This window comes from Populus nigra, chromosome 18, assembly GCF_951802175.1.
Source record: "Populus nigra chromosome 18, ddPopNigr1.1, whole genome shotgun sequence".
In the NCBI taxonomy this organism is placed as follows: domain Eukaryota; kingdom Viridiplantae; phylum Streptophyta; class Magnoliopsida; order Malpighiales; family Salicaceae; genus Populus; species Populus nigra.
The window spans coordinates 2846246-2903506 of record NC_084869.1 but is presented as its reverse complement, the minus strand read 5'-3'; the positions used below and the strand labels follow the sequence as shown (position 1 = coordinate 2903506).

Below are 57261 nucleotides of genomic sequence, written 5' to 3'. Positions count from 1 at the left end.
TTAAAAATAATCTTATAGAATAGAATCTTACTATTCGCTTTGCATGCGAAACAAATAAAATGGATCTATCGGTGTGTATGGTGATGTAATCATGAATCTTTTTAGTCCGGTTCTTTACACCAGACTCAATTGCTGTATAAAATACTTAGACATCACGTGTTGGATATAAGTATCTCATATAGCCTCAGAGAGTTACAGAGATCTTAAATAACTCATTATTTATTTCATTATAAAACACCTAAGCTACGAAATTAAACTCGATTTCATCAAATGACAAACAAATAGAATTTTTTAAAATCTCAAGCAAACCCTAACATATACAAATCATACAACAAATTTTTAAAGGAAAAAGCTATAAAAGAAGTAAACTCACAAACAAACTACATAAAAATGCCAAAGAATTAAATAAAAAAATTACAACAAAAAAATGGATAGGTTTACTTACTTGATGGGACAAATCTTTTAAAAAAATTGAACATAACAGGGATACTAACAGACTAAGTATTGGAGTGACTAGATTTTTGATGGTAGGAGCTCGATTTGTGACAAAATGAGGCGAGAAGGGTGTTGTTTTCTGCAAAAAAAAGGAAGAAGATATTGGTAGGGGGAGGGGATCATGCCAATTATAACTTAAATATTATTGACAGATTCATCGATAGATATTAGTGACAATTATATTTCATCGGTAATTTTATCTGTAATATTGAGATGTCATATTTCTTTATGGAAATAAAAAGGAAATATCTGCCCAATTATTTTTTTTATTAATTGATTTCCACCTATAATTCCCTTGGTATTCACCGACAAAAACAATGACGTTATGTTTCGTTGGTAAATGTTACCATAGTTTACCGATGACATTTTTTCAATTGGTATTTCCATTTGTATTTGATAGTTTTCTAATAATTTTATTTTAAATATTTTTTAAGAAAAATTAAAACTTAAGTTGGGTTAATCTGATCGTGAACTTGGTAACATCCGCGAATTGGATCTTATAACTTTATTGGTTTTGAAAACTTTTCATCATTTAAATTGCCTTTTTGTTAGATCTTCCAATAACAATAACTCTGATTATGGATCGGAAGCAGCTTTGTTAAAAACTTGTTTCGAGGATGATAAGTCTCCCTCTTGGGTATGTTAGTCAAATAGAAACTTAAATTATTAAGTATGATGGTTATCTTCAACCAATTAGGAATATTAGTCTATTGTCTAAGCATAAATAATACCATATAGTATTAGTTGTTTTAGTATAAGTATATGGATTCTATACTAATCCATAAATATAGATAAAAGTTATTAACGCAACTGAAAATAGATCGAACATATCACTTAAGTTGTAAGAAAGAAAGTCTCGTTGAGCTAAATGATCAAAATTATTTTCTTAAAGTTTCATAATTTATCATTTATTGAATAATAATGATGGATTGATATATCTAGATAAATACAATAATGTCAAATTTAATTCGATGCTTTTTTGCATGATATTTTATGGTTTATGGATGTGTAATATTCATTGGGTTAATGGAGCTTTTGCATTTAATAGTTTGTCTCGTAATTGTTTTCTTTGGGCAAGATTTTTTTTCGATGAGAGAAAATATAATTTTAATAAGATAATTTGATATTTAGTTATAAAAAAAATAATAAGAATGTTTATCGATGGATAAATGAAGTAACTAATGGAAGTAGAGACTTAATTCATCATTTATTTGTAGAAAGTATAATCAGATTTGATATATATAGCTTATCTACAGGTATGCATTACGCTACGGGTCAGACGTAATTTTTTTTTAATGTAACAAAAAATATTCAGGTCGTAGAAATCTATTTAACATTGTTATTAAACTCATTCTAATAAGTCAACCTTGAACTCTCTCAATCTGACCCCTTGACTAGCTCAAGTTTAAAATTAAACTGCGTGGGGAGTTTGTCCATCGTGACCAAGTCAACTTGGCCAGTCCAAAAGCAACTCGATTAACTAGTAAAAACATTCAAGGATAAAATTGAGAAAGAATAATAAAACTGGCAAAAAATACCTCATAACACAACTTATTGCTTAGCTTAAGCTTAAAATCAAAACATGTGAAAGTTCTCTCAACAATACTAGTTGACTTGGTTAGTCCAAAAATAAACCGACCAACCAATAAAAAAAATTTAGGGATAAAATTAAAAGAAGAAGAAGAAAAAATTGATAGAAAAAATAAACTCTACACCAGATCTCTTGCTTAACTTGGATTTCAAATTAAACTGTATAAGAGTTATCATGATGTGATTCAGTCTACTTGGTAAATCTAAAAACAATTTGAGTGACTGTTAAAAGATATATGAGAATGAAATTAAAAAAAAAACTTTATTGTTTATATATGAATAATGAAGCTCCACAATCTATTACCAAAAAAACTAAAACTTCTTTTGGTTTTACTATTCACCTAAATATAGATCACTGTGGGATGGAGCAGTGTAATGATGGGGTTGTTCTTGCCAAATAAACTTGCTAGGCATGCAGTTGAGGGTGAGGTTGTGTTTTTCATGAGATACATTTGACATTGAAAGAATGGTTGAGGACAGAATGATCTGTTCGGGTTTTTTAGGTTTGATGCTGGAGAATGGCATGGCTACTAGACACCTAGCACTAGGGTCAGACATGACTATCAGACCCTAGGCACTCGGGCCAGACTTGCGCGCTTGAGCCTAGCATCACACATGGTTGTCAAACCCAAGCAAACATATCTTTATTATTATAAATAAATCATCACAAAAATCTAATTAAACGTTTGATAACTAAATATTCAAATCATATATTCCCATTAAAATTGTTAATGTTTTATGTTTATAAATTTATTATTTCTTCAATAAAGATTCTATCTTCTATTATTAGTATGATTGTTGTTGTTGTTGTTGTTATAATTATTCAACTAAGCTTGGGTCAAACATGTTTGTCAAACCCAAGTAACGTGAGTCAAAAATAATTTATAAACGAAGTATAAGTAATTTATAAATAACAAACCATCACAAAAATTTAATTTAACATTTTATATCTAACAATTTAAATCATATCTTCCCATTAAAATAGTTCATTTTTTATGTTTAAGAATTTGTTATTTTTTAATAAAAATTCTATTTTATAGTTGTTACCGATATACTTTTGTTCAAAAGTATTTTTTTTAAAATAATATTAAAATAATATTTTTTATTTTTTAAATTTATTTTTAATATTAATACATTAAAATAATTTGAAAATATATAAAAAAACAAATTTAAAGTAAAGAAAAAAATAAAAATATTTTCAAAAATATTTTTGAAATGCAATAACAATCATGTTTTTTTCTTATAAATCTATAATTAATAAAAATATTTTATAAACTATCATAATTAAATTAATTAATAAAAATATTTTTGAAATGCAATAGCAAGTCTCTTGAGTCCGACATGGCTGCTAGACTCAAGTATAAAATATATTTTTATATATTTTTTTTAAAAATTATTATTGATCCATTGTAAAATGAAAATTAATACACTAGTAGTTTACTAAAAAGCTTAAGGTGACCAAGAATACAAACAAATATAAAGGAAATTCTTTTTGTTTGTTTTAGGTCGATGAAAGACATGCTAGTTAATTTAAAAACTATATATATATATATATATATATATATATATATATATATATATATATATATATATATATATATATAGATGTAATTTGAGTTGATTTAGGTTTTTTTTAATCTAATATTTTTTTTTCATATTTAATTAGCTGAAATTAAACACTATTGTTTTTCTGCTCTTGAAAAAAGATTTTTTCCCCAGGTTATTATTGTCGGTTTTTTTTATTTGTCTATTAATTATTGTTGCTGATTTTTTTTTATTATCTAAATTAAAATAAAACCAGATTATTTGACAGGCAGCGACATATCTTGAGTTGTAGAGTTTTAGAAAAAACACGTTGGCAATAAATTAAATATTATTAAAAAATATAGATCCGCTGCTAAACTCGTGACACGTTTTGTACATACTATTCAAATGTTAACTGTAACCTTTTGCAATTCAAAATACAGACGGCATGGAGGGGGTGCATAACATCATTGCATGACACTATACACAATAATATACCAAGTCAGTGGGGCCCCCGATCGTGGCCTTTTCTAGTCCCAATCTTGGACCATTTGTCATGATCGATCTCCAGCGTTTTGCCATAAGATCAAGCCACCTTGATCTTGGCGATCAGAGGCACAAACCACTGCTATTGCAAGCTAGAAAATCCGAGGACCTTAAATTGGACGGTGGAGATCATGCTGTGGAAGGTGACATGACGCATGGAATCATTTCTCAGATGGCAAAAGAATCTAAGGAAAGGGCAAAGTCCGACACCAGAAATGTGGCCTCCTGTTTGGTGGCTGCCGGGGGAAAGACCGGGACCCACCTCAACGCCCTACCATAATTTCACCACCTCACCACACACACACACACTAACACACACACGCACGCACGCACCAACTTTTTATCTATATATAGGATGCAGTTCACATAAAAAAAATCACCAATCCGTGAATATATTCGAGAGATCTTCCTCGATGGGTTAGTGCACGTAGGTTGATTAATTATGCTTAAGAAAGAAGAGAAGTAGGGCTATAAAACAAAACAAAAAAGTACATTAGTTTAGTTATTTGCCTTAAACTAAGAGTTCGTTTGTTTTTATATTTTAAAAATATTTATAAAAAAAATTATTAGTTTTTATTTTTTAGTGTTTAGTCATTATTGTTTCAATTAAAAATAATTTTTAAAAAATAAAAAAAAATTATTTTTATATATTTTTAAATAAAAAATACTTTAAAAAATAATCGCTATAATATTTTTAAATACCTGAAATACATGATTAATTAATAGATTCGGTCGAAGAACACAACTGGGGAAGATGATTGCAAAGGACATTCACTTGTGACGCTGCATGTGTTTGAGAATCCACTCCCATTATCTCCCCATTCCTTCCATCACCATAAACTATATATTATATATTATATATTATTTTACTATAAGTTAAGCAGCTTTGCTTTTCTCACTCTCTATTGCGTGGTGAACAAAGCAGCCGCAGACAATTTCTGTCCCTTTACTGGGTTGACATGGGGCCCTAGCTAGTCGAGTATTAAACCTTATTTGTTGGGCCGGCCCGACCCTTAGAAATATCTATTAATTAATTAAGTTCGAAAAAAATTTAAATAAGTCTAATAAAGAATATAAAGATGATGGTAAGTTGGTAACTTCCGGTCCAGACCCAAAAAGGCTACTAGAGGGGAAAAAATGTCTTCTTTCTCTCGTGCAATGAAAATCAAGCCATGTTGACAATTTCTTTTATATATTAAAATAATTTTGAGAGATTAGCTTAATTGGTTAAATTTTATATTTGTTCCCTATAAACTTACATAGTCAGCAGTTCAAGTCTCATAAACCTCTCAAGACCACTAAAAATTTACATGATTGTTAACTTCAAGACCCGTAAAATTAGTCGAGGTGTGTGTAAGCTGACCTAGACATTTACATTAATTAAAAAAATTAAAGGTGAATTGAAAATCAATACACATGGAATCTATTTGGATTTTGGTGCTTGGGATATGTTCTTTTTCTAATTTTTAATTATTTTTTTTTAAAAGTATTTTTTGTTTGGAAAAATATATTAAAATAATATTTTTTAAAATTTATTTTTAACATCTACAAATCAAAAAAATCTAAAAATACCAAATTAAAAAATTAATTTCAAGAAAAAAATTTAAAATTTTTATAAAAATGATTTTTCACCGCAAAACAAATATGTTATAAATCTCAAATTTAAGGGAGCATTAGAAAAAACATATTAGTCTATTAGAGTATATTAATTTGAAGGATTTTGTTCTCAAAGTACTACATTTTGATATATTTTAATTAGAAAATTTGTAATCTTGAGGTAAGAACTTGTGATGTTGGGTTAAGGAAGCTTCGGAAGCAAGGCATTTTTCAATTTAATGCATCTTAATAAACAGATGCACGAACCCTAAATCTTGCTCGAGTAGTAGCTTTTTATCACGTGCCTTCGCATGTGATCCTTAATGATACTAGTTTTTATGCCTTTTAACATGTCAATATTACATAAACAAAATTCTCAGAATAATTTTTATTATTATTAAAATACGCCCATGCATGTTGTTATTTTTTTTATCTTCATACTTTGATTAATAAAAAAATAAATATAATTTTTTATTAAGCCATAAACATTAAATGTATTGGCTTTTGATTATAACAAATTGGGCATTGTTTATTGTTTTTTTTTTTTTTTGCAAAATTTCCATTGCCAAATAATGAAAATCTATTAATTTGAGAAATAAGTAGATATTGCGAATTAGAAAACTTTACAACATTTAATGAGCTTGTCAAATCTATATACAACCAGACATTCCTATCATCTCTGTAAATGTTTTCATTATTATATATCACTCAATGGCATTATGTGCTCTAGCTGGCAATCGAAAAGGCCAAAAAGCCATGAATGTTAACAATAAATAAATATTTATTTTTCTTTATATTTATATTTATATTTCTTTGTTTTTTAAAAAAATTAATATGGGTATCCGGGCTAACTTGCTCGTACCTTGACTAATCTAATCAGCCCTGAATTTAATGACCATATAAATTTCCAGTGATCCTGATATTTATGAGATTTAAATTGCTGACCTTTAAAAAATAAACTTTAATTTTGACCAATTAAATTATATATTTTTTTATTGTTATATTTTTTTATTATCGCATGCATTGCCTGCATACTCCAAACAAATAAATCAGATATACGGAGATGGAGAGGGTATGAATGTTGGATGCATAATGGCTTCACTGTCACCTAATAATTTCATTATGGGTAGGCAGAGGTTATGGGTCCTCCCATCACACTTCTCTTTGTTTATTTCATCTTTGTTCGTATTTAAAGGGCTCGACCAAGTACATTCACAGATAAAGCCCATGAGTTTTTCTTTCTGGTTTTATGTATATTTGTGAGACCCGATTAGAGCTTGACTCGATTTAAAACTCGAGTGCAAAAAAAGTAAATTGACTCAAATTAATTTAAGTTTTTATAAAAAAACGCTTTGAAACTACAATGAAACGACATTATTTAAAAAAAATCTGATTTTTTTTATTATGTTGAACTAGGTTCTGAGTTGATAGATCATTAGATTAACTTGTAAACGCTTAACTAGTACTTATATATAATTGTGATTTTGTGTGTTATATTTACAACAAAAGCTAATTAATATATAATCTTTCATGGGGTTTAGCTCTATAGTTTATTAGTTTTATAGATAATTTTATTTTTTGTGCTTTTTTTTAAAGGAGAAAGAAACAACTACCCTTATTTATAAAAAAACACATGCACAAATTCAAAAAATATGTGTCTAATGGTGTTTATTGAGGATGTAACAAAAGAGCTAACAAGTTATAAGAATTGAACCAATGCATTATCTTGAGCTACGCTGTGAGTTCGGTTAAATTTAATTTTAACAAAAAACTCATAATTATTGTTAATTAACATATTCAATAGCAGCAATAAAAAAAATTTTATTGTGAGTTTAAAATTTTATGTGTTCATTTAATAAAATAGATGGGAGATTAAAGGCTAAGTCGAGAAGAAAAAATATTTTTGACTAAAAATGAATTTTCAAAAACTAAAATGATTGAAAATGTATCCACGGGAAAGATGAAGAATCAATGTTGACTTTTCACACTAATTTAGAAATTGCTACCTAATTTACCTATGTATTTCATTTTGGTTTTTTTTGTTTAAAAATCTTATCATTCCTTAATGAATGAAAACCAATTGGCAATCAATTCAACCTTAAAAGGATAAAATTATAGAGAAAAAAAAAGTTTAAACACCGAAAAAAAAGATATTGTTTCAATTCACACTAAGTAATGAGAATGTTCACAATAAAAAATGCTTTAGTATTTTCCATTCATCTTTTAGTCTCCACATAAATGATTGTTCTTGAATCTTTTGAAAAATAAAATGTCATATTTCTATTTTTTTATTAATTGATTTCCAACTGTAATTCTCCCGGTACTCACTGATAAAATTTTGTTGGTGAATAGCAACATCATGATCCGTTGATAAATATCATTGTAATTTAGTTTTGAGTGGAAAACACTTTCTGAAAGTTGTGAAAAAATTAAAAATATCATATTATTTGTTGATTATATCAAATTTGATTTTCAAACTTTTAATTGCTATATATAAATTTTGTTTTGAATATTTTTTTTAATTTTATCCCTTAAAATTTGATTTTTATATTAACTTTGATCCTCATTTTTATAATTATTATTTGTTTTTCCCTTATCATTTTTTAATTGAAATTTTTTATCTATCAAATTTGATCCTCATTCTTTTAATTGTTACTTATTTTATTTGAAATAATTTATGAAATGGTTATTATTATTATTTTAATTTCTTCATCTTTTAATTTTTTTATTTGTTAGATTTGATCTTTATTATTTTGATTATTATTTATTTTATTTGAGATAATTTATGAAATTATATATTTTTTTCAATTTCTTCTCATTCAACTTTTTAATTTGTAAGATTTGTTCCTCATTATTTTAATAAACTTGAAAAAAATAAAACATTAATAAGTTATTTTCCAGTTTATTTTTCATGAGATAACCAAACACTGGAAAGTGTTTTCCAACTTATTTTCCATTACACTACCAAACATCGGAAAATAATTCACTTTCCCAAATTCACTTTTCCGAAATTACTTTCTAAAAGAAAACTACTTTTCAACAAACAAACAGGCCTAACAACATTATTGTTTCCATCAGTATTTCTATTTGTATTTGACATTTTTATGGTAATGATTTTTAAAAATCTTAAAAGTTCATCAAAAAATCAAAGTCATTAAACCTAACCTAAGCTAGATTTAATAATACCATTAAAATACCTACAAATAAAATATTATTCTTCTTTACTTCAAATAGTCAAATTACTAGCAAGCTTATTGCACAAAGTTATATTACCCGATCCAGGGTTGGATCACGGGTCAGAAGAGTTAATCTTATTTAAACCTTTTGTATAAATAGTAAAGCATCTTAATATATTTTATTTATCAAATCTGTAGTTGAGTTGGTTCACGTGAGTGGTCTAACAGGGTCAAGAGTTCAAGCTTGATGGCTGTATATATTTTTTGAATTATAAAAGATGAGATGTCAACCATCTAGGTGATGACCCAGTGGTAAGAACTTAGGACTAAGAGTTTTGCTCCCTCTGTGATCTCAGGTTCGAGCCCTGTGCTTGCTCATATGATGGCCACTGGAGGCTTACATGGTCGTTAACTTCAGGGCCCGTGGGATTAGTCAAGGTGCGCGCAAACTAGCCCGGACACTCATGTTAAACTAAAAAAAAAAGATGATATGTCTTGTGTCACTTTTTTTTTCCCAAGCCCTCCCCTTTATTGATAAAACTTACATAGAGCAGGCTTATAATAAAAATTAAATAAAACATAGCTAGGTGATAGGTGTGCCCTTCCCTAGTAAAACAAATGTTACGCCTGACTCTTTTTTTTATTATTATTATTTTTTGCTCTTTGAAAAACATTTACTAGATACATCAGAATGGGCTTGAAAATGAAAATTGGAATATAAGTTGACTATTGATTTATAGGATCAAGAGGGAAAACATAGAAAATATTAGGTTACTTCCCACACCACGTTGCACGTCAAACCAAAAATTTATGAATGTAAAAAAAATATATTCTAATTGTTGGAAACTCTTTGAAATTGTCATGAAACTTAATTCATCATATTAAATTTGAAATTTTTAATCCGACTTGTTATTTAGCTCAGGTTTTAAATTAAATATTATGAGAGTTATTTTAACATGATTTAGTTGACTTAACAAGTCCGAAAACAGTCAAAGGATAAAAAAAATTAAATGATAAAAAAAATGGTTTGGCTTTTAAAAAAAAACAATGTGAGATTTATTTAAAACATCGAGGTAACGACATATTAAATCGATCCGGATACCCCTTAGTTAACCCGCTAAACCAATCACCCAGATCATAAACTTCATTTGGTTTAACAATATTTTTGTTATTTAATTATATCGCACGTATGTAGTATCATGACGACCATTCTCTCAAGTCAGGATCTCTCTAGTGATGGGGGAAAGAATAAGAAATTGCCCTTGAGCTATAAAACTTTTCAACTAGGCTTTGGTGCAGGATTATCTTTTTATCATGACACAATTGTTCTTTTCAAATTATATGGTTTAAATTAGTCATTTTATTTTTATTGCATTGTAAAATTACTATTTTAACCCTAGAATAAAAAAACAAATTATTTTTCACTCAAGGGCATTTTAATCTTTTTAATTTTTCCAAAATAACGCAAATACTTTATTGCTTTTAAAGAAAAAATCAAATACACTCTCTTGCGGTGAATTTTTGGTCTTTTTACCATAGATTTTTTTTTTTATAATATCAAGTTAGTTCATAGGCATTATTGTAATTTAGTAAAGATTAAATTTTAAAAAAAATCTTGTTGAAGCAGGTGTGAAGGGCTGTCTGACCACCAAAAGTCATTGTCACTAGCAGCGTTGGAATCCTCACGGCCCCCCCTCCATGATGGGGAAACATGTGTTCCAAAATTATAGTTGGTTTGGAATCGACGACCATTTCTCCCCCCTATTCTCTCTCCTCTCCCTAGGTTTTTGCGTCAACCCCTTAAGAATTCCAAAACAACTCTTTAATTTGTTAATTCTTTATATTTAGTCCATGTTATTTTTATTGTAATACTTTTAATCTTGAATAATATATAAAATTATAATGTCTTTTCAATTTCATCCCCTTTTAATTTTTTAAATTTGATCTTCATTCTTTTAATTACTATTTGTTTTGTTTGAGATTATTTTTTAAATTGATTTTTTTTTACAATTTCACTCTCCTTTATTTTTTTTCTCATAAAATCTAATCCTTATTTTTTTATTACTTTTTTTTCTTTGACAAGTTTTTAAATTGATTAGTAATAATGCTTATTGATTCAATCTAGAATCAAGGTTTCATGGGATGTGAGTTTTAAAGATTTGACTAGGTTTAGGAGCTTTGTAAATCACAAGCCATCCAATTATCTAGTTTCCAATGGTAATCCGCACGAACCACCTATGATAAATCTCTTAAATCCCTATTTAGGATAGAGTGATTGCTATGTCTAGAGTGCTTGCTCTAATTTTATGTTTTTTTATGTTTTTTTTGTCTAACAAACAACTCCCAAAATAAGAGGCATAGGTTACTACTTTTAAAGAAATATAAAAAATCTTAAAAATTAATAAAATATCAATTTGTCTCCTGAATAATATTCATATATTAATTCAGAATAATTTTAAAAATTAACTCAATCAAGTCCTTACTTGATTTTTCTAAATCTAGAAATATAATTCTTGTATTAATTATATTATAGTCCTTAATTTCTAAAATATATTTTAATCAAGGCATACTTAATGAAATCATCTCAATTTAATTTCTAACTAATGATTCTTAATGTGTATGACCCAGTAGGTTCTTAATATGTTGGCTCAAATATAAATTATAGTTCTAATTAAAAAGAATTAAATAAATTAAAAAATTTAATTTATTTTCAATTAAAAAATTAATTAATTTATTTTTGAAGGTCAGGTGCATCATCTAGTTTAAGATGATTCTTTGATATAATATTAGTCTTAATGATCAAACAGTCAGAGATTTGAATCTCATCATCTATATTATCTTTAATTAAATCAATAAAAATAAGCATAAGTTATTAGTTGCTCTTTGCAAATTTTATACTTGATATGCTTTCACTTGAATAATGAAATAAGTGTATTAAAAATAATATAGAATTATTAATTGAGCTCAAGTTTAAACTTAAATTTGGATTGAGATCGATGGGGTTTATCGATAGTTATTGCACGACAAGTTATAACTTGGTGAGTGAAGTAGTTATTAATTCTATGAAAAGAATGCACGTTGGTGGAATTATGAAATATGAAGGATAAACTATCAACTAATCAATTGAAAATATAAAAATCACTAATATATATTTTTAATTTTCTTTTCTAAAATAGAAGTTGAATTGTCAAAAAGTCCTTTAGACAGTGGCTGATTAACACCTCCACTTGCACATGTAAGCGAATCTATAAGAATTGGATTCAAATCCCTATGAATAATTCTAGGCTTATCGAATTTTCAAAATTTTATTGCTCACCACTGTTGGCTACCACTTAGAAGAAATAAAATAAAATAAAATAAAATAAATTGTAGTACTCTTTGGTGATGCTTGAAGAATTAAAGCATGCACCTTTTTGTTTTTTAAATAGGAAATTGATCGTAGCACTTAATTGTGACGTAAGTTCTTGGATTATTATTATTATTATTATTATTATTATTATTATTATTATTATTGTAATTAATTGGAAAACGAGGTAAGCCATACCTACCTTATTAATTGAACCATTGATTTTGATTTATATGCGCAAATAATTAATAACACAAAGGATAATCAATCTTATACATATAAATGCTTGGTTTTGAGACCTTGAAAATTATACTCCATATATATATATATATATATATATATATATATATATGAGTTAATATTTCTAAATGCAATCTTGATCCTTATGTGCATTTTAAACCCTTGTTTATTTTTGTGTTTTAAAAATATTTTAAAAAAAATTAAATTTTTTTATTTGTTTTCTTTATTTTAAATTAGTATTTTTTATTTTCAGATTATTTTGATGTACTAATATCAAAAATAATTAAAAAATCATATTTTAATATATTTTTAGATAAAAATATTTTAAAAAATAACCGCTATTATATTCATAAACATTTTTAATGTCAAAGATAGAATTCAATTGATTATTGAATAACTAGTGCCTGGAAAAACATTTGGGTAATGGAAGCATGACATTAAGCCAAACTGTGTTAGGTTCTCAGGAGCTGCAATCCTCTAAGACCAAAAGACCATGATCGCCTAGGGTCGTCCCTTTTCACAAACATAAAGACAAAACCACATGGCGCATTACATGTAAGAGCCATCAAAAACCTAGCACTATGATATTGGGTGGGACCATTTGTGAATTTGATTTCCAGATGTCAGCATCTTGATGGAAGAAACATTTGAAGTTAGGGTTTAGCAAATACAAGGGCCTGCGTGGATCCCCACCAAATTCTCTAACACGAAACCTTACTTCCTTGACGTTTCTTAAGTTTTCAGAAGTTTCCCTTGTCATTTTCGTGCCTCAAAAACAAATTATGGGATTACACAAGATTACCAAATGCTAAAATAAGAGAAAGAGCTACATCCTCTTGTTTTTTTCCCCATCTTTAGTTCAATATTAATTAGTTGTAAAATAAAGATAAAATGAATTACTTTCTAGTTGTCTTAATCAAATTACCTGAAATGTCAATTAGTTTTTGGCAAATTCTTCTCTCAATATGTATAGTAGAGATTCCAAGTTCTAATCCCAAATCTCTAATTATGCATGACAAGAGCAATGGACGGCTTCATAAATTCTTTTGGAAATCTACTTTGAGAAATCTGTATTAGTATTGAAGGAGAGTGCTAAAGATTAGAAAAATTAGACTTTTTTAAGGTTTATATTTTAAGATGAAGTACAATCAATATGTTTTTGATCACTTTCATCTTCGTAATTTCGAGTGTAAGAAATACATGAATCATTATCTCTGATTGATTACTCTTTTTTTCCCTTGCGGATTAATAAAAGGACAAAGAACATATTTACCACCCAATTTCCAATTAAGTCTCTGATTAAAACCAATATTTTCAATTAGAACCTGCATCTACTACATCTTACCTATTTTATATAACCCTCTTTTTAAAATATTTACTTTTAGAATTGAAATATATGATAACCCTTTCTATCTTAAAATGATGCTATTTTTTCATAAATTATCATGATGGGGCTAATTGAGTATGTTTTATAATTAGGGGATGGATACCAAAAAAATAAAAAAGATTTTGGGCTCCTAACTAAGCTACTATGTGTAGCTTGGTTGGGTTTGACCTGACCGAAGCTCAGTAGGGATGAATCTCTCAACCCGATTGAGTTACCTTGGACTAATTCTTAGAGTTTCACCTCATTTTCTTTCTCCTCCCTTTCTCTCTCTTCTTTTTCTCTGTTTTTTTTTAATTATTGTCTATGTAGATTCTCTTATTTTTTTTGGGCTACCACCACGTCGAGCTATACACGCCACGATTTAGCTAAAGTTACCACATTAAAAAATATCACATTTCATGGTGAGATACTCCAAATATATTTCATATATTTTTCATTGTAGGCTATATATTCTCATGTTTAGAGAGAGAGACAAGATTATTCATCTCAACAACACTAAAAAATAAGACATTACACTTAGGGACACCTCTTAACTAGAGAATAAATAGATCTCTTCACACACAAATCTCTTCTCTGAAAAAAAAAAACTACTTTTATCCTCTCAACTTCTTGTATACTTTGTTTGTCACTTGAGTAACAAAACTCAAAAACTAGTCGAAGTTTTTCTTGTTCAACAAAAGACTTGTTTTGTAGGTACAAGTTAGGCCGGAACTCGTCTAGAGAAAATTCATTTCTATATGAAGCTTTTCTACTGCTTCACCAAGAAAAAATAAATCTTTTGCCCATAATAAGAATGAGATAATTAAGTGCTATGTATCATAAAAGGTCGGTAGTCAATATATTCTGCATTTTATTATAATAAAGGATTTTACCAAGAAAAGAATTAGTAATATATTACAAAATGGCTCATAAAAGCATTGCCTTAAGGTAAGGGGCACAAACATATGAGAAAAATTTGAAAAGGTAATAGTAGATTAAATAAATATTTCTTTTACCTGGTAACTAGGTAGAGTCAATTAAAAAAAAGATGAGGCAGAACATTCATTATCTTACCAAATTGTTTGAAAGATAAAAACGAAAAAAAAGTGGTTGTCTATTGTAGTAGTAGGCACTCCAAACCTAATATTTACTGATCATGGGATGTGGTTATTAAGGTCATGGCTAATGTTAAGAAAACATAAACTAATATGACAATGTGTTATTATAGAACTATAATCACTGAATAAATTAAAGATTTTGTTTCTTTATATACAATAGAAGATATAGTCATCCAAATAGTGTTGTCAATTAGTGTAATAATCTTATTAATGGATCAATAAATTTTTTATATGTTTACTTAAAAGCTTATGATTAAAAGGTCAAAAAGCAAGGTAATAATCTAATGTTCTGCCAAGCCAATATGACATGGATCTGGTTTACTTTTAAACCTAACTTCTTTGGTTAACAGCTACATACCAAACCCAAGTACATATAGATCTAGTAAGATGTTAAACCCAACCACCTTAGATTTAACTACACACTGAGTCCAAGTGTATATGAGTATGACAAGGTGCCAGATTCATCACCTTTAAGTTTAGAATCTCCAAATACATATAGAGTTTATAATAATTTTTGACCTCATATTTGGTTATGAGAATATATTTGTTTATTTTTATGACTTTTAATATAAAATGTTAAAAGTGATTATCTCCATATATCCCTAGGTGCATAAAAATCTTTTAAAGATCTACCATATTTTCATCGATATTGATAATAAGAGATATTTATCTCTCATTAATCATGTTAGGAGGAGATAACATTTCAACTCTTTCATTCAAGCAACATGACAAAGTTAAAAGGTTATATATACTCTCCAAACCATACAGGTAAAGGGTTCACACTTTTCTTCTATTAAAAGTCAGTGACTTTACCATCAAATGGTCCCTAAATCCCATAAAAAGATTATTTTGCAGGTGTTGGGTCTTCTATTACTAATTATCAACTTCTTGAACTCTGGAAAAGAAAACATTAACGTGAACGTATGATCACTCTCTACCCAATTATTAAAAAAAAAAACATCATTCCTAAGCATATTGTAATTTGGAACATCATCACTTCTCTTGCTCAAATTAATTAGTTTTCTTCCTTTGTTTTGTTTATTCGTGTGGTCGAATGGTGAAAGATATTGCCAAACAATGAGTGGAAAATAGATAAGGTCGAATGGTGAAAGATATATATTGCCAAACAATGAGTGGAAAATAGATAAGGGAATGTGAAAAGGGAAGGAATTGGGTTCGGGGATATAGAATTTTGTTAGAAGTGAGATTTTTCAAAACATAATATTATTAGATTGTCTTGTCTCAAAAGGGCCCTCAAAGCTTTCATTATTAATTCCTTCTCTGTGTATGATATCGTTTTTTGGCCCTTGGAAGTTTGTGCTGATTGAAGCCAAATGTCTCTCAAATTGTTATCATGTTGACAGCAGTTTTTCCTGTCTATTCGTTTCCCATCTTTTGTTCTCATCTTAGTTGCGTTAATAGATGGACAAACATAAGAGATATCTCTAATCCAGCCAAAAATCATTTAGACCTCGTCAATATCTTTAACAGGAGAAATTAAGACATATTGTTCACCATTGTTATCAAGCTCCTCTTGACAAAGGTGAAGAAGGGAAGTGTGGGATGTTGGGTATGGCCTTCCACGTTTGCAACCACAACATCCTGCTTTATTCTTAACTTGACAGATTCCTAGGGTTAAAAAATCACAAAGCTGCTCAAGGAAGTTGCAAATGTCATCCTCCATATATTCAAATACAATAAAGAACAGCGAATTTTACCCCAACTTTGATGTGATTATGGGGATGAGGTAGTGTGACATTCAAGTAATTATCATGGCACGATTATTCTAATACAAGAACAAATCACCACTATATCTATGCGTATTCAGAAAATAAATTTCATGCAAGGCAAAAAAACATATTGGCCACCATGGAGTACTTCAGTTCCCAGCATCACCTTATCAGAAGCAAAATTAGGCAACCTAAAAAAATAAATTTCAAGCCAATTTTTTTTTTTTTATCTAACGTCAAGCTCATTATAGTGTGGATATATATTATCTCACCATGAAGGGAAAGGTACAGGCTAGCTTAGTTGAACTCTCAGCATCACGAACATCAATGGATTCATGAATATTGTGGAAGAATTATCTTAAATGTGCCCACATAAATAGCAGGAGGGGTAGCTTTGAAACACCATGACGTGGGGTTTTGGCCTCCACACAGGAAAGTGATATTCCCATTGATATTATGTAGAATGGAGCACACGACTTTATATGCCCAATTACTTCATTACAACCAGATCAGTTCAGGCGTGTTACTAGCTAGATAATTTGTTAATTTCGTCTATCAGGATGAATTCTATGTTTTGGCAAAATCACCATTGTTTTTTTTTCTTAATTTTCCCTTGATGATATAATTATTAATTTATTTATTTACTTATCGGAGGGTCACTGGAATTCATATTAGTCAACAATGCTATATAATCATGGTAGCATAATATGGCTAGTGGTGTTCACTATTTTAGAACTGCTCAAGAATTAATTAATTGAGACTCGTGTTTCGCTGTAATAAGTCAGTTATTTTTATTTTTTATAAAAAATTATATATGCAGGTCTTTTAATGTATTTCTATAATTTTAAAAATTTAAATTTAAATCAAAATTTTTATACATATATGGAATTAAATAAATTAAAAACTATATATAATAATAAATAAATAAAAATTCATTAATACAATATTTACAATGCCCTGTTTGTGTCCCTTGTATTATTTTGTTTACGGGATTAGGCTTAGTATTCTACCGAGAGGAAGGAAATAAAATATTACATTTTTTTTTTCCTTTTACAGAAGAGAAATTTTAACTCCAAATCTTTTACAAAAGAATAAAACAATAGTGTCATTTAAGCTATAAACTTGCTGCTTTTTAGATAATATTACAAATGTTTGTAATTAATTACTTATTCTTTTGTCCTTTAAAAGGCTAACTTCTTGAGTTTATGAACTACCCAGAAGAAAAAAAGCCCTCTCTCAAATCCTATACCTCGTCTCACAAATTTTAAACACTAATTCCTATTAGAAATTCTAATTTAATTTAACATGAGGGACGGTACCTAGATATCATAAAAAACAAAGATTCTGCAATAATCTTCTTTAAACTGAGTAGATCCAATGGAATGTCATTAAACAAGAAATTTCTACGCAGTTTCATCAATCTATCTTTCAATAGAAGAAAGGGAAGGAGAATGGAGGGATAGTGACATGATTTTCATGCACGCACACTCACGTGGATCGAAGCATACAAACACCAACGATGAACAAAACGAAACAAAGAGAGTGAAAGGTAAGTTATTTGAATAGTTACAAGCTTAAGAAAGATGAAATAATCCAAAAAGAAGGAAAAAGACAGATACAATTAAGTGAATTCTTTAGAAATGTTTGTCACTTCTTAGAAAAAGTTGGATTGGTTCTGTTTGTGTTTGTTCTTGAAATTATTTTTTTATGAAAGACCTTACAAATTCCTCTATCCCTATCCAGTCACTGCTTTAGTCTTCTCTTAATAGGATAAAAAAATAAAAACAAATAGGGTTACACTGCAATTATCTACTGAGACATGGAGCGTGGGTTGTTCTTCTTTTCTTTTATTTATTTCCCCTCTCCCTTCTTTTCATCCCTTTTCTCTTTATCTTTCTTGGTTGTAATGTATCCCTTTTCAGGGAAGATGACCTTTTTAGTCTCCATGTGCCCCCATCACCTTCAACCAAGGTAGTGGATCATCTCACATGAAAGACAAACACCTTAAGGGGATGATGATCTGCTGACCTAGGAGTGCACGAGTTCTTTCAAAAAACAAGGTGAGAAATGAGGGAGGAGCACGACAAAGCTTGCAGCTTTCTTGCATGTGTCGCTATCTTGCAGCAAGAACATGGAACTTCAGTGTTATCTTCTGTTGTGAAGCACTACGGGAAAGTAAAACGAACAAAAAGTGACCAAAAAGAAGTTATAAGTGGTAACATGTCACCCTAGAAAGAATAAAGATAACGAAGGTGCGATTTACAACTAAAAAAAGGCTTCTTTAAATTGACATATGCTTTTGCAAGGAAGGATCTAAGAGCTTTTCCTTTCTTTCTTTTTTCTTTTCATCTTTTTGAACACTAAGGATCTAAAGAGCTGGGATTTGCTTTCTTATTGTTTAGTTCTTGTACTCGTAAAACATATAATTAATGAGAAAAAGTTATCACAACAAACCCTAATCATCAATGGAGATGTTGGGGAGCCCATAATCTAGGCATCTTTCCATCCACAACCCTCAGAAATTTCTCCCAAAGTTGAATGGTGATAGCTCAAGCAACAAACCATGTGAGTGGGGAGACTTATCTTTAAATCCAAAAAGAGAAGTTTTTGCCTGTGAAATTCCAAAAGTCAAAGCATCAAATCCAAGAGATTAAAAGCCCCTTCCTTTATAAAAGAACCAATGTCCAACAGTATATTTTGTAGCCTTCATTTCACGTAAATCAGATGAAACTAATTAGCATGGACCCATCTTTCACAATAAATAATTTATGGTCTGCCATTATTTTTTTATGCTCTTGCAAGAGAAGATATTTTTTCCCCGGGATAACGTATTATAACTTATGATCATAACATGAACATACATATTTTGGTGTTTTTCATGTATCAATTAATTACAGGATCATTTTCTTCTTGTTTATATTCTCATCCCCCCCATCGATTCGACCAAATCAACATCTGTTTTGCTCTTGCCTTTCTTATCCACTAGAATCATGTCTCAAACTCTACCTACCCCATGACTTCGTGGTTTTTTTCAGTGTTATCAACAAATAAGAGGAGAAGAATTAATCCCTTAATAATTTTTTTAAAAAAAATTGGGGGGGGGGGGGTGGTGGGGGATTAAGAAGCCCAGATGATAGGATGATTGAGCTGGTGATGGGCTTCAAATAAATAGGTAACCACTAAATTTGTTTTTCAATGTGCTCTGCAATGTTTTTTAACACTATCTCAGCTCATCTGATTTTTCTTCTTTCATATTAAATGTGAAGTTGAACAAATTTTTAATGAAGGAATGAAATATATAAAATAAGATAATTAGTTTTTTTAATAAGAAACATGCTCCTTGGACCAACTACGTTAAGAAAGAAAGATTTCATTTGTGGTACAGAAGGAGCAAGAGATATTATAGTGTCTCTTTGTAAGTTTGGAGGACAAATCAGAGAAAGCAAGAGTGCAATATTGATTTATAAGGTAAAATCTCTTTGCGATTTGACTGATAAATCTGACATAAATATGTAAAATTCACTTCTGAATTGGCATACACATTTGTTATCATGTTCTTGCATCTAATCTCTCTTCCATTTTAAACGTTGTACTTGTCCTCCATACTGGTCCTAGTGTCTCTCCAAACTGGTAATCGAGAGGAATATGAGAAATCATCAGGGGTCAACGAAATTGTGATCTATAACCTATAGGAAATGAGCCTATTGCCTCTAGATAGAAGCCGGCCTGTTGGCTACTAATCCAGCCCTGGTTTAGCCTCAGTCTGCTGGTTCATAAAAACTTCCAAAGAGCTGCTCTAGTTGGGCACCCAGATTTCTGGGCTATATATACTTGCTTTCCTATTCCGAGGAACAATATGGGCCTAAGAGATCCAATAGCATAGTTCCTGGATCTAAAATTTGCAGAATGCTCTTGCTTCTCTTCTCTGTTCTTAGGGTGCCATTTTCATGAAATCGTTACCTTACTTGGGGCTATTTCATGTACCTCTCCCATCATTATGTGAACCGGTGAAGATGATGCAGAACTCAGACTTTCAACAGCCGAGCAAGGAGGCATAGTTTAGCATAATTCTCATCACATCTTTTGATGAAAATTTTAAAATTATAAAACCATAAATCTAATAGTTCATTAATTATATTACATAATCTACTATCTCTTACTAAATATGTTTATGAGATGGAGATATATTTCTTTAGTCTACAAACATAAACTTCATAGTATTGTGCCAAATATGTTGTATACATTCGGAACATTCATGGCATCATGCGTTCAATGAAGACCCATAAATATTGAAAATTAACTATGGAAACTTTAATTTATATATATATATATATATATATATATATATATATATATATATATATATATATGAAAATTGCTAAATACAAGTAAATAAATAAATAAACAATGTCTCTTATTATTTTCAAGCCCTTAACTATGTCCAGAGACAAGTACAATTAATTGATTGAAAAAAAAAAATGAACACCAGCAATACATTTGATGACGTTCCACATATTATTTAGAACATAAAAATACAATTAAATGGAATTGCCTTAGAGATGCCATCCACATAAACATACGTAGTTAAGTATTTTAACCGAAGAAACCTTTAGTAGCAGTCTTGCTCCGGTTGACAGATGAAAGCACTGAAACTAAAGCCATGCAAACAAATCCAAAGGCAAGAGCACTGGTAGCTATAATCCCCTTGTTTAGGAACTTATCATAGAGAGCCTTGCTGTCTTCTGTATCTTGAAAACCAGCAATTGCAAAAGCATCAAACAAGTCATTCAAAAGGGATTTGATCTCAACACTAACTGCGAAACCAGCACCAACACCCGAGGCAAGAAGGAATGCGATGATCTGCGAGGATAATATTCACTATTTTAGCTTCTTGTGGGCAAAACATTTCTTGCTAATTAAAATAGTTATCTACAAAAGATTCGACAAGGTCCACAAGAGTAGAACGGTTGGATCAACCAAAGACAATTATGTGCTCATAATATATGGAAAAATTCATATAAGAATTCAATACAGACTTGTATATATTAATTGAAACAAAATGGCAATAGCTATATAATCAAGAATGAAGCTTGGTCGCTAGTGTAATCACCTAAGGAGAAAATTAGGTGTTTGTATGTTTAATTTAGATGTAATTTTGATTCAGCTTTGTTTAAGAGATGTAAAAGCATTTGTTGGTGATCCTTGGTTTTGTGTATAGAATCTGACCTTGTCACCATATAAGTCAAGCTCCCGCAAGATATCGACCTTTATCAACCTCTTCTCTGTCAAAGCATAGTACAATGCAAAGGGTAATTGCAAGAGTGTATAGGTTGCCCCAATTACCGCCGTCGAGAGTACAAACCTGAAAGTTTTTCACTACATCAAATTACAACAAGAAAATGCGTAAAGAAGACATGTAACAATTACATAACAAAATAGTAAGAATAAAAATTTGTAAGAACGATGTTTGATTATGAAATATTGTGTACCTGTATGTGGTGAGATCCTTGAAAGTGACCTTCGAGCCATCATCAAACACTGCATCACGAAAAGTATTGGTAATAAAAAGCACCACACAAGCAACTAAAGCTAGGAGAGTGAAGATCCTCAGCACAAGGGTTGAGATTGCTATAGCTCTAGACCCCATATCACTGGATGTTGTATCCTTGTAGTTTGTTTGGGTTGTGTTATTGACGACTCTTTTTTATTTCTGCCTTTTGTAGATATCAATTGAGACGATAGACACGAAAGAAGCTGTCAATTTCTCGGTTATGTCGAGTAAGTTTGGCTGACTTTCTGTGTTTTCTAGGCTTCGGTCAACAGATTCAATGGCCGGACAAAATTGTTGGAGTTTACAGTTTGACATGTATGGATGCTAAGCTGATGTCCGTCTTCTAACTATATCCTTGACAGCATAAAAATCCAGGCCAACATCATAGGGAATGTCATCATGTGCAGTCTTCAAATATTTATCCATGTAGAATTATACTATATTGTCCACCATCTTTGTTACATCTAGCTTCAAGGCCCGACTACATATTTTTTTTTAATTTAAAAATAGAGATGATAAAATATAATATAAATTATATTTTAAGATTTTACTTAATAGTTTAATCTATTAGATTGATATAGTTCTTTAATAAAATATCAAAATCTTGATTATTAAGTGATCACAAATTTAAATCTCATCTTCTTTATCTATTTGATAAAAATTAAGTATAAGATATATATATATATATATAAATTATATCTTGAGATTTCATTTACCAACTTAAATTATTAAATTGAAATAATTCTTTGACAAAAAATTACAATTTAATCCTAAAACTTGAATTGACTACATACGTGCAAGCACCTATACTATTAAATTATAAACCTTCTAACCATCTAGGTGGTGGCCCAATGATAAGAGTTTGGAACTAAGAAGTTTGCTCCCTCTGTGGTTTCAGGTTTGAGCCTTGTGGTTGCTCATATAATGGCTACTGGAGGTTTACATGGTCGTTAACTTCAAGACCCGTAAGATTAGTCAAGGCGCGCACAATCTGGCTCAAACACCCACATTAAACTAAAAAAAATTATAAACCTTCTGATAAAAAAAATAAATTATAGACCTAGTCTTATATACGAACAAACCAATTCTTATTGTCATTTCTACTCGACGTGGGATTCCTATGTGATTTCTTTCTAGTTAGATCTTAGGCCTAGGTGATTGGATGGGCCGACCATTGTTATAGCTTAAGTTCATAACTAGATTTAGATTTGTCGGCCTGCACTACCCCGGGTCAAAATATTTTCTTTCTATTTGTCTTAAAAAAAGACGTTCGGCGATAAAGAATGTCTCAAAGAAGTGTAAAAAAAAATGGACTTAAGATTATAAACCACCCAAGCAAGAAAAATAGTATAATCTAATTAGACAATAAAAAAATTTTAAAAAAAAATCCAAAAAAAATCCAAGTCAAGTTAGACTAATTCATCAAACTAAGTCAAGTTAGACTAATTCATCAAACTTGCAGTCTAAAGTGATGAGACCAGGATAAACGAATATAAAAAAAAATATAGAGCACAATATAAAAAAAAATCAACCTTGAAAGTTGGAACTGGAAAAAAAATATTTCTCAACCAATCTAATATTATAAAATAAAATTGAAAAGAAAAATAATTAGAAAAAATTGACAAGGTAAATTCAACAAAAGAATGATAAATATAAGCTCAATTTGGGTCATTTTCTAATTCACTAAAAAAATTTATAGAAAGAAAATAAATAAAAATAACAAAGTTCAATCTCCAATTGAATAAATACTGAAGGACAAAACTGGAAAAATATAAGCTCAAGAAAAGGAGAGAAAAAGAAACTAAGTGAATCTGGACAAACTTTCTAAACCTGGGTACCTCTTTAAAATTTATAACTCATGAAATTTTAGACCCGGGCTAAACTCGTAACCCGTGAAATTAAAAAAAATCACAAAGTTGAGTTCTCAATCATTTTAATATTTAAGGATGAAAATGAAAAAAAAAATCAATTTAAAAAAAATCCAAAGTGAAAAATAACAATAAAAAAAATAAGAGTTAAATCTGATAGGAAAACAAATTAAGAAGGATGAGATCATAAAAAAAAATCAATTTTAAAAACCATTTTAAATCAAACAAACTTGACCCAAGACAACAACATATATATAAATATAACAAAACTAACTTGGCCTGAGTTAACCCGCAAAACTCGTGACCCCACACATAAGATAAGAATAACCTCATAGATGGATGGAACTGAAAAAATTCAATTGTAAGGAAAAAAAAAACATATGTCAGCCCAAGCTAACTTTTCAAACTTAATTGTAGCCTGGGTTTTGAGGTTGAAATTATCCCATAGAAGGAAATTATTAAAAAACAATGAAGTCAAATTCTCAACCAATAAAATGTCAATGAATGAAATTAAAAAAGAAATTACTAAAAAAGAATCTAAACAAAACAAATAGCAATTACAAGAATAAAGACTAAATTTAATTTAAAAATAAAATAAAATTTGACAGATGCAATTAAAAAAATCAATTAAAAAAATAATAATAAAAAGAATGAGGACTAAATCTAATATAAAGAAATCAGATGATATATATATATATAAAATTTAAGATAAAATGGATAATAATAAAAAAAAATATGAACAAAACTTGAAATAAAAAATAGCTTGAAAAAAAAAATAATCTAGATTAACCTTTTAAGCTCGTGATCTGGGTTCTGAAGTTGAAATTATATCATAGAAAAAAATACAAAAAAATCATAACCAAATTCCCGATCAATAAAGTCCAGACCAACAAAATGCCTAGATCATTAAATTGAATTTTATCTTTTTAATAAAAATTATAAGAAGTTGATTAAAAGATGAAAAAGTAAAGTTTTGAGGAAAAAAATAATTAAAAGAGACGGAGGGAACTGTGAATTGCAGTCAAACCCAGATTTCCTTTTTATAGTTGTATTGTAATTGTAATTGTTATGTTATGTAATCGAATTGTAACTATTAATAATAATTAACAATTAATTAATTAATTAATAAAGATGGAGCATTAATTACCAGTGACTGGAATTCGTTAATGTTCTCTATTTGTTAGACTGTTCTGCTTTATCAAGAAAGAATACTTACTCCTTGCTTTGAATCGTAAAGATTATTATATATTTTATTTTTTTATTTTTATTTTTTTAGGAATGGGACTTTTAGCCATAATATCTCTTACTTGAGAAAAATGTCAATTAGCTCAAGTCTCCCCCTAATTTATTTGCCATTAAAGATATAACTTAGTTTGGCTACAAAACAATTCTTAAGTGCTATAAAATATCTAAATATTATATTGAACTTAATTACGACATATGAATCATTTGACTGATCAAACCCAGGTTGTCATTTGTAGTCTTTCACGAGGTTCAAAACGCTAGCTAAAGAACATGGAACCACACAAATGGCTACATGCATGTATTTGCATATCCACCACAGATCGATCAAGAGTAGATGTGGTCCCTAGTGGCTCGACCTGCTACTACTGCAGATATCCAGAATTCTGCTCTAAAATTTGGAAACTTGTATATGAACCCGTGAAGCATATAAAATTTACAATTTCTATTAATCTAGCAAAATGAAGAAAACAGAAATCCCAGAAGTATTACTAAGTTCTGGTCATAAGATGCCATTGATAGGGATGGGAACTGTAGCAGTACCTCTTCCACCATCAGAAATTCTCGTCCCCGTTTTCATTAATGCCATAGAAAGTGGTTATCGCCATTTTGATAGCGCTGCTCTTTATGGCTCTGAAGAGTCCCTTGGGCAAGCCGTGGCAGAAGCATTAGACCGAGGCCTTCTAAGCAGTCGTGAAGATTTGTTCATTACTTCCAAGCTGTGGTGCCCGGATGCTCACCATGATCTTGTTCTTCCAGCACTCAAGAAGTCACTCCAGTAACTATAACATCAAGCCCTGATTATACAAGTCCTATAATATTTATTGTGATTTTTTCTTTTATTTATTTGTTTTTATGATTTTTTTAGGAGGTTGCGATTAGAATATGTGGATCTTTATCTGATTCATATGCCAGCAAGGGTGAAGCAAGAAGTTGAGGGCCTAAATTTTTCGGAAGAGGATTTGCTGCCCTTTGACATAAAAGGAACATGGGAAGCCATGGAAGAGTGTTCAAGATTAGGTTTGTGCAAGTCCATCGGTGTAAGCAACTTTAGTTCCAAAAAAATATCTCAGCTTCTTGAACATGCAACCATCTCTCCTGCCGTTAATCAGGTTTATTTTTTCTTAATCATAGATTGTTTTATTGAGAAGTAGTTGTAAATGATTAAACAATTAATAGTAAAAGTTATTATAGAAGGAATAATATAAACAAAGGAAAACAAAATACAGATTATTTTTTTAATTTTCCTTGATTACCTTGATTTAATATTCTTAGACCATACAAGCTAAACTTATCTCTAAATCATAACATATATAAGTAAAATGCTTCTCACTAACCTATAACAAAGAAAAAAGACAAAACAAAGTTATGGAAAAACATCTTTCTACATTAGGTTGAACCTCACTGAAAACTAAATCATTTCTATATATCTAGCCAAATACTCCAAGCAATGTCAAAAGATAAGAGTTGTCATGTCTTCTTCTGATTTTTTTCAAAAACCATGGAAGGTCATTCATATAGTAAGTTATCTAGTGAGTTAGGAACGCACCAAGAGACACTCCACCATGTCATAAACTTAGTCTATAATCTCCATGCAAATGAGCAATGAATCAATAGATGCTATGTTGTTTTTCATATCAATTGTACATAAAGGACATACCAAAAACTCTATTGGTAGCAGACCCCTTTGACTTGAGAGATTTCCAGTATAGATTCTGCCTTGAACTATTAACCAAATAAAAATTTGTATTTTCAGTGGAGCTGTAGATATTCATACTCTTGTTTGGAAAAAACAAACATCATTGAATTCAGTTATGTCAATCACATAAGAAGAACTCTTGATTGTAAAGTTACCATCTAGACATATATTCCATATCTTTCTATCATTTCTATCCTCCAGTAGATTAGCCGACGATAATGCAGAGCTTCAAACTGCTAAGATTCATAAACATGTAAATGCTTTCTCCACTTTAAATCCCATGTGCATTCTCCATTTATTCAAACTCCCATATATGATATTGTTGCTGGTGGTGTGCATGTAAACATGTATAGTCTCGGAAAAGACAGCTTGACGATTGTGTTTCCTAGCCATTTGTCATTTCAAAATGAAACATTTGTCCCATTCCCAACTACAAAGCTAATACAATTTCGCATGAATGCAGCAATTTCATGACCCGGTTTTATGACCGGGACTATACCTTTTCAAATGCTTGGTAATCTTGCACTAATGATGTCAAATGATATTACTATTATCCTTCAATTTATATTGTCATCGATCCATGCTGATGATATAATTAAAGATTAATGATGGAATTGAAAATTGTTACAGGTGGAAATGAATGCCGCATGGCAACAGAAAAAATTGCTAGAATTCTGCAAAGAGAAAGGAATTCACGTGAGTGCATGGTCTCCTTTGGGGGCCAATGGAGCTTGCTGGGGTTCTCTTGCAGTGATGGAGAGTCCAATCCTTAAAGAAATTGCTGCTGCAAAAGTAAAGAGTGTTGCCCAGGTGAATATTTCTTTCCTTTTTTTCCCCTTCGCTGAAGCTTTGTATTAATTATTTACTAACCACTGAATTATATAGCAAATATGTCAATACTTGACGTATATGTGATTAATTAATCACATATATACATACAAAATTGATTCATAGTTAACATGGATATATAAGCAGATTGCTCTAAGATGGATACACGAGCAAGGAGCGAGTGTAATTGTTAAGAGTTTCAACAAGGAGAGGATGAAACTCAACCTACAAATCTTCGACTGGGAATTGAGCACAGAAGATACAGAAAAGATTAAGAATATTCCACAGCGAAAGGGATACTCAGGAGAAATGTTTATTTCTAAAGATTATGGTCCTTACAAGTCATTGGAGGAATTTTGGGATGATGATATTGATAATTACCAGTGAATGATATTTCTCCACCAAGTCAATAAGCATGTATTTGTAATTTCTTTACTCAGGAACTACTTTTCATCTCGTACCGATCACTTCAAACTTACATAAATTTGTATTATTTTATCTTTAATTTTTATTTAGTACGTAGAAGTTATAAAACTTCTTGATTAATAAAATTTTAATACAATATTAAAAAATTATTTCAATTTTAAATTTTAAATTATAAAATAAAATCTCAAAATATAATTATAATTCTGTCAGTTTTTAAAATCTAATTTTATATAATTTTGTGGTAATTAAAATAAATATTTATAAGAAATATAATAATTTAAATTATAGAATAAAAAAATATTATACAAATTTACTTTATTTATGTAATTTCGTTTTTTTTTGGCAAAAAAACATCTTTTTTATTAGTAGCATGTTTGAATAAAAATTAAAGGTGATTAATATAAATATTTATAAGAATGTCAATTATTTGAAAAAATTTATTGTTTTAATTAAAACTTCATTTTCTTATCCATGTCATTTTTTTTATTTTGACAAAAATATTTTTGTATAATATGCATTAATTTTTAAATAAAAATTTATCATAACCTGAAAAGTAATTTGAAGGGTCTCTCGAGTTATTTATCAATGTTATATAAGATATCTTTAAATAATTATCTGGTCAAAAAATATATAAAGATTTATTTATTTTATTATTATTTACTTTTATTTTATTTTTTATGTAAAATAAAATAAAAATATCACAAGGTGAAAATTGATTTGTATAATTTTTTAATTTTTACATGGTAATAAAAGTTGGAGGCATGTATAAATGAGCCGGTTGATCCCCCAGAGAGAAAAAACCTGTCACCAAATAAAGCAAATACATTAATCCTCCAAAACTCAGATATCAGGCAGAAAACTGCAGTTAACATCCATTCAGGGTGGACCAACGAAGAATTGGTAAAAACATTATTCTATAAAAAAATGTCTGCTCTTCCATTTGGTTTATATTCATCTATAGATAGTAAGAATTTGCTTTAATCATCCACCTTCATTAACATCAATAGCCAAAACTCAAAAATTCCGACTTTTTTTTTGTACTAAAACCCAAGCCCACAATCTGCAAGATATGAAGTAATCTGCAGCATTTAGATATGAATTTACATGCAACATGAAACGAAGCTATGAATCAGGAAATTGCTTAGACGTTGGATAAATTACAGCTATATGCATACCTCCACCACCATCTGTGGTCCTCAGCAGCAAGTTGTAAATGGGTCAGGGCCACCGTAATTAAAGCAGTGACTATCAGAAGAGTAATAAAGATGATGAACAAGATGCTGTAAATGGTATAAATCCTGTGACCCCACACACTACCAAAGATGTAGTAAAGTTTGGTGTGTATAAGAATGAATGGCAGAAATCCCGCAATTGCCATTTGACGAACTGTTCGCCGATACCACCGCAATGGTGGAATCTCTCTGGGATATTCGGCGGTGCGACAAGGAGCTTGGAACTCAGCCTTGCTGTTCTTCCCAATAATTCCACCTTAACCGATCAAAGGAGATGATACAAATGTCAATGTAAGAGCTATCACGACCTGCAGTGGCAGTATAAGCAACTGACTAATCAAAATGAATATAATCAACCAAGGACACTACCATGTTTATAGAATGATATGAAAAAAAATTAAATCTAATCCACCTGTTTAATCAAAATTTTAAACTTTTTATTGTCATTATATAGTTTGGTATGAACATAGCTCACTTTTTACTGTACTAGAACCTTCAATTTCTATATTGGTTTTTCGATGTGGATTCTGTACGTATTTATGTGAAACAGAAGCCTAACTCATACCATATCTAATAACTTCTTGAATTTAAATTGTGAAGGAGTGCATAAATCATTATATCTAGTAATTGCTTTATTTAATTTACGGAGAAACAGGAAGGAAAATATTTGAAGGGGTTGTTCGTTGTGTACATGACGAAATTGAATTTATATGATTTAATTGTGTCGGATTTTTATAGGAATTTTATGAAACATTTACACAAATTTAAAAATTTAAGGCATTTCCATTGATGCTTGCTACCAACCAGAAAATGTACAGAAACCAACATAACAAAAGGATGCATGCAAGCCAGACAGCCAGCAGGGCTTGAAGGAAATCATTGAAACATTCTCACTACACCATAAAAATCAAAAGCATCAGACATTACCACACTAAAAATCCCTTAGATACTCTCACTGTGCTTCCATCAAACTCAAATAGGATGATGCAGGGAAGTACTAGCCTGGAGCAAGCCAAACAAAATTGGATAAGCAGCTCTATTTCACATGCTATTACTAATAACCTAAAAAAAATTGTCACGGATCATGTACAACAAGATTCCTCTCTCTTCCACCAGATCAGACAAGGTGAATAAAGAAAAACCCTAAGAATACACTGCCTGAAAATTACAATTATGGTGAAATTTAAATACAACTTGCCAAGGGAGAGGAAGGGAAGACATCACCAATGAAAACCAAACAAACCTTTCAATGCATGCAGCTATGCGACGGGGCATGCCCACTCCCCGGATCAGTTTAAATATATTACCAATATCAGTTGTTTAATAGGTAACCAATATCAGTTGCTCCTTCCGTCCACAAAGAAGAATAAACTCTATCATGAAGAAACCTGCAGCATGTTGTCACCACCATGAAAAATCTTCAGTCAGTTCAAGCTGATATGGGCTCATAAGGGTATGATAGCCATGGGTGCTTCAGAGCCTCGGATGCAGAAGGGCGTTTCTTTGGGTTTACTTCAAGCAAATGAGAAACAAAGTCAATGAAGCCTTGGTCCCCCATTGGCAAACGGTGCCTCAGGGATGTCTTCTTAGGTATCAGGTACTCCAGCCTGCTAGTATCCTGAAGATTAGAGAGAGAGAATATAAATTATTAGCTCAAACCAAACTTATCATATCCAGATTTAAAGTTTGACATCCTAATAGTAATTTTTGAACTCTAAAAACTACAAGCAACTACATCACCGGACAGGGGGGGGGGGTACACACAATTAATTTCATACGAGCAATAGAGAAGTAGCAAAACAAAAGAATGTTTACCTGATTACGCTCATAAAGCATGTGATTCTTGGTAAAATACTTGTATGTATCTCGTCCCTTTGCTAGCATGTTTTGATCAATGGGACCTATAATTCCAATAACTCGTGCAAGTAACGTTGCTGGTGAATCATTTTGGAATAGGACCTGAAACAGAAGTTTCATTTTAGCCAAATGGTACCAGGGAAACAGCTAGGAAACCAAATTATGGAAAGTCCAAAGCATCCTCGCTTCAAATGGTGTTAGAAAATTGTTCAAGCAGAAGAAAAGATCTCCAGATCGATTAGCCCTTACAGAAACTACTCAAGTATATCTCTGAAAGAAATACATGTTGAGGTTCAATTGATCAGAATATAAAGATGTTTCACCCATGGACAGAATAAATAAATAAATACATCACAACATCAATATGAGGGTGACATTTAAATTCATAAGAATACCAAAAATATGTATGCAGCCATAACAAGAAGAAGAAATTTAGGAAGAAATATAGCTCTCTCTCTCTCTCTATGTGATTTTCAGAACCTCAGCTGCACCTGCTTGTCAGCATTAATTCCATTGTTCTTTCCTATCTTTTGCATTTCAGAACTATGTTCTCATATCCCAACCTTTTCACCTTGAAACATACTCTCTAGCTTCCCAAATCTCCAAAAGTAATGGTATAAACACAACCTTTTTGAACTTAGTCACGTATACTATGTTCTGCTCCCTAAAAAGCTCTACAAGGTTTTCACCTCACAAAGTACGTTTGACAAACCATCTTCACACAAAACCATATCAATTCATAAAACACAATGACCACTGTCTTTTGGCCAAGTCCCTCAAGGAATATATTCTTCAGTTTTATATGACAAGTCCTGGTAATTATATGCATGCGTGTGATATCATTCTTCAGCAAGTAGTCTTTATGCATTCTCCATAAGTTGGGAAATTAAAATAAAACTCCATGTATGGTTGCTTTGGCATATTTCCTCATGGATAACTCTCCCACATATTTATGTGATAAATCAGTAATTTTCAGCGACAAAGGGATCCAAAGTGTTTATGAAGAAATCTCTTTCATACTCAAAGTAACTTGTGAATTCACTCATTGATTGGGAAATTATATGAAACTCTACCTCTGCATGCATATGGAGCACCTTGGCTTAGTTAAAAAAAACAAAAAGAAAGGAAAGGAAGAAAAGACTACAAAAGTTGTACAAAGACAACGAGATAAACAGATGCATAGACAACAAATACATAGCACCACGCCCCTGCTATTCTTACAATTTCCTCCAGGGCATGAAACTTATTGCGTAAATTAGTAATGGGAAAAACTTACATTGCCAGTGCAAAGCTCTGCCAAAATGCAGCCAAGTGACCATACATCTATCTTCTTATCATACGGAAGTCCTAGGATAACTTCTGGTGCACGATATGACCTGGATTGAACATAGGAGCACAGATGATCTGTCTCAAAACAGCTACTCCCAAGATCAATGACTTTCACCTCACATCTACTATAGCTTTTCACCAATATATTCTCAGGCTTCAGATCACAGTGTATAAGACCAAGGCCATGCAAAAACTGAAGTGCCTCCAAACATTGAGTGGTAATTGACTGCATAGAGAATTTCAAAATGTTTATAGACCAGCATGCATGAAAAATAACATATTCTCTTCTTTTGTTTTTGGCAACGAGATAAAAAATTGAAAAGGCACCAAGTAATTAATGTATAATTTTTGGAATGTCAAGAGGATAGAACTCCTAGGAAGAAAATGGCACACAACAAACCTGCAATCTTGGCATTGTGAAGTAAACCTCCCCTCCTGATTCTCTATTGAACTTATGAAACTCATATAAGTTTGCCTTCAGAAGCTCACATACGATTAACAAATGCTCCTGCAAAGCAAATAGGAGTTGCAAGGTAATCTATTTAGCTTGCATTGAGGAGTTATCATGAACTTCACCCTCAAGAAATCAAATCAAAGCTTCATTTGTAGATTCATGTATTGTAATTGAAAAGGCATTCACTGATATATATGGCTATTAATTTTTCATTCTCAGTTCATTTTAATATGATGTTTACAAAACCAATGCCCCTACATCTAGTGGTCGGGAGCGAGTGGTCCAACCGCTCAACCAAGGTTCAATCACTAGCACCAACAAGAACAATAAAGAAACGATGCCACACAAAAACTAACCATGGTTTGATAATTACTTAACCCGAGGACATAAATAGCCAAGACATATTGTAGAGGGATATATTAAACCAAAAACATTTACAGGGACATGGTAAACCTAATCAACATGCTACATGGACATTTTTGAGCTTTGATACATTTGTAGTGCATTACATTGAAACAGTGAAGAGAAGAATCTGTGACCCAATAGAATTTCTTACCCAACTAAAATTAGCACAAGATAACAAGTAGAGTAGGATACCAATAGCTGCACTAGAACATCTACTGCGATAAAATACTAAATCATTGAAACAAAATACAAAAAGGAATTCAAGAACGTCAAGCATACATCCACTTACTCGGTAGTAGAAGTAATCATACAATCTGAGAATGTGGTACTTGTCAGCAGGATCATGCTTGTTGACATACTTAAGAAGCTTTATCTCATCAAGACTTTGATCAAAGAAGTCCTTGTTGTTTTTTATAATTTTCACACAAACATCAATGCCTGTGTGCAGATCATGTGCTTGTATAGCTTTACTAAAAGCAGCTGACCCAAGATACTCAGTAACATGATAACGGCCAGCAATTACAGAATTCAAAACAACATGGAAGTTCTTGTCCTCCTCAAAGCCAGTTCTGACCAACAAAAGCAGTTCGGGAAAGTCTGTTAGAATCAAGCTAATCAACGAGAAGCAGTGTTCAAATGAAAAGGTCACTCGATTAACAATCAAACATTAATTAAAACAAAAAAAATAGGTATCCAAATTTTCAGAATACGCCCGAATAAAGGGAGAAAAACACATACTATAAGGGGCAATTCACCCCCAAAAAAAAAATTACATATTAATCCACTTGAAAAGAAGACATCATCCAGCTCCAATATTAGAAGTTTTTGTCACAAAATTCAGCAAGCCAACAATTATTTCACAAAATAAAAGAAGGGGAAGGGCATGCCTAACTAAACATTACAAGCACACACCTCACTTCAGCAGCGGTTGCTGGGATAGAGTGAGGCAGCAAGGTGATAGGGGCAGATGGAAATGGAAACTTTAGAAAATGATGGATGGATAATAAGTTATCATGTTGTCTAGTTGACACAAGACATAAATAAATGCAAGATTTTTAATGTTGGCAACAAAATGCACCCACCTGAGATTTGAATATCCACTTTTAGGGACAAGTTTTAACCGATCCTAACCAAACATTGAACAAAATAAACTTATTCTATCATCCCATATATCCAGACCACCAAAAAGTTCGACCAGTCCATGAATGTCTAACCTAGAGAGCATAACCATAATAATTCTGAAACGAAAGGGATAAATTTACAAAAAGTACTACAAGTGCACCAAGGACACTAACAGGGGACACAGGTGTTTTCATTCACCAAGGATGCTAACAGAGAAGTTAGATATCTGTATTCCAACTTTTAATAATAATACATTCAGCAAGAATGTTGTAATCGACAGGGTTGAGAAATGAAAGGATTCACAAGCCTTATAAATCCTTGATTTTAAATTTTTGTTCTTCTAAACACCATTATTTTGCCACCAAATGACTCCAACAATATAGATACACTTAAAACTAGATTAGGAATTTTTTAAAATCTAAGGTAGTGTTTGGCATTGTGGTAGCGATTGTTTTTCAAAATGCTTTTCACTTGGAAATGTATCAAAATAATATTTATTCATTTTTTAAAATTCATTTTTGACATCCACATCAAAACGATCCAAAAACACCAAAAAAAAAAATTATAAAACACAACCACGCTGCAATACCAAATGGGGCCTAAATACATCTAATGATAGCTACAAGGACGGAAGTAAACAAAAACTAGGAGTAAATTGCAAGCAAGATAGATAAGACTCTTTTTTCAGTACTTGCAGTGTTTCTTGTTTTTCGTTTCCTTATTCGTGCCACAATAGCTAAATGGAGATTGAGGCTTAGTTGTGCGGGTCAGAGTCTGTAATCTTGTTGATATATATAAGATTCACAAGTAAGTTGTCATCAGTCGATCAAAACTAGAAAGGCAAGGTTGCAGTTGTCATTTCAGTAAGTGTTACAATTCAATCATTACACACTCAAAAGCGCCCCTTATGTATCCAATTGTTCCTATTTGTTCCATCCAATATTTCTGGCCTTTATTCGTGTTAGTTCTTTTTCGCAAAATAATTTACATGGCTCTTTCAAATATTGTGTAATGAAGGATTAGGAACAACAGATCTTAAATTCCTAGAATTTGGACAAAAGGAAAACTTAACATTTCGATTAATCTGGTAGATGAGGTTCCCCTTACAGGATAGCACCCGCATGATCAATTTCTAATGATAATGAGGAGAGGAAGAATATTTTTGCTGGTTCAGAATAATCTCACAAACAGTTCACCCCTCCCAATCCTTGATGTAGGAAAGAAGACCAGAATCTCCATAAATGGTGTGCTTGTTTTGTTTGCTCATGATCACTTCTTTGGTTATTAGAAAGTAACAAAAAATCAAAAGAGATCAACTTAGGTGCTGATAAACATTTAAGACGAAAAATGTTGAAGATATCATGAGAATAATGAGTACACAGAAGGAAGAAAACATAACGAGCCAGGAGAGAAAGAGCACAAGAATCCTGTATGATAAGTTGCAAATCATTAGTTACTCTGAGGACAATGGGGAGGCAGGGGGGTGTTAGAGAGAGAGTGTGTGACAGAGTAGTGAAAGGGAATAACACTCTAGTATGTGAAGTTGAGGCATCTTATCAATATCGAAATAAATAAAAGTGGCAAGAGCCCAAGCTGAGTAGTGCATCAGTTTGCAACCAGAAATCACTAAATTTTTTATTTTTATTTTTATTTTTTTTTTATAAACTCTTCAAAGCAGAACATACCTGTTTTTCCTATGCACAATCTTAAGGTTGAAAGTTTCAAATTCCTCCTCCTGAGCCTTGATTTGCCTTACTTGTTCTTGAACAGCAGCAGCCTCTTCATCCTCAAAGGATGCCCCGGGATCTTCTTCCCTCACACTGCCAATCTTCTCATCTTGTTCCTTCATGGCACACTCTGGTTCTGCATAACCATAATTTGAGAGAGAAGAGGGACTAGAATTTGCTGATCCAACAGCATTCATATTATTTTCATCCCTGGAACTTTTAACAGTTGAGGAATCACTGCTTTTCCGCTGCCATGTACCATGCATGTCATCAGGCCCCATCAAAGCATTCAAGCGATCATTAGTTTCTTCACTGACAGCAGCATTGCAGTTGTTTGACCATAAAGATTTACTAGAGCCTTTCTGCGGCAACTGTTCACCCCTCAGTGGTGGAGGGAATGAAAACCCACCATCTGTATGATTTTTACCTTGAGCACGCACATCTCTGTCACTCCCAACCACATATTTACTGGAATCATATTTATCGAGTTTCTTCTTGTCCCTGTTTTGTTTATCAACATATTTTTTTTCTGAGTCATGGTGAGAAGATCTAGAACCACCAACTCCAACATCATGATCATGAAAGTACTCTAGATCCCCTTCACTGCTGCCTCCAACCAAACTTTCCCGTATTTCACTTCCAATATCAGCAGCATCGCTGTTGATACCCACACCAATCGATCTAACTGAACCATGTTGATCGTCATCCATACAAATATCATCTAAACGTGGCCTTCCACACTCATCCAGGACCTTCCCATCTCCTATCATGATGAGTTCATTCGTTTGCGTGACAAACCCCTGCCAGACAGGTTCTGCTCGCATCAAATTTAGTTCTTCTTCATCCATCAACTGCCCATCATATTGAGCTATTAAATCACTCTCATTAGTTCTCCCATACATTTCTGCCACCGACAATCCTATAGGATCATCTGATGCTGTCACTGGTTCGACATTTTTTTCTTGAAATAACTGCTCACCAGAAAAGTAAGAATCCTCCTCAGCAAAAGATTGATCATCATCTTCATCTTTGGTTGGAACTCTATCCTGTGGGTCTGGAACACTCCCATGCCCAGTACCCTTTTCATTGTCACTTGGGTAATCAACTTCATGAGCCAGAAACCAGGCCTCATCCTCGATAGGTTGTCTCATGTATCCAACATCATCGTCGTCGTCATATTCATCGGAATCCCAATACTCATTTGGATAATCAATGGATTCGCTTAATCCATCACCAACGGTAGCAAAACCAGAAACTAGATCAGATGTATCCTCAGCAATCCCCTGACTTACAGATAGCCAACTGCCTCCTGCAATCCTTTTTCCACCTGGATCATCAATTACCAAGAAAACTTTTGTGGGAAAATCACCAAAAAGAAAAGGAAAGAAACTGTGTACAAAATGAACAAGAAACAAGTGATCTGAATTTATTTCACTATTTAGTTAGCATTAACTCGTTTAATAAAACACAACCATTATACTATATGTTTTCTGTTTTACACCAACATGCCATTGGAAACCAGAAAGAAAAAAGATTGGTGTTCCAAAACCCAAAAATTACAAGATGAGCTTCAGTGCTCAAAATGAGAGCTCCCAAATCATTAAAGAGCTGAAAGTGCAGATACAAATATGAATATGCTTGGAGGATAGTGTTCATGCTATAATCTCTACTTTTTAGCAAATCTAGTGTCTCAAGTCAAAAGAGGCAAAATGGATCTCTATATACAGGTGGCAATAAAAACTTAGCACATTAACATGCCTTTGTCCCTTTTTTGTGGTAAAACTATAAATGACTAAGGCACCCCACATTCTCACAACTGAGTTGCAGCTATGCCTTTTCATGAATATGAAAGAAAACAATCCCATAAAGTTTCAGTCAACATAAGATATAAGCACCTAACTTCTTTCGTAGTGAAATAGAACCTTTTTTTATTTGTCTTAAAGAGAAGACACTAATTTCATGACATCAAGGAAAGTATAAAAAAAACAAGTACATAGTATCTTATCAATAAGTTCCCACTACTCCTAAAATAGCAAGCCATCTTTAATGTTAAAATAATACCCTGATATGTTGAAAATAGTAGAATGCTCTGCGCAAAGTGAGTTTCAATGTTGATGGAAGACAAAAAATTTCTCTCTTTTCTTCCTTATTTTTTTAATCGATAAACAATTACTGCAAAAACTCTAAACCCGCTGTAAAAAACAGTGAGAGGTCATATAATTACACTCATAATATGGGCTGACCTGAAGAATTGATTTCTTGTCCGACAGGAACGTCAAGATAGGAACCTATAAGGTAGCTATTATCAGCACTGATGACCTTTGAACCTGGCCCATCGCGCTCAAACTTTTCCTGCCAATTGATCAATGGCTTATCCTCCGACTTGAGTTTAACTGGCGGAAGCCTAGGATATTCTTCCTTTGGAATATCAGATGCAAGAGAAAACCCTAAGCCACTTAAATTATTCTGCTCTGTGCTCCCTTGAGACTTTCCAATGAACAAAGTTCTTCCAACCTCATCCACCTGTTCTTTAATAGCTGCTCTAACATCACTTGTATCTGCTTTCTTCTTTCCATCTCTTTTGTCTGAACTTGAAGTGATACCATAGCTGGTCAATACATCGCCCTTGGGGAACGGAAAAACAGTCTTGACAGAATAATCTTTCCACAGGTCCGAGGAAGAACTTGTGGGCTCCTCATTTTTAGACCATGGGTTATCTGCAGAGAATGCAACAGTAGGTCTAAGTTCCCGATCAAGTTCCTTCAATTCATTAGCTTGAATTTTGTTATACTTGGATTCCACATTGACATTAATAGTACTATTGTTTCCAAGCCATGGACTTTTATTTTCACCAGGAAAGATAATCTCCTCTCCTGATTTGGCATTTGCTCTAGCAGAGAAGTTACTGGTGCTAGTACCAACATCATTCTTGTAAGGATTTGAAGGGCCATTGCTTGGATTAAAGTTCCATGAATACAAATCAAGCAAAGTATCATCTGAATCAATTGGTTCATTATTTTTACCACCCCGTTCCCCAACAGAAGCAGAATTTCTCCATTTGCTTTCAGGCCCATTTCTATCCACCCCACACTCTATTTCTTTCACAATAAGTTCCTTAGAAATTTCACCACTATTTTGAGAACCAGAACCTGGAGTATGACTCGCCAATTTTCCCCCATTCTCTTCTTCCACCACTTTCCCCAAATCATTATCTTCAAGGGTAAGTTTTTGAAGGAATCCTTTCAAATCAGGGCGTTTACTAAGCTCGCTGCGCAATGCTGCCTCCGCTCTTGTGAAGCGATTTCTCCTCAGAAAGTCAAGAATCACATCAACAGAGCTTGTCTCCGCCATTATCAACTTCTATAAACCAATTATCAGGTACTAGAAAGACAAATTCAGCAAACCTGAAATAAAACAAGCAAACCAAATAAACCAAAGAAAAATAAAAACCAAAAAACCAAACCAACACTTAACTTCATCAAAGAAACAAACTTTAACAGATTTTAACACTCATTCACTTACCAAACAACAAAACATCCTATATTGCTCAAAACCAAACAATAAACCAAACCCGCAACCTCATTCAGTTCAAATTTCTCCTTGTCCATCACTATTCATTTAAAAAGCCCCAAACTTTTGAAATCCAAAAACTTACTCATATTTCCAACATAAACCCATTAAACCAAAACAATAACCCTAACTATCCTCCCAAACAACAAATCAAGACATTAAGAGATCCAAAACTCTTTAACCCACAATATTAAAAACCCGAAACATCACATTTGACAAACAACCTTCAAGATTCAAAAAAAGAAACCTTTAATCCACAAGATTCATAAAACAAAAACAAACTACTTATTTTTTTCCACTTACAGATCGAAGCTGGCTCAAGAGAAAAGAAAGAAGCTTTCTTTAGTGAAGATTCCATAGCCAATCTCGTATTAACATAAAACAAAGCACTAACGATTTTGGATTTGTGGGGTTTTTTGTTTTTTGTCTAATTTTTTAGGGGGTTTTCTAATATTTTTGGCCTGCAATTTTTCTCTCAGGCCTGTTAATGGTAGCTCAAGCTTTGTTTTTTTTGTAATAATAATAAAAAACTTGAGTTATGATACTGTGTTTTCAAGTGAGCTTATGGTTGCCTCGAGATTCTAGTGTGGGATATGTTTTATGCTTAATCCAACGGTGGAATATGTTTTATCAATTTGGGGGATGCAATGATCCAACGGCAGATGAAGTGAAAGAGGGCAGAAATTTTAAAATCGTGGCTCCTTGTTGGTTTAATGCATGGTATATTCCACTTTGGTTCTTGTTTATGGGATTTGTTAGCCATGGTACAACATTGCTATTGGAGCTTTTTTGGGATTGCGATTGCATGATAATCTTAAAAGAATTTAAATTTTATTTTTTATTTTTTATATTAAAAATAAAATTTAAAAAATCAAAATTATTATTTTAATTTATTTAAAAATATATATTTTAAAAAAAAACAATATTTAACGTAATCTTAAACAAGCACTTACAAGAGCAAATTAAAGGTGCAAGCTTTACATTCTTTGGGCATGGATGGATGCCCTAATAATTTCAAGCGTAATCCAATTTTTGTTGACCTAACACATCAACCAAAATTCTTCCCATCTACTTGATCTATGGGAGAAATTCTCTGTCTCGGCTTATTTCTACTTTAGAGATGGTGAAGTTTTTTCTTTTCTTTAGTTTAATGAATAAGATATCTTTGAATTAGTTTTAATGTTGAATTTAAATTTATTTACAGTCATATTTAAAGTAAATTATATATATATATATATATACACACACATAATAATATTTTTCTTACAAAATATACCGATTATTTCACTTGAACTATTAATAAATACAAATTAAATTAAATAGATTGACTTGGAGAATAAATAAATAACCCAAACAAAAGGGGTACCAAATTGAAATTGAAATAAAAAAAGGGGAATGGAAAATTATCCATTGAAATTGAAATAAAAGATAAGGGGAATGGTCCACATTGAAATTGAAATAAAAACAAAGAATAATTTTATTTTTGTACTTTCTTTAATAGTTATACTTTCTGGGTTTTTTTAGATCGGCTAAGTCGATTAAATTATATTAAAAGTAATTTTTATATAATTTAATTTTAAATTAAAGCTAAGAAAGGAAGAAGGTTGAGAGGTTTTTTATATTAATTGCATTTTTTTTTAATTTCATCCTTAGATTTATTTTTTACTAGTCGGTCAGGTTGTTTTTAAATTGACCAAATCTATTTAATCACATTAGAAAACTCCTACACTATTTAATCTAAACTCAAGTTATGTAAGAAGTTGAGTTATGAGGCTTTTTTAGTCAATTTCATTATTTGTTTCTTAATTTCACCCTCTGATTTTTTTTAACATAGAAAAATTATAGTGAAATTACGAGCAGGAAAATCATTATGCACACACTCACATAACATTATTCACTTCAATAATAAAATTATATTTTTACCCTTGATTGAGAAAATTTGATGTCTTAGGTTTTGGGGTAATTTAGTCTTTTTCAATTGTTCATTAGTAATTAAAGGATGGTTCAAAGGTATATATATCATTTCAACTTTATTAGAATAATAAAAAGATTGATTTACCCATGATAAAAAAAAATTATTGATCAAGGATATTTTTGTCTTTTTCTTTTTTGAGGAATAGTGAAAAGATATTTTTACACTTAAAATCAAGAAAAACAATTCAAGGCATTCATTAAGGATCATTTTTGTCTTTCTAGAGAGATTTTTTGTTAATTATTTTTATGGAGAGCATCTTGGTCTTCTTGGGTTGAATAATTGATTTTAATATTCAAAAAGCTATAGGCATGAGTGACGGCTCTTGGTGGCCAAACAAGTTTTAAACTGCTAATGACTATTTTTTTTTCTTTTCTCTCTCCTTCTCCAAAAAGTACATGTCGGTCCTTTTTGTTTTTTGTATTTTAAATTTAGTCATTTTTCTTTTAGTTTCTAATTTTTTTTCTTGACTCTTTTATAAAATTTTTGTTTGTTTTCAATTTAGTCTTTCAAGTACAATTTGTCATATATTGTTTTTCAATTAGGTTCTTATTATTTTAATTTTTAATTTTCATTCTTAGTCTTTTTATTAAAGTTTTATTGGTTTTCAATTTCATTCTTCAATCAAAGTTTCTGGTGTATTTTTTTTCAATTTAGTTCTCATTTTTTTTTATTAAATCTTTTTCTTTTCAATTTAACCCTTTAGTCAAAACATTTTGACTGCCCTCTCATTTATTTTTCTATTTTTATTTTCACTCTCATTGTTTTAATTATATTTTTTTATTTTAGATCCTTTTGTGTAATTGACTTGTTTTCATGGTTTCATCATTCAACATTTGATTTGCTAGAGATTGAGCTTCACTATTTTTTTATTTTATGGTGCTTTCAGATTAATGATCTCGATCACAAATTTAAAAAGTTAATGCAGGTTGACATCTTTTTTTTTTTGCTTATTTTCTTTTCTGGCTTCAGCATGAAACATTATTTTTTTAAGAAAAAATTGGTTTTGTGGTTTTTCTCAATTTCTTTTCTATCAGGTTATCCTAATTTCATGACCGAATCACATATTTTGTAGGTTAACTCGGATTGACTCACCCCTTATTACTCAAGTTACATGTTTATCATATTAACTCGGGTTAATTTAGATCTTATTTTTATCTGATTTTAAACTTTCAAGGTTTTCTTTCTAAGTTATCTTGATTTTGTTTATATAAGAATTTTATTTATTTATTATCGTTGTCTATTTTTTTTTATTTAATTAAAAAACCAACTTATTACACCTTATTATGCCTATAACTCAAGTAGTTTATTTTTCTTATTTCTTTTAAATACACTTGCGACAGTTGGGTTAACAATGATTGGGTTTGTTTTGATGATCATCTATGTTTAATTTGCTCTTTTACATTTTTTAGGTTTTGATGATTGTAAGAAGTTTTCTTCCTTTTTTGCAATCCTTTACCTTTTGTTTTAAATGAGGTTTTCTTCTTCTTCTTTTTATTTCTTTCGTTTGGTCTGTGAATGGTGCTTTCTTTCCTTCTCCATGATTTTGTTGGTGTGCTTATCACCTTTTTCATTTTGTGTTTTTTTCAACACCAAGCACTCTTTACCTCTCTCTTCCTCCACCCTTTATGCCATTCATAGATAAAATTCCAGCTTTTCTAGTTTTTTTTTTAGTTTTTTTTTTGCAGGTTCGTTCATAAAAAAAGATGTGTGGATTGAGAAATGCTTACCACAAAAAATGTTAAATGACTTCGACACCTACATGGCGCTTGAGTATGCTACGACTGTGCACTATGTAGTTCATGCTGGCTGCTGCAATGTGTCTTTTTGCCTGTATTTTTTACTTGGATAAGAGAAACTGGAAATCTTTTTCTTTAGTCAGTCTCTTGAGATTCTCATTTCAGTGAAGGCATAACTTTTTTCTGTTTCTTAGTCGTAAAACATCATGCAACTAAAAAGAACGATTTTTTCTTTTTGGATTTGATTGATTATATATTAACCTCTCTCAGCAAAATGGAGGGCAAATTCAATTTTCAAATTTGGTTAATTGGCAATATAACTATAATATACATCCAGTTTAGAACTCGAAGCAGGCACATATACAGGCATACCTAATGCTAATAGTGTCATTTGCACGATAAGCAACCCTCAGATTTAAGAACATAGCATAATTAGGAGCAGCTTGGCTATACATGCCATGAAGCAAGCTCCGGAGCTCAAGTGCTGATATGAATGGCACTTGGTTAGGCATTGTTTGAGCAAGACACATGCTATTATTGTTTGCTTTCACAGTATATATTGCCCCATAAGGAACAGTATCATACAGGTGCGTAGTGTTGACAGTGGCCCAATAATTGCCATCAAATTGAAGGTCAAAAACTGAAGGGAAAATTTAAGATCATAATCACCGTAGTAAAAGCTTGCACGAACTAGAACTCGTTCCCTTCCGTTAAAATTAATCTTGTAGCAGTTTTTTTTTTTTTTTCCGCGATGAGAACACCCTGAGACTGCTCATCACGTACATAAGGCATTGTACTGTACTTCAAAAACTGAGATTCGCCACTCTGAATGTAGGCATCATCTCCGGTCCACGTTATTGAATTTTCATCAGTGTACGGTTCAGAATCAGATGATCCAAAGTCAATGCTGATAAAAGCTGCAAAAACCAAGTAGAAAAGTATATGCAAATGGTTAATAAACGGGTTACAATTTGAAATATGTTCAATCACTACTCAACTTTAAGCTAGTTAGGAACTGAGCATTACTAGCATGAGAAAGAGAGGACTTGGAGAGGAATAAGGCAGAAAAAGACAACAGAAGTAGCACAAGATGTGCAGCTACTAATTCTTTGTTTATGTGTTGTGTTTTTTCCATTGACTCTGCTGTATTTTTCTGTACTAGAATACCGACCGGATTACAAAAAAGAAAAGAAAAAGTAAAAATTATTGAGTTCTAATTTTATTAATTTGGTAAAGAAAACACTAAATAATACCAATGATTGGACTTTCTTCCCTCTAGAATTTCAAGCTAAACTGATAGAGTTGCAATGAGCACGATAAGAGTAATTGTCAGGTTTTGCGTAGAGTATTGACTTCAGCCGCATCGTTATGGTAGTCATAGTCAATTAAGGAACATATAGAAGAATTAACAAAATAAATCTCTTATGAGTTGATTTAGAACAATTAGCGGCAAGGTTAGTGTTAGGATTATATTAAAAACAGTTCCAGGTAATGCTAAACTGCGTGCAAGATGGTGGCTAGCATTTCTTTGAAAGATTTCTATGAAGGAATGCTTGCTATTAGTACAGCAATTAGGGTCGACCCAGATACATACATACATGTATGTATGTATGTATAACTCAGATATTAGTACAGTGTGAGATTAAGGATCTTTTTCCTGGGATGATGGATCAAAATAGATCTATTTTGTAGAAGTGAGTGTTAGAGAATAATATAAATTATATTCTGGGACGTTAGCTAATAGCTTAAGTTATTGAGTTGAGATAGTTATTTAACATGATATCAGAGTTTTAATAGTCAAGCGGTTACGAGTTCGAATCTTACCATCTTTATTTATTTAATAAAAATTAAGTTCAAGGTAATGTGAGCCTATATAAATTTCAAGTTTAAAAAGCTTTTATTTGAAGGGATGTGTTAGAGAATAATATAAATTATATTCTAAAACTTTATCTAATAGCTTAAAGTATTGAGTTGAGATGTTTGTTTCAGAATAAAGTCGCTACTGCTGCGAGGCTGTTGGGGTTGCTGAAAAGGCAACAAAGGGCATCATCTCCAATAGTTCAAGTCTAAATAATGGATCTCTTGCTTCTACCCCATCTTCATATTCCTCTCCGAGTCCACCTCTACTTTCCAGTAACTTTACTAGTCAAAATTCATGATCCAGCGCCTCTGCCAACAATGTTGCTAGCAGTAGTATTAATGCCACTTCCACCGCTTTTGCTATGGAAAACTCTGACGGGAATAGAAACTTCTCTGTTTCAGCATCAGCACTTTTCTTGACGGCTACATCTATTTTCAAATTTGGGTCTGTCCCGTCAACTTCAACCTCAACAGTATCATCTATTACTTCAACCACCAGCACCACTACTAATTTGTATGGTTCTTCATGTAATTCTTTCTCCAATGCAAGCTCTGCTTCCAGGCTTCTCTGCTGGATTTTCTTTCCCAAAAACCACTCCAGCTTCAACACCGATTACTGTTAGTACTGTTGTTGCAGCAGCCACACATTCTCCTCACAATTTAGATAAACAAGGAGTCTCGTGCATTTTCTTTCAGCAAGGAGTATGCTTGAAAGTGACAGGTGTGCTTTCTCTCATGGACCAAATCATGCCAGTAATAGAAATTTTCAAACAATGGCTCATACCCCAGTTACTGAGGACCCTCCCCTAAAAAAGGCTCTTGGTAGCCTTTATAAGTGTATTCAAGAGCAGAAGCTTCCACAAGTGAATTTATCAAAGGCTGTTGAACCACCCCCCGTAGCTAAGCCTATGTCAAAAGCTAAAATTGCTCCAACAATAAACAATGCTGGTGTTTTAATAAATGTAACCCAAAGGCATGGATGATGAAATTCATAGATATAAAGCAACAAATCTTCCTCCCGAGGTTAATGGAAATTCAAGTTGTTTCAGTCGTTTGGATTTGTCACGGATAGCAGATGATCATGTTATCCAGAATGAGAAGGATGTTGACGAGTATTTGAGAGGGTTCTCTCCTGGTTTTGATGTTCTTGTGGATGACGAGATGAGGGATTATGATTATTACCACGATGAAGATCAATTTTAAAGAAACATCCTAGAAGACATTCCCAGGAATCCAGCTATCATTGCTGACAACAATGGCGGTAATGTTGGAGATATTTCCGGGGAAGAATCATCTGAAAATGTGGATGTTGGATTAGAAAACATGGAAGGAGATGGTGCAAAATAAGGATCACTTAATTCCTGTTTGCAGTAGTAGTGTGGAGGGTGAAGGTGCCACCACATTTTTGGTGGAAGGGTATGAAAATGACAATGATGATGATTATGCCAGCATACAGAGACCTGCTTTCGCCGTAGAAGGAGAACCAGATTTTGATTCTGGACCTGCAGAGGATAGATTAGAATACCTCAGGCGTGTCAGGTGGGAGGCTCACATTCTGAAAGTTAAAGTAGCCAAGCTTGACAGGAGTAGAGTTAACAAAGAAAATATTGTTTATATACCCTAGATTCCTGGCATTGCCAAGTGCCCAGAATATTTATTGATGTCAAGGCAGTGGGAGGATGCATTTCTTGCTGAATTTCCAGAGTTATTGCCGAAAAATTCAGTAACCTTAGAACTGATGAAGTCCAATCCTATGAACATCCCGACATTTCTAGCTCTGAGAGCATCATTGATCACCTATGGATAGAGAATCTTGAAGATCGTATAAGCTTAACATCTTCTCAGCATCCAACTCCCGAAGCTTCTTCCAGTGATGCTTTGTGCAACTACCTTATCTTGCCGGTCATTTTAGCTATGGATAGTGTTGCTCAGGTTTTGATTGATGCGGTGCATAAAATTGGCAGAAACTACAAACACATTGACGTCGAAGAATGATTATGTGTGGCTATTTGCCTTATTTGCAGCAGTTGATGCTCCATTAGATTCTGAATCATCAGCTAGCATTTATGTTAGTCTTAACTTTAAGGCCATGTACGAATGGCATTGCAGTGGATGCCCTTGGAATGTTGAGCACCATTGCTACTGGATCAGCCATTGATGTTTATGGTCCAATCAGTGACAATGCTGGAGGAATTGTTGAGATGGCTGGCATGAGTCACCGCATTCGTGAGAGAACTGATGCCCTGGATGCAGCTAGCAACACTACTGCTACCATTGGAAATGGATTTGCCATGGGGTCTGTTGCACTGGTGTCTCTGGCTCTCCTTGGTGTTTTTTGTGAGCTGTGCAGGGATTTCAACAGTTGACGTCTTGAATCCAATGGCTCTTATTGGTGGCATAGTTATCGTCTTGGAATTGGATGGCTAGCTAGGCCATTGATTAAAAGAACCAAGCTGACAGGTTTTGGGAGATACGTAATAATTAAACCCAAGTCGATAAACATCCTCAGGCTGTTCGATGATTGCTTGATGTAAGGTTATACTATGAGTAATGAGGCCAAGAAAAAAAATTAAAGAGTCAATAAATTCATATATCCCATGGCTTTTTGCATCCAACATTGCATAAAGTTGTATTCCCAAATCAATCCGAGAAACTTTGGAGAGCTAAACCCATTATCTGCATCCTATATTTTCACCAGTTTATTATAAAAAAAAAACTCTTTAATTTGTTATCAATTCAGTCAATTAATCACCTATAATTTCAATTCCAATTAATTAAATATATTTTTTTAAAATTATAGAAAAATAAACTACTTGATAGAGAGGGTGAGGTGGGTGTGTGGGTGATGATATTAACCGTTATTAATGAAATAAAAGTTGATAGTAGCGATTCATGTAGTGAAGAAGTGGGACTAAGTCAATTAGTCAGTCAATAATATCCTGGTTAATAGGATCAAGGATCACATTTGATTTATTATTTGTTTGTTGACCATGTTTATAGGAGAGTCAAACGTGGGTTGCTTATTTATCTGATTTCTGTTGTAATGGTTTGATATATATAAACTAGCCTTTATTAATAAAACAAAGAAGTCTTTCTCTTTCTCTTGATCTGTTAATCAATTGCTTAGAATTATCAATTGGTATCAGAGCCTTCCATCAAGAGAGAAGAGTGAAAAGAACCCGAGAAAGAAAAGAGTGAAACACGAGAGGAGTGTGAGCAATCAGTAGAGTGGTGAGAAGAATTTTGTTTTTGAAAACAACAAGAAGAGTGAAACACGAGAGGGAGTGAACAATCAGTGAGAAGAGTGGTAAGAAACAGTGTGTCGAAAACAAAGGAGAGTGAAAGGAGTGAAACACAGTGAGAGCAAAATCAAAGACAAAATTCATGGCAGAGGGAAACTTTGTTCAACCCGCAATTCCCAGATTTGATGGTCACTATGACCACTGGGCTATGTTAATGGAAAATCTGCTGCGATCCAAAGATTACTGGAGCTTAATAGAGAGTGGAATTCCGGCAAGCACACCTGGAGCAGAACTCACGGAGGTCCAGCAGAAGCACATGGAGGAGATGAGGTTGAAAGATTTAAAGGTAAAAAATTATCTTTTTCAATCAATTGATCGAACTATCATGGAAACAATCTTGAATAGAGATTCTGCAAAGGGAATATGGGATTCAATGCGCCAGAAATATCAAGGGTCCACTAAGGTGAAGAGAGCTCAACTACAAGCACTGCGGAGAGAATTTGAGCTACTTGGAATGAAGGATGGTGAGAGTGTTGATGAGTATTTTGGAAGAACTCTTACAATTGCCAACAAAATGAAAACACACGGTGAAAGAATGGAGCAGATTGTTATCATTGAGAAAATTTTGAGGTCTATGACAACAAAATTTGATTATGTCGTATGCTCCATTGAAGAATCAAACAATCTTGCTGAAATGACTATTGATGAACTTCAAAGTAGTCTACTTGTACATGAACAAAGGATGAAGGGGCACAAAGAGGAAGAGCAAGCTCTTAAGGTCATGTCTGAAGCAAGAGAAGATGCTCGATTTGGAGGAAGGGGCAGAAACCGTGGAGGATTCAGAGGCAATTTCAGAGGCAAAGGCAGGAGCTGGGGAAGACAATCTTTCAATAAAGCTGATATTGAATGTTTTAGATGTCATAAACTAGGACATTTTTCTTATGAATGTCCTGGTTATGAAAAATCAGCTAATTATGCAGAAGTGAATTGCGAAGAAGAAATGCTATTGTTATCGCATGTGGACATTCATACTGTTACAGATTTACATGAAGAAATCGTGATGCAAGAAGTGAATGCAGGAGAAGAAATGGTGATGACAAAGGAAGACATTCATGCTGTTACAGAATTACATGAAGAAATCGTGATGCAAGAAGTGAATGCAGGAGAAGAAATGGTGATGACAAAGGAAGTGAATTCTGAAAAAAACGTGTTAGCAGTAGTACATACAGAGGAATTAAATAGAGCTGATGGTGATGACATGGGAGCTGATGGTGCTGACATGGCTGACACGGATGCTGATGGTGCTGACATGGATGGAGCTGATGGTGCTGACATGGAAGCTGATGGTGCTGACATGGCTGACATGTATTCTGATGGTGGTGTTAACATAGTGCTGACAGAGCACTTGAATGCAAAACTTCATGTTTTTTCAGAATTTCATGAAGAAAAGGTGCTGACAGATGCAAAACTTCATGATTTTTCCGAATTCCATGAAGAAAAGGTGATGACAGAATTGAATTCTGGAAAAATGGTGTTGACAGAATGCCATGAAGAAGCCGAAATGGTGCTGATTGAATTGAATGAAGAAAAGGTGATGCCAGCCGAAATGGTGCTGACTGAATTGAATGTAGAAAAGGTGCTGACAGATGCAAAACTTCAAGCCGAAATGGTGCTGGCTGAATTGAATGAAGAAAAATTGGTGGTGACAGAATGCCATGAAGAAGACGAAATGGTGCTGACAGAATTGACTACAGAAGAAGAAATGATGCTGATGTCACATGTGGAACTTCATAACTCAACAAGGGAAGAGGTATGGTTTTTGGATTCAGGTTGCAGCAATCATATGAGTGGGAATAAACTATGGTTTACAGAATTAGATGAGAAATTTAGACATTCGGTCAAGCTTGGCAATAATTCAAGAATGGCAGTAATGAGCAAAGGGTGTGTGAAATTGAAAGTAGCTGGTGCAATACAAAGAATTGATGAGGTTTATTACATTCCGGAGCTGAGAAATAATTTACTCAGTATAGGGCAAATACAGGAGAAAGGTTTAGCAATACTGATTAAAGGCAATACATGCAAGCTATTTCATCCAACTAAAGGTCTCATCATGGAGATGGCTATGACAGTCAACAGAATGTTCATAATGCTTGCATCTATACCTCCGAAAGAATCGGTGGCTTTCTTTCAAACCAGTGAAGAAAGTGAAGCACAGCTATGGCATAGCAGGTTTGCTCATCTCAGCTTCAAACGATTACGGATGCTGTATTTTAACAAGATGGTTAAAGGGCTGCCACTACTTAAAACTCCTACCAAAGTATGTGCAGATTGTTTAAGTGGCAAGCAACACAGAGACAACGTTTCAAAGAAAAGCCACTGGAAAGCAACACACAAATTACAGCTCGTCCACTCTGACATTTGTGGACCTGTGAATCCAGAATCCAACAGTGGCAAGAGGTACCTAATCACTTTTATTGATGACTTTAGTAGAAAGTGTTGGGTTTATTTCATTTCCGAAAAATCAGATGCTTTCAATATGTTTAAAAAATTCAAGAATCTAGTTGAAAAAGAATATGGTTCCTTGGTGGAATGTTTACGCACGGATAGAGGTGGTGAATTTACTTCGAAAGAATTTAATGAGTACTGTAGTATGAATGGGATCAAGAGACAATTAACGGCTGCGTAAACTTCTCAACAAAACGGTGTTGCTGAGAGGAAGAATCGGACAATAATGAATCTAGTTAGAAGCATATTGTCCGAAAAACACATTCCTAGAGAATTTTGGCCAGAAGCCGTAAATTGGTGTATACATACACTAAATAGAAGTCCTGCTGCAGCAATAAAGGAAGTCACTCCTGAAGAAGCATGGAGTGGAATCAAGCCCTCCGTAGGATATTTTCGAGTATTTGGCTGCATTGGCCACGTACATGTGCCAAATGAGAAAAGAACAAAGCTGGATTCAAGGAGCACGAAATGCATACTATTGGGAGTCAGTGAAGAAACCAAGGGCTACAGAATGTTTAATCCTCTTACAAAGAAATTGATAATCAGCCGAGATGTCATATTTGAGGAGAAAGCAACCTGGAATTGGGCAGCAGACAACTGAAGCAATACACTAAGCTGGGAAGATAACAATGACAGCATACATGAAGAAGAACTAGAAGAAGATGAGGAGCAGATTGGAGATGATGTTGCGGCAGATACAAGTGCAGCAGGTACTGGACATGCTGGAGATGATGATGTTGCAGAACCTGAAGCAGAAGAAGAAAATGAAAATTTGTGATCTGCAGGTGTTAGAAATCGAAGAGCACCACAGTGGATGGAGGACTATGTCATGGGAGCAAACATAGCTGAAGAAGAAGAAACACAAAATATGGTGTTATACACTACTGCAGGAGATCCACACACCTACGAAGAAGCTGAAAAAGATCAACAATGGAGAGCAGCCATGGACAATGAAATTGCTGCAATAGAAAGGAATGACACATGGGAATTAACTGTGCTGCCGAATAATTCAAGGAAGATTGGGGTAAAATGGATATACAAGACAAAGCTCAATGAAAAAGGTGAAGTTGATAAATACAAGGCCAGACTTGTAGCAAAAGGATATGCACAGCAACATGGAATTGACTACACCGAGGTATTCGCACCAGTAGCAAGATGGGACACAATTCGGATGGTTCTAGCAATAGCAGCACAAAGAAAATGGAAGGTGTACCAACTGGATATAAAGAGCGTTTTCCTTCATGGAAAATTAGACGAAGATGTATACGTAGAGCAACCTCTCAGCTATGAGAAAAAGGGAGAAGAACACAAAGTCCTCAAATTGAAGAAAGCATTATATGGTTTGAAACAAGCACCAAGGGCATGGTTTAGCAGGATTGAAACATACTTTGTAAAGGAAGGTTTTGCTCGATGTCCAAGCGAACATACTTTGTTTGTTAAAGTTGGGGAAGACAAGAAAATTCTGATAGTATGCATATACGTAGATGATTTGGTGTTCACTGGAAGTGATGAGGAGATGTTTGCTGATTTCAAAGCCTCAATGAAACGAGAGTTTGATATGACGGATTTAGGCAAAATGAAGTTTTTTCTTGGGGTGGAAGTTGTGCAGAATGATGAAGGAATTTATTTAAGCCAAAGAAAATATGCACTAGAAGTACTAGAGAGATTTGGCTTAGAAAAGGCAAATTCCGTCCGCAATCCAATGATACCAGGTATGAAGCTGATGAGAAATGAAGATGGCGAGCAAGTGGATGTAACTCAATACAAACAAATGGTTGGAAGTCTCATGTATTTATCAGTAACCAGGCCAGATCTCATGTTTGGGATTGGTTTGATCAGTAGATACATGAAGAAACCTACAACTCTACATATGCAGGCTATTAAGAGAATTTTGAGATATGTGAAGGGATCTGTAAACTTGGGCATTCATTATAAAAGGAAAGCTGCAGGTGATGAAAGATTAATGGCCTACTCTGACAGTGACTATGCTGGGGATCAAGATGACCGTAGAAGTACTTCGGGATATGTTTTCATGTTAAGTGAGGGAGCAGTAGCTTGGAGCTCCAAGAAACAACCGGTAGTCTCCTTATCAACCACTGAGGCAGAATTTATATCGGCAGCTCATTGTGCGTGCCAAGCAGTATGGATGAGAAGAGTACTTGAAAGGATAGATTGCAAGCAAGGAACACATACTATCATACACTGTGATAATATGTCGTCAATCAAATTAGCAAAGAATCCAATTATGCATGGCAGGAGCAAGCATATAGATGTTAGATTCCATTTTCTACGTGAGCTGTGTAAGGAAGGAGTAATTGAGCTGAAACACTGCAACACGCAAGATCAAATTGCTGATATCATGACAAAGGCTTTGAAGATGGATACATTTGAGAAACTAAGAGGTTTGCTGGGTGTTTGTGAGGTACCAACCAAATAAACTGCTAGCTGAAAATTATGCAGTTTAAGGGAGGGATTGTTAGGACTAAGTCAATTAGTCAGTCAATAATATCCTGGTTAATAGGATCAAGGATCACATTTGATTTATTATTTGTTTGTTGACCACGTTTATAGGAGAGTCAAACGTGGATTGCTTATTTATCTGATTTCTGTTGTAACGGTTTGATATATATAAACTAGCCTTCATTAATAAAACAAAGAAGTCTTTCTCTTTATCTTGATCTGTTAATCAATTGCTTAGAATTATCAAGAAGAGTATTTAAATTGATTGAGATTAGTTTTTAGTTCCGAAATAATCAATTGACTGAAATTTAAAATTTAAAATTTTAATTTATCAAATAATTATAAAATTGAACTCGATTGAAAAAAAATTAAGGATAAAAATACATTGTGTTTATAAAAAAATAAAAAAATTTCAATAGAATGAAGGTTAGACCCAGGTTAATCGAGTCACCATGTGAACTCGGGTTTTTAATCGAGTTAGGCAAGTTTTTTCTTTTTTTCTTTTTTATTTTTTCTTTAACCTAAACCAATGTAGATCTAATTTAAGTCAGCTAGATTCTAAGTTGACTCACCAAACCGATCTAAGTTTTATAACTATGTGATAATAGTTGTTTTATAAAGTATTTTTTACTCGAAAATACATCAAAATAATATTTTTTTTTATTTTTTAAAAATTATTTTGGACATCGACACATTAAAATAATTTTAAAAAATTTTAAAAATAATTCTAAGCAAAAAAATTATTTTTTTAGAAAACACAGTTTCAACCGCGTTGTCAAATATTATCTAGGTGTTTAGGAGTCTAGTAGTTGTTGTTTTTAAAGTATTTTTTTACTTAGAAATGCATTAAAATAATATTTTATTTTATTTTAAAAAATTTATTTTTTAAATTAATATATTAAAACGATTCAAAAATAAAAAAAATATTAATTTTAAATAAAAAAAAATAAAATTTATCTGTAGAACGCAGAACCAAACTAGGGTTTAACCCTTCTCGTCGTGGGGATCTATGTAGTTATTTCTCTTCTTTTTTTTCTTGTATTCTTCAAAGCAGAGTGGCCTGTTATCGGGCCTTGCAATTGCCAACTTTAACAACTCACGAATTGTTGCCTCCAACGTTCGATGTTTGTAGCCCAGCTGCGCTCCGTTTTTTAGGTTAGTGCTTTGTCTTTTTTTTAATTATTCAACGTTTGATTTCCAGAAAATTTTCATTATTGAAATATGCCTTGGACATCAATATTACATTAATATATACATGTTTCTTTTTTTAATTATTTTTGTTAGCAATTCGATGGAAAATGATTGATTTTTATCTTTTTAATTATTCTATAAAAAATAATTAAGAAAATCCTTATAATTCCGAAAATATTTCTAAAATAATTATTTTTTTCAGAAAATATGTTGATAATTCTGTTAATAAATTAAAAAAAATCCTTCCAAAATTTTTCAAAACATTTTATTTCCCCTCTAAATTTTTTTTCCTCCAAATAAAAATAATTTAGCAACAAAATAATTCAAATTTTGAAAAAACAAGATTTCCATCCCTTTTGAAAATATTTTTCCTCTCCCCCAAATGTACCTCATTTTATCTCTCTCATTTCCATAAATATTTTCCCTAGTATATTTTGTTAGAGAATAATATAAGTCATATCTTGAAATTTCATCTAACAGTTTAAGTTATTAGGTTAAGATGATTATTTGACATGGTATCAAAGTTTTAATGACCAACTGATCACGAGTTCGAATCTCACCATCCTTATTTATTTGATAAAAATCAAGTACAAGGTAATGTGAACTTGTACAAGTTTTAAGTTCAAATAACTTTAACTTGAGAAAGTATGTTAAATAATAATATAAATTATACTTTAAGATTTTATTTAACAACTTAAACTATTAAATTAAAATAATTCTGACATATTCACTCTCTTTCCCTCTGATGTCCTCTCTTAAATTACTTTTCAAACACCCCCCCCCCCTCGTTCCCTCTTCATTATATTTCTTCCTTGTTACCTCATTCTCCATTCTCTTAATTTCTCCCCTTATTTTTTTTATTTTTCATTCTTTTAATCTACAAACCACATAAATATTCTTTTAATTAGATGAACTGCTTCTTTTCTCTTTTTTTTTTTAATTTTCAGTTTATACAATTTTTTTGATAACTTACTTTGTGCAGATAATAATTATGAAGAATATTGTTTTCGTGTAGATATATTATGTTTGATTATTTTTCAATAAGATTATATATATTTTTATATATAATAATGTTTGTTTAACCTTATGTTTGATGATGCTAAAAAAATAAAGTGTACGTTTGAATTTATGAATCAGTTTCAATTAATTTTTTTTTGTTTATCATTGATGTTATATACAAGCTTGTATATAATCTTTCAAATTTTTATATATTCAAAAAATGGATTTTTGTAAATAATTTTTAAAAATATTTTCTTGCATAGAGTTTAACTGTAAGAAATAAAAAATTATTAATAAAAAATATATGTATTAATTTTTCTATTACTTATTTTCATTATCAATGGAATTTCAAAAAGATTTTATTTTTGAAAAAAAAAATTTAAAATTCACCCACTGAATACTCCTTTGATAATTTTGTTGGTAAATACAATACTTACACCAAATCAATTACAATGAAAAAACTCCATCGGTAGATAATTTACCGACAGCAGATAAATATGTTTTTTTAATGAATACCTAGCTAGTTTCTTTTCTTAATTACACATACACGTTTTGTCTTATTATTATTTTTCCTAGAGGCATATTCAAAGTAGTTGGATGTTAAAAATACTTTCAACTCACTTGAAATTAAGTCGAGACTAAATTTCTTACTGGTGTGATTTTAATGGTGCACGTGGACGTACGACGAGAACAGCAACAAATTAACGAGGTAATTAAAGCGGTAAAGCATTAATTAACCGGATGTTCACTGGCAAATTTAAGAATATATATGAGATAAACATCAACTGATGTTGGACGGGACAGGAGATTTTTAGTCAATTTTTTGAGTGATTGGAGGTTGTTAATCTTTCATCAATCGAATATATATGAGATCATTCATTATTCTGTGTGATAACAGAGTGTTGATATGATCAAATGATGTGCATGTTTATTACATGTGCATGTATCTCTCTCTATATGTATTTTCCATCGGTTAATTAATTTCTAGATGCTTGCGTAATTAAATGAGATTAATTTTATATATTGTAACTTTTCTATAAGTGTTTGGATGAAAGTTTTGGATTGGTGGGGTATTCAATGTTGTTTATCGAGAACACTTGACTTGCTGCTTCTGCAATGGCTCAAAATGATACATGTTGAATTCCAAAAATCAGTTTAGAGACTAATTTCAAGTAGTACTATTTGGGGTATTTGATTGCTGAGGAACAAAATTGTTTTTGAGGAGGGAACTATAAACTTGTTTGATTGTTTCTCCA

At 32.1% G+C, this 57261-nt stretch overlaps 4 protein-coding genes across 5 annotated transcripts; 1 reads left to right on the top strand and 3 right to left on the bottom strand.

Annotated features, from left to right (window-relative positions):
• Positions 1-21320: 21320 nt before the first annotated feature.
• LOC133678823 (CASP-like protein 4D1) lies at positions 21321-22374 on the bottom strand. The gene is made up of 3 exons (XM_062101339.1): positions 22217-22374; positions 21954-22089; positions 21321-21587 (listed from the first exon to the last, which is right to left on the bottom strand). The coding sequence occupies exons 1-3, from the start codon at positions 22372-22374 to the stop codon at positions 21321-21323; spliced, it is 561 nt and encodes a 186-aa protein (XP_061957323.1).
• A 3293-nt stretch (positions 22375-25667) lies between these two features.
• On the top strand, positions 25668-28420 carry LOC133678267 (methylecgonone reductase-like). 2 transcript variants are annotated; one of them, XM_062100539.1, is made up of 4 exons: positions 25668-26166; positions 26257-26428; positions 27718-27897; positions 28063-28420. In XM_062100539.1, exons 1-4 carry the CDS (start codon positions 25850-25852, stop codon positions 28300-28302), a joined length of 909 nt encoding a protein of 302 aa, XP_061956523.1. In that variant the 5' UTR covers positions 25668-25849; the 3' UTR covers positions 28303-28420. The 2 variants fall into 2 exon arrangements, with proteins under 2 accessions (XP_061956523.1, XP_061956522.1); XM_062100538.1 differs by having other exon boundaries at positions 25669-26166; positions 26257-26500.
• A 2021-nt stretch (positions 28421-30441) lies between these two features.
• LOC133677961 (uncharacterized) lies at positions 30442-40588 on the bottom strand. The gene is made up of 8 exons (XM_062100106.1): positions 40341-40588; positions 38711-39871; positions 36426-37794; positions 33908-34187; positions 33160-33267; positions 32707-32985; positions 31389-31532; positions 30442-31191 (listed from the first exon to the last, which is right to left on the bottom strand). Exons 2-8 carry the CDS (start codon positions 39816-39818, stop codon positions 31003-31005), a joined length of 3477 nt encoding a protein of 1158 aa, XP_061956090.1. The 5' UTR covers positions 39819-39871; positions 40341-40588; the 3' UTR covers positions 30442-31002.
• Positions 40589-44086: 3498 nt separating this feature from the next.
• On the bottom strand, positions 44087-45112 carry LOC133678822 (uncharacterized protein At1g24485-like). The gene is made up of 3 exons (XM_062101338.1): positions 45055-45112; positions 44510-44665; positions 44087-44388 (listed from the first exon to the last, which is right to left on the bottom strand). The coding sequence occupies exons 1-3, from the start codon at positions 45110-45112 to the stop codon at positions 44087-44089; spliced, it is 516 nt and encodes a 171-aa protein (XP_061957322.1).
• Positions 45113-57261: the final 12149 nt, after the last annotated feature.

Coding starts and splice junctions, on each gene's coding strand:
- LOC133678823 (XM_062101339.1), bottom strand. CDS start 22,374: ATGGGGTCTAGAGCTATAGCAATCTCAACCCTTGTGCTGAGGATCTTC. Junction 22,090..22,216: donor AAGGATCTCACCACATACAG/GTACACAATATT, acceptor AAAAACTTTCAG/GTTTGTACTCTCGACGGCGG. Junction 21,588..21,953: donor TTGACTTATATGGTGACAAG/GTCAGATTCTAT, acceptor TTATCCTCGCAG/ATCATCGCATTCCTTCTTGC.
- LOC133678267 (XM_062100538.1), top strand. CDS start 25,850: ATGAAGAAAACAGAAATCCCAGAAGTATTACTAAGTTCTGGTCATAAG. Junction 26,167..26,256: donor GCACTCAAGAAGTCACTCCA/GTAACTATAACA, acceptor TGATTTTTTTAG/GAGGTTGCGATTAGAATATG. Junction 26,501..27,717: donor TCTCTCCTGCCGTTAATCAG/GTTTATTTTTTC, acceptor AAATTGTTACAG/GTGGAAATGAATGCCGCATG.
- LOC133677961 (XM_062100106.1), bottom strand. CDS start 39,818: ATGGCGGAGACAAGCTCTGTTGATGTGATTCTTGACTTTCTGAGGAGA. Junction 34,188..36,425: donor ATTGTGCATAGGAAAAACAG/GTATGTTCTGCT, acceptor TTTGTTGGTCAG/AACTGGCTTTGAGGAGGACA. Junction 32,986..33,159: donor TCACAATGCCAAGATTGCAG/GTTTGTTGTGTG, acceptor TTCTCTATGCAG/TCAATTACCACTCAATGTTT.
- LOC133678822 (XM_062101338.1), bottom strand. CDS start 45,112: ATGCGGCTGAAGTCAATACTCTACGCAAAACCTGACAATTACTCTTAT. Junction 44,666..45,054: donor TTACTCTTATCGTGCTCATT/GCAACTCTATCA, acceptor TGGTTTTTGCAG/CTTTTATCAGCATTGACTTT. Junction 44,389..44,509: donor ACGTGATGAGCAGTCTCAGG/GTGTTCTCATCG, acceptor TTTTCCCTTCAG/TTTTTGACCTTCAATTTGAT.